Below are 72,089 nucleotides of genomic sequence, written 5' to 3'. Positions count from 1 at the left end.
TACCCATACCCATTAATTATTCAGAAATATTTTGAAATGTGTCAATAGCTTGAAGGGAGTTAAAACGAACACACTGTTCATACAGATTCAAGATAGAAGAGGAAGGGAATATCAATAGGCACTGCAAACTAAACCTAATGTAAGGTGGACGCATCTTCTTGTGTCCACGGGAAAGTATCCTTGGAAAGGTCACAAAGCTGCTTCACCGCCACCTCCTGATCTCTGTTTACTTTTTCAGTTTCACGTAAGTGTGCTTAAAAACTAACAAGGTCAGGCCTCAGCAGGCAGCATCAGATACCCTGGTTTATATACCTAAAGTTATTTTTTTCTTTACAAGAGGAATGAATGAATTAATGCTATTAACACTGTTGTCTTTTGGAAAATAAACTGGCAATTCTAGGTCAACTCACGGACAAGTTGTTTTTGGGGTAAAATAAAATTCTACTCTGGACTGCTCTGATTAAGTATAGACCTATTAACATAAAGTTAATTGTTGCAGTTAAGTAAAACTTTACCAAACTTATTTCAATAACATAACATAGTTCAACGCATTACTTTGATCTACCCTTACTTCCTTCATGTTTACAGATTATAATAAGCCATATGTATATATATCAAAACCCACCATACCTGGAAACTCTCCTGGTTTCACCCGGTGCTCTGGGTCTATCCCTAGGACTGCCCTTTGACGCCAGTGAGACCACCCACCAATGTCAGCGGAACCATCTACCTGACGTGAGGGGGTATTCCTGGCCACGTCCAGCAAGGGTAGGCTCTGGATACCTTGAGCCCAAAAGTTCCCAGGAATGTTTATATGTTTACCATGGGGAGAGGCCTCTGGACCTACATGAGCGATTCTCTCTGTTATCTTATCTCCCCTCTATTATTAATTTGCTGATTGGTAAAGGTAGCATTTGAAAGGGTGAGTGGAGTCTGTGGCTCCAAGAGTTTAAATGTTCACCTCTGAGACCTGGTGAATTCTTCATCAAAGTTCTCAACTACCCAGCATGCATTTCCAGTCTCTTTCAAAGTGAAGGGAGATGGAACACTGACCCACCTTGGTCTCTAATGACCTTCTTATATACATGATTTGTGCATCTTATGTGCATAAAATCCAAACAAAACATCTGCTCTGGGCTGTAAAGTGTCACAAGAAGCTAGCACCGTGTTCACACAAGCAGAGACACAGTCCAAGATTCCGCCTTTTAGATCCAAATAGAATACACATTCCTGACGATGTTGCCCCTTAACACAGCTTGCTTGAGGGCAGCAGACTTCTATCTTATGCCTCTGCTTCCTAGTACCCAATGTAATCTTCTAGTTTACAGATGGTGGTTACTGAGAAGAACTAGCTTTGGCAAGACACTTGCTTCACTACGATGCACACAGGTATTAGTGGCTTCACAACATTGTTTTACATAAACTGCTTGGGGTTTTTACTTACTCTAAATACTACTGATAGAAATAATTGCACCATCATCCATGACTGCACCTTAAACAGAAATCAACATTTTCATATTTTCAGTTGTTAATGAACTATTAGCAAGAAACAAACATGCAAAGTATTATTGGAATACTAAACTAAAATGCATGTTGTGCTAAATGAATTAGCATTGGAAGGCACTATTCACCAACTGCTTTATGAGAAGCAGTTTAACAATATCCCTGTGGCGAGAGATATTAAAATCTTAGAAGAATGAAATTATTTTTTTTCCTGGGGCAGCATGAAAGTGAGAATATAATCATTTCCTTTTTTCCTTCATGTATAATACTGTATGCATAATCATGGCTATATAAAATAACGCTCAAAGCATGTAATATGTAATATTTTCAAAAGCCACAGTGAGTTTGCATTTCAGGTTTTAGATTCCCAAAGCAGGCCAAAAAATCTTAACAATTGTTCACAAAGCATAACATTATTACTGCTAGGAATTACCAATATTAAAGCGAATGCATGACGAAAACCCTCGCATTATATGATATTAACCTTTTTTTGAGCGCCAGAATGTGTGAGTGCACCACAGTCTAAATTGAATACTTAAGGAGTTGGCTGCACACAGGGATGGACTGGGGATTAAAACGGACCATGGCACCATCACATCAGTGGGTAGTCTCACTGACATGGGTGGACGGTCAGCTGATCTTGGTGGGCTGCCCACTGATGTCGTATACGAAGTTAGCTCCACATGCAGAAACATTGAAAGGGGTAGAAGGGGAAGTGGGCAGGGAGTGGGGCGTGCCCCGGAGAGTTCCCAGATATGGTCAGAAATCATCTGACTTTGTTTTGTGGGGATTCACTAATATACACTAGTGGCAACGTACAGCTCTAGAACTGCTCGATCAACCAACTCAAAACCCCAACTCACAATAATTGTGTTAAAACTTAACACTGCATAAAACTGAAAAATAGGGGTGCACCAAAGTGTAGTCTTGCCTGCAGTTCCCAGTGGTCCAAGAATGACCCTGAATAACAAAATCACAAGTTACTGGATTTTTTTTCCCTATGAGGCAAAACTCCAATTTGCGGGTCACTGGAGATCAAGCGAATGTTAAACTTCATGAATTTCTACTTTTTTCAGCCTGAATGACTAATGAAAAAAATTAATTGAAATAGCTAAACGCTACTTGTACTTATTGCCCCAGTATGTGCAGAAAAAAGCAAAAAAACATAAAAGGATTGGGTATTTCTAAACTCAGGACAAATGTATTTAGCAGTTTTTTTCATTTGCTTTTATAGATGAGTAAAAGATTTTTCAACTAAAAGTCATTTTTGTTCTCAATTTTCCACCATATTTTATACTTTTTTAATGATAAATGATATGATACAATCAAAACAATGACATCTAAAGAAAGCCCTTCTTGTCTTCACGAAGGGGCTAATCTATAATCCTTCGATCAATACCATACACCCCCTATAGTTTTGCACAACAAAATAAGGAATCTTGACACGTATAGCTCGGAGGTGAACATTTAAATACATAAACAGAGTACCCCCTTTATTTTTAATAATAAACGCATTCCTGAGCAATTATATTTTTTGGGAAATGGATTAACATATTTTTAAATAAATAAACCAATGTACTACAACACCTGCTAAGCTTTTCTCATATGCTACATTAAATTTCAAAAATGTGGATTCTTGCCAATCAAACAGCATTGACCTGATTGCTTGCATGCTAAGAAATGTTATTTTATAGCTAATCCAAACATCAAGATTGAAATCAATGAATTACAAATGGAACTATGGCTGATAGCTTGTCTAGGCTTAAATCCAAGCCACGGAAGGGATTCATGCAGAATTGTGACAGCTAGCAGTATTTATAAAGCACATATTAAAACGTCAGTTCATTTTAAAAAGATAACATAACTAGCAGAAGGAAAACAGTTTGGCGTTTACAAATGTTGCCCAGGTGTATGAATGCATTATGAGATTTTTGCTAAAAAAAGAATCTGTTAAACAAAGGCGTTTTTGTATACGCTAATCAGTCTCTGTGAGGTTTAGGTGAGGTGTCTTTGAAGGTAGTATTAATCTATTCAATCTATGTAATAATAATGCGAAAGTTGCATGATTTATTTTATCTCATCTTGAACCAGACCATCTGGCATCATATTTGAATACCGGTATTGTAATCCAATGAATCGCGATTCTTTTACCCATGCCATTGCTGTTGTGTGTATAAAACTGTTAAAAAGTTCACCGTTTGCCTTCGGAAGAGAACTCGTGCTTTCTTGGGGACAGAATTTTTTATACTATATCATAAAATACAGTATGTACTGCGATGCAGCGCAGAGGCAAAATGCATCCTCCGTACAAACAATCATAAAAGTGCAGGGCAATACAGTACAGCTTCAGATTAACGGAAAGCACAGAGATACAGGTAAAAACAAATGGGTTAAGAGGGGAGTTGGACTAGTCTTTTTGCTTATAGACTGTCCATAAGAGAGTAGTTCCTCAGCTGGCTGTGGATAAGTCTGCAGCAGTCATGGACTGTGACCTTCTCCTTCCTCAACACCAGGCAGTTAGGCTGATCCTAGAGAGCTGGGACGCCAATTTTTAAGATTGCATCTCTCTCCCTTCTGCTCAGGATCGTGATCATTCCCTCTCTCAGCATGGACAATTGGAGACTGAAAAGTGATATATACAGGGGCGTAACGAGAAGCCTCAGGGTCCCGGTGCGAGAATCTGTTAAGGGCCCCCCCACCCAATCCAATCTACCCCCTTCTCACACTATCTACCCCTCTCTCCCCTTCTCCCCTTCTCAGGCTATCTAAACCCTCTCCCTCCCATCTCACTATCTACCCTCTCCCTCCCATCTCACTATCTCCCCTCTCCCTACCCCCCATTCTTACTATCTACCCCGTCTCCCTCCCTTCTCACTATCTACCCTCTCCCTATCCCCCTTCTTACTATCTACCCTCTCCCTTCCCCCCTTCTCACTATCTACCCTTTCCATACCCCCTTCTCACTATCTACCCTTTCCCTACCCCCTTCTCACTATCTACCCTTTCCCTACCCCCCTTCTCACTATCTACCCTCTCCCTACCCCCCTTCTCACTATCTACCCTCTCCCTACCCCCTTTTGTAGGTCACTTACCGTGCAGTCCTGTGGTGGGGGCACAAGGCCTCTGTCTTGCTGCTCTGCAGCTTTCACTTTTATCGCATTTAAGGTGCAGTTCAGATATTTTGATACCCCTAATCTTTCTGTCCAGTGATGTAGTTGAGGTATAAAACTGAAGCTTGTGACCAGGATTTTTACTCTTTTAAACTTTTATTTAAACTTTAAGTTGAAAGGTTAGTGTTCATGGTGACCATTAGTCATTTGGAGTCAGCATAACTAGAAACCACAGGACCCCTGGTGTGAAAATTGCCCTACCCCCCCATCTTCACCAAGCCACATGTCCCACAGTGCCATCTTTGCCCCCCAAACAGCTTGTGAGTGCCACCTTTGCCCCAATCAGTTTATCAGTGCCATCCTAACCTCCTAAACAGCCAGCCTTCTGTCTACCTTCTCCGACAACTGCTTCTGTGTCTCTGCTTCTCCGTCTCCTTCTTCACAGCTGGAGAGCTGGGAAAAGGTGACCAGCGGAGAAGCAGAAGCTGAGCTGTGGATAAGGAGAAGTGGAGCTGTGTAGAATGAGACAGAAAAGCTCATCCTCATTTTTGTTTATTTCATTGGGCCCCCTCCTTACTTTCATATATTCATGCGAATTAACAAATTCAGCAAAATTAATTCAAATTAAAATTTGTGCGAATCTGAATGCACAAGTTGAATGCCCCATGTCTTCTAACTTGATACATGGTTGTGTATAGATATATACACATAAGTGCACCTCTTTGGGACCACTTCTCTCGGGCAAGTGATTTTTCAGCCTATGTGGAAAGTTAAAAATAATTCACTAAGCTAACAAGTACCTTTAAAAGACCCACTTTTCTAATTTTGTATGTCAGAGCATCTTACTGTGTTTGATATTTATTGAAAAAAAAAAACAATTCCAAGTTTCTACTTTATTGTAAGTGACATACAGTATTTATTTTATCTATTGACCTTTCCGGGATGTTAAATTATTTGTGATTCCTCTGTAGACCATTGAAGGATTTATAAGAGTTCATACAAGGTTTTAGTCCTATACTAGTATTGCATGCTAGCAATGAACATGATTCAGTCAACACAAAGGCAAATGCCATTTTAATTTAACTAATTCATTTAATATAATAGGCGCCCTGTTTGCCAGATGGAAAATTAACTTAATAAGGTAAGCGGGATGGTTTGATTAGGAATGGTCTTTTATGTGGCATGATAGAATCTAAAATAATATATTGTTCATATTTTAAGATAAATTGGGACTAGCTGCAAAACATAAATAAAACTATAATTTAAATAAAAAAATCTGATTTAAATACCATAATGACTTTTTATACATTGCCTACATTCCAATATATATATTGTACTTATATACTATGCCTCAAGAACAATGCTTAAAACAATGTCATTGGCTCTTGCTGTGTCTGTATCCAATGGACAGGTTTCAAGCAAAGTCATGGTTATTCTAAAGCAAATTGTAAGTGAGCTGCCACCTATAAGAACGTGAATGCTCTATGAAATTGCTTGAGGCTGCTCCACAATAATTAAACCTACCTAAACCGCCCAAAATGCCCTATTGATCACCACTATTTAGCAATAAAGCCATATGCAGTTTGTTAAAGTCAGTATTTTTCTGAAATAGAAATGATTGGTTCCATGCAAATAAAACAGAAGAATAGAAACGATTAGTAAAAAAAAAATAGTGTATCAAATAAAAGACAATATCATTTGCTAAGTTGTGTTGCGGAGATTCACCTGTCTTCAAGGACTTTTGCTTCAATGGGGCCAATTTTTTGTGTATAACTAATTCATCGCATTGCATTTGTCATTGGCACAGGTGCATCTGAAAATAACTAATTAAAAACTCATGTACTTATATGAGTTTATCTGTAAACCCATTCCTACCCACAGCTCTTGAAGATGGTTATTGAGTGCATTTGGTAAACTCTGTACTAATGCTTTTGATACGACAGGTGTTGAGTAATCAAAACAGGAATGGAAGGATTATTTTCTTATTCAAATCATGTATGTATTTAGAACACTGTACATGCATAAATCCGTGTTAGCTTGCCCTTTTCTTTTGCATCCCACATGTCCAGGTGGCTCTGCTTCTTAAGGCAATAGTTACAAATCAATGCGAACAGACTTATACAGTGTAAATCTGCTGGTTTGTCAAAGCAAGATTTTGGGGTTTTATGGATCTTGTTCTCCAGGTTGTATTGAAGGCTCAGTGTCTTGACCCAGGTGCAGAAACAGATCAAGATATTCTGCGAGAGGTGAAAGGATCAAAACCTAGGAAGTAAAACAGGGAATAATTGCAAGAAAATATATATAAAGAAGAAAGCAGAATCAATAAATAAACAGAGATACCCATTATTAATGGTATTTTCTTCAAAAACAAGAGCTGTTTTCCTGCACTTTTTTGCATTAAATCACTTGTTTTGCAACAAACTTAAATAAATGTATATGTATGTGTTGCAAAAAATCAAAGCATAAAAAATTCTTACAACATTTGCTGTCTCTATTTTTATGTCTACTGCTATATTGTGTCTTTTCCACAATTCCCATTTGAATTTGGCATACCAACCAATACAATAAAATGTAATAAAAGCATTGACAGGCGCAATAAATGGCCAAGTTACATGGGACAGGAGTCAGCAGAAACACAAATGCTGGAACAAGATTCTTTCACTTGTGTAGAAAAAATTATGGTTTGCGTGTGTATTTCAAGATGGGTTTTTTTTTTCACCCAGCGTTAAACAATACATGAACTTTCCCATAGTCTTCGCCTTCTTTCGAAAAGGTAATTATCTCTGTATCTACCTTCTCTCATCTTATGTTTCTTTAGTCCACATCATCCACAAGGTCTTACCTTCATTTGGTTCCACCTTTCAATTTCATTAATTAATTCCTCTCTACGATAAATTATTTTTAAGTACAAATATATATATGTGTGTGTTATGATAAATCGATGCACTGGAATGTTATCCACTTCTTATCTAGAGCCACACAGCCTTTCTGGGTGGAAAAAAAAATGCATACAAAGGCACGATATGTGAAAATAAAGGGCCTGTTTAATGAGATCCCAGTACAATGAGAGTTGAATGTATCATTTGAAGAAAAGAAAAAAAAAATAGACCGTGCTCAACACAATCACTAGCTAAACAATTAACATCCAAACCCTAGTCAGGTTGCTATACCTTTTTCCAAGGATCTAAGCCTTGTCATAGCACAAACACTCTCAGATCTGCAGTTAAATAGATCCTTAACAAGGTGCAGATGAACCAATTACCACTGAGAGGAACAAGTATATTTAAACCCTGGACCAAAACATCTTTTAATGATACATGCTGAAAGCTAGCCGGCATTATGCTAGAGCTGCAGAATCATTGCATGTGGAATACACTGTGCAGAATCATGGGTCCTATGCACCTTCCATCTACTAAACAACCATGGATTTTGTCAATATTTCTTTCCCCATGAAATGTAATTCTATTTTTAATATCAGTGATTCATCAATGATTTCGGACATTTGGTTGCTTACTCTCCTTGAAACTGTTTAACATTAAGTAATGAATGCCTAGTAAAATACAGATTGCAGTATTGCAGCTAATCCATCATTCTGTTTTCAGTCCCTTTAATTTTAGATACCTCACACCTCCTCAGTAAACCGTGTTCCTAATGTATATTCCAGCTTCTTCATCATGTCAAGGACTAAGCTGTTATTTGAAATCATATTATCCATTATGAATTAAAGACACTCTAAATGTGAAATTACTTTTTACATAATAAATATATGCATTATTTTATGTTGTGCTGTAGGAGATTACATCATGTTTTAGCAGATGTTGCTACAGGTTCCTGTGTCTTGGAAGCCTTCCCAAAGTTGTCACACTACTGATTGTACCACGATGACTTTAATAAGCTTCTTCTGTGTCAAAAACAATTAGAGCGTTTCCTTTGATTGTATTAGAAGCTCAGTGACTTAGAAGTAGAATAAATGCACAGTGTGCTGTGGTTACGAAATACGATTGATAAATGTACATATTGAAGGGTATGGCTTGTAGGGCTATTATAGAGGACTGCGAATGTTTGTAGGCATCCATGCAGGTGTATTAGGTGCTCTCAACACTTTTTGTTGAAACAGGATTTCCTCAGAAACAGTTTTCTGACCTTACACAGAAAACATTCCTGACTCAGCAAACATTTCCTCAAAGGTTAGAATGTGAAATTCCTAAAGCACAAAGGTGCATCTTGTGTATTTTTCACATTTCTATAGGACTACAAAGGCTAATCTTACATTCCCTCCTACGATTTTACCATGAGAATTACCTTGAATATGTATGTCCTAAGCTTTCTGTCCAGCTTAACCCCTTTAGTTCTAACCAAAAGGAAAATTAAGTAGTGTCAAACATTTATTTCCTAATATACTGGAAAAACTGAATCACCTAGTCCTATGTAAATACTTCTACCTTTCTCCTCTTCCTCTTCTGGCTTTGGTGCTCCCTAAGCACAATGCACCGGCAATTGATGCAGAATGCCGGGATATGACGTCAGCATCAATAGCCAGCGTTCTTTGCGGAGCAGTTAAACAGAGGTCTGTGTGAACACTCCCTTTACTTTGGGACGATATAAAAAATAAACCAGCTAGTCTGTAACCTGGCCATGTGCCACAATATAGGCCCTGGCATACCCATTGTGGGACGCATGCCATAGATTCGCCATCGCTGACCGAGACTATAGGGTTCTTGAGACAATGAGTCGGCTTCATTCAGAATCAACAGAAATTTCTGAGAAAAAACAAAAGAATCAAATATAATCAACAGTACCAGTCAGTTTACCTTATAATATCTAATTACATCTACAAGCGATACATAACCAAAACAAGGAACATATATTCTAGCTAAACATAATAAATATAAATGTTATTAATTGTTTTATATAGCATTTGCATGATTTGGATTTGCACTACCACCTCCCGTGAGTGTGAGTGGCATCTAGGCTGTAAATGGAGGTTCATGTAAGTTCACAAAAAACTCCCTATCTTTAACAAAAAAATAAACGTGGTTTATAGTACATGAGTCTGTATCTAAAGTCAGTTTAACAAAGCATGGTATTATTAAAAAATGGTACATTTATGTGCCAGTAGGATTGTATTCTCATCAGATCCATCAGTTATATTTAATTATATGTTAGAGTCAAATTAAAACTGAATTCCTCAGCTTTTCTGTGATTATTGTGGAAGCTGATTATCATAATACAGGCTGATTAGTGAAAATAAGACTTGGAAATGTGCCCATAACATAATACTTTAATATCTTGTAGTCTCACCTTTTAGTTAATGCAAAACTTTGGTCGGAGTTACTCAGAAAACAGATTTTTTTTTTTAGCAACAAGAAAACTGAGCCACCCTTGTACTAAAATGATGTCTTGATATCTACCTATATACCATATGTGTGGAGGTATACTATGTTTATGAAAATATGTATACCAGACTTGTGTTCGCGGTCAGTTGGAAAAGTAATGTTAAGCCCATGCCCCATATTTTGTATCAATCTAGGAATCGTGTGCTTACTGAAATGTTTTATTAGTTCAAATAGTGTAATATTGGTTGCAAAAGTAGGGGCCTCCATAACATCTACTCGAGATGTCTTTGTCTTAAGTTAATTCATGTAAACATGTATGACATTTTTAATAGTTTTGCTATGATTACACTTAGGTGACTATCTTAGTCACAGATACCTAAATATACCTAGTTTAAGGCAAATCATCTTATCACAATATATAATGATAACAAAAATCTTTATTTTTTTCTCCACTATTCCCTTATATTTTCCGAAGCAAATTTTAAAGGAAACAAAGCCCCCATCTGCCTTACTAAATATATCTAATGAACATGTAGGAGACAGTCCACAATATAAAGCAGGGTTGGCACACTTATGAGGCCTGTTAAATTCCACAATAATACACTACATGGAATGTCACTCTAAGGGTTAAACATGCTCTTAAGCATTAATTGAGCTTCTTAGAATATTATGAAAATAAACCATTGAAAATCCCTCACCTTTATTTTTTTCTAAAGATTTAATTGCATCTAAACAATACAGAAACTTTTAAGAAGCTTATTCCTCTTCTACAGAAAGGTATCAGGGCCCTGCCTTCGTGTCACACGATAAGTAGTCCCTGGAAAAAAAATATACTAATAAGGTAATATTTGCCAATATTACAGAATAGTGCCGTTTCTGGACTTTAATAGTAGTAGGATGAATGTTTCTAATGCTGCCTTTAATTATCAATGTTTTAAATACCGCACAGTTGGTGGAACATAACCTAATGTATCCCCTCATTGTGTATTGTAGTGTTTATTATACTATTTTATATTTGCACTTAGATTTGGTTTTTATAAGAAATGATTCAAAGAAATCCCACACACCAGACTCGTACTCTTCGGCATGTCAGGGCACCCCGTTGGCATATGTTGCTGTAGAGTAAGATATATAAATCAATACATAAAAATATTAATAAAAAGTATATTTATCATACAGTTTTATAAATTGTGCTTCTGAACTGTACAGTGTTGTAAATTATGTTGGTTATTTTTGTAAATGCTACTTGTCATGGCTTTCAAAATGCCAGTGGGCTCAGTAAAGCATGTAAGAGTGTGTGAAAGAGCTGTTCTCATGAATGATAATTGTACATAGGAAGCACTTACATGAATGAGGTTGATACATTCCATCTTGCATTTGCTGATTAAATGCAATTGAGCTTTTTAATCTCTGTCACACAGCAGAAAGGTTTTCTGTACCATTTTATGGTACAAAATGTAACTGAGATAATACGAGTCCCAGTTTACCGTTAATCATCAGTAGCTCATATGCTAGACATGTGTATATCAAATGAGACAGATAAGCGTATAGATTGCATTCCTTTAGTCTTGAAAAATACAATGTTTCCAGAAAGCTGAATCTAAATCCAGCATGTTATTAAATGTTGTGATAGTTCTGTCTCAGCGGAAAGATGTAAAATGATTTTTAAAATTGACTTAACAGCAGGTGCGTATATACCACGAAAATAAAATCATATCATCACTTGCAAAATGGTTCACATAATGGTCAAAATGTTATATATTAATAGACCTGGACTAACATGGGTGCAGTATGTTCTCCCCCGTCATAGCTTAAAAACACACATACTAACACAAAAACTCGCTCTAACATCACACACTTATACCCCAATACTCACTCTAACACCATACACTTAGACATACATATACTATCTCCCTCCTTTCCATTGCACTAGTAATCCTTGCGTCACCCCCGACACGCTAGCACCATAGCATAGACACACATTCATGCTAACACCATACACTAACACTAACAACAGATATTAATAAACAAACTCAAGCTAACACCACATACTAACATACACATACACCATATGATGGCACATACACATGCTAAATACTAACACAGACTCATAAAAGGACCACTTTCTGCTCTGTGGGCAGCTCAGTTGCCTAGCGTGCCGCAGGGGACTAACATCTTACTGTGACATTTTTTGGTTTGCAGTCTTTCAACTATTGGAGCAGGCTATCTGTGTACGATGCAAGCTGTGATCCAACAGCTGCCATATTAATTTAAGTACCATTTAGCCTTATGCTGTGGATGCAGTAACTCACCTCTATATCTTAGTACCAGTAAGTAGTTTAAAATAATGCAATAAAAATTGAGGCAGAATCCCTTAAAATCAAAGTAAATAAGTTGCCAATTGGTAGTTAGAACTAGCAAAGAACAACATCTGAAGCTGCCAGGTCAGGGACCCTAGCAATAGTACTAGCTACAAACCTATTTAAACATATGCATAGATGAGTGGTTGTGGCTTATTGAGATTTTGCAAAATCATTTCATATAATTCCACATAAAAGATTGTTCCTTGTTCTAAAACAAAACATGCACTGGAATCATTTAAGTGTTGATAATTTTTTACACTGCTGATCTGTAACAAATGCGTAGTGAATTAGGAAAAGATAAAGATATGACTTTTATGCAGAGAAAAAGTTCCTAATTAATAAAAAAAACTATGCATTTCACAGGACTAATTAGTAAAATGTACTACTCATCAGGGCTATCTGGCTAGCTTTGGTCAGAAGTCACCATTCACTTTTAGAAGTTCAGATTGGCAATAGTACATTTTTTAGATTTCTATGAAAATACCAATAGCATGGACCGTGTGCATAATGTGCACAGTGGGATAGCATCTTCATTAAAATACATGTCTTGTAATCAAATCCAAGCCACCTTGACAGCTATCTGCAAAGGTGATGATTTGTTTTTAATTATGGTGCTGGTGCATATCCGCATTTAATAAACAGATGGATAGCTTATTAGCAGGTGTTTACTATACAAAAAGTGCTTATGCATATAATAACTCACTTTTACATATTCAGTATTTTTCATCTGCCATATTATAATAATAATTATTACTGTATTATTATCTTTTATTTATATAGCATCACTAATTTTACGCAGCACTTCTCACGATACATATTTTCAAAATGTATTACAAAACTAGAATTGACAGACTTAGACAAACCGATACATTAGGGAAAAGGGCCCTGCTCGCAAGCTCATAACCCCTACTGTATTTCTTTAATTAAAATGTAGCATCAAAATAACTACGTACCCATGGCAGGAATATACATGTTCTATTAAACAAAGTTGGTATTTTAGTATATCCAGAAAATGTAGGGAATGGCATTTAAAGCCAACCACTACTAAAGTTCGATAAGTTCAGACCCCAACAGGGCTCATAACCAATATGACAAACGCAATTAGACCAGTCTTTTATTAACTAAATTAAGATGGATAAACGCTTTATTCAAAGCCATCAGTGATTATGTATGGTGGAAGGAACTTGATTATTATGTATAAGGTCAACAATTATAACTGAACAAGTATTCAAGTGAAACAGAACAGATTGGAAGTTTTATGGTCTGATGATACTTATGTTTCATTGTACTCACAGCCTTGGCAAAGCAAAAATTACCTAACATGCTAATAAATGGTGGGGTTAATGGAAAGGATCAAAGGTTCTTCTCTCCTTGTTTGCCACTTGACCCAGGGCACAGCAGGGGTCATCTCTGTTAGTATAATAATTGTAAATAGGCAGTTAATAACTTCAAGTGTAATTGCATTATGTGTAAAGCGTTATTAGTGCAAGCAGACCTTTTCTAAACTGCACTTTATCTTAAGCCTGGTATATTTTAAATTTAAAATGTGCTTTATCTTTTGCCAGGTATATTTTAATTTGAAATCTAATTTTCACAGAAGGAAGGGATGTAATTGAATTTGGCATAATCCGTTGACTAGATATAAATTAATATCCATTGATTTATATAATAAAATAAAATGTTTTTTAGGACAAGCTATAAAGTTGCCATTGAAACAAATCATTCATGTCTAGTACTTGCTGCAAAATGAATGTGTTTTCAATATGGCACATTCTGTTTCCGTACAAGCACAAATGATTTTCTGGAAGCAAAAGGACATTCACATTTCAATCAATTAATGGAATGAGAATGCTAAATGTGGCAATCAAAATTGGCTTTGATAGCTTCATTATTTACTTGCGAATCATGCCTTGCCATTTTTCATGTGAACTACAATACTTAATATTACTTGATTATTATATAAATATATCAGTATTAACAGAATCTCCATCCCATTCTTTATTGTGTATATACAAGGCCAGATGCGGCAAATGTGTTGTGTGTAGTAGTGTGTGTGCCTCGATGTGTCAAGCAAGTGGCAGCACAAACACCAGTTATTGGCTGCCCTACAGGCACAGAGGAACTTTGTTTCATCAAAATCTCGGACTATGGGACCCATACACACTTCATTCATGAAATGTGATCAAATCTACAGGTGTTATCCTAACAGCAGTGCTAGAGGAATGTGTTCCTGGCATTTGCATTTTTGGCTTTGGTTCTTGTTCTGTTTTGGATTACCCGTTGTGACCTGGATTCCGTTTCGTCTTTGACGGGTTCTGACCCGGCCTGCCTGACTTTGTGTGCCCAGCCAGAGGGCTTCCAGCCATGCTCCTGCTGCGTGCCCTGCCAGAGGGCTTCTAGCCGTACTCCTGCCGCATGCCTTGCCAGAGGGCTTCCAGCCGTGCTTCTGCCGTGTGCCCTGCCAGAGGTCTTCCAGCCGTACTCCTACCTCTTGCCTTGCTGGTGCGCTTCCAGTTTCCTGTCTGTACTGTGCTTGTCACCCCAAGTTTATTTCTTGCTAGTTCTCAGAACACCTATAGATGGCGCCCAAGAGAAAGACTCGAGACTCCTACCTGATCCAGCACCCAGTGTCCTTACAAGCTGACAGACAGCCACTTTGGCATTATCCTGTATGATACCTTGATAAACTTGGGAATTATTTGTCCCCTCAATGATGGCAAGCTGTCCAAGCCCTGAGGCAGCAAAGCAAGCCTCAATCAAGATGCTCCCTTTACTATACTTCACCATTGGGATGAGGTTTTCATGTGGGTATACAGTGCCTTTATACGCCATACGTAGTGTTGCATGTTCTTCCTGGAAAATTCAAGCTTAGTTTCATCAGTCTAAAAACATTTTCCCAGTAGAGTGTCAAGTTGCTATCTGGCAAACTTCAGGCAAATAGCATATGCTAAAAAGGAGAGCAGTGGCTTCCTCTGAGGTGTTCTGCCATGGAATCCATGCCTGTTCAATATTTTGCGTATGGTAGGCTCATGAACAGAGATGTTAACAAGTTCTAATGATTTCTTCAAGCTGTTACTCTAGGATTCTTTTTTACCTCATTGATCATTCTTCATTGTGCCCTTGGAGTCCTCTGGGCTGGGTGTACACGTCTAGGGAGAGTAGTCAAGGTACTAAATCGTCTCTATTTGTAAACAATTTGTTTAACTGTGGACTGATAAATATGTAAACTCTTTGACATTACTATGCAAATCAACAATTCTTCATTGTAGGTCTTCTGAGATATATTTTTTATTATTATTATTTTTCAAGCATGGTTCAGGTGCTTCTTGAGAATAGAACACTTAAAATGAATTTGAGGTTTTTTTTTTTATGTCAAACACCCTCCCAAACCTGTTTCATTGATTAGACTTCAGGTTGCTAACTCCAATTAGGTTTTGTTGAAGTGATTAGCCTAGGGGTTCACCTTCTCCAACCCACACTGTGAATGTTTGAATGATGTATTAAAAATGGACAAGAACAATATAATAATATGTCTGTTATTAGCTTTCATTGATACATGAAATGTAGTCAAGAAAGGCAGTTTAGTAATAGTTTATAAATCTAAGCATTGGTGTTGAGATATTAAAATAACATCTAAGGTCTCAAGAAAAATGTCACGTTTATAATATTGTGGTAAGTATTTCTTATTGCAATAAATTACAAACAAAATATGCTTCAGTTTACCATATTATCACATCAATAAACCATGAAAAGCACCAGTTTAATGAGGAAATTCATAAAGTGATGAAAGAAAGGTTAGCAGTTTAAGAACTGATGATATTGGAAATGCCACAATGTTAATCATCTTGATTAGCAAAGAAACAGCAATAAAAGTTCATGTGGGAGAACATTTAAAAATATAAACACATAATAAACAAAATACTAATAAAGTAACATCAAATTTTTCATGATTAAATACCACACTTGTGTCAGGGAGCAATAAGAAAGGACGTTAGTTTCTAAGGATAACTTTTGTTATTTTTCTTCTAGTTTTGAAGAATATGTACACCGTATGTGCCCATGTAGGCAGATGATTGAAATTTTAAAACACATGCGAATAAAAGCTCTATATAAAAATATAGTGAAACCCAAAAACTATAAAAATGGTAGCAAGACACAAGACTTTCTGCAGGCTAGTTGTACCTGGACCTAAGTATTTGTGGATTTCTGACACATTACATGTAATGTAAGGAAGTATTATTTCACTGAGAGGGTAGTAGAGGTTAATACAGTGGATAAATTAATAAATATGCATGGAGTAGGGAGAAGGCCATTCTGAAGATAAGACCAAATACGTTTTGAAGTTTTTGCAGCAGGGAAATATGGGTACATTATATTGTCAGAATGGTTTATATCTGCCATTAAATTCTAGATTTTTATCTTCCGTCAGTGACATTTTCCTTCCTCAACCAGGGTTTTGCCAGAATTGTGTTGTGTGCAGTCTAGCAGTAACAGGAACGGGTCTAAGAGGGCCTAATGTGTAGGTTAAACAATGCTTACTGGAGTCTGTTAATGGGTTCTGGATGTATTTTTGGAGTATGTTATTAATATTGTCACCATCAGCTATTGTCAGAAGTACCCAGTGGTGCACACACATCAGAGTTGTTTTTGTATACATCATCATCTTAACATAAATGTTGGTCATGAGGAAGATGATTGAAAAAGGTGATGATACAATCTGATTATGCATATGATTGAGAAGTATTTACATTCAGCTTGAGTCCCTTCAAGAAGATGCTAGTTACAAATGTGTTAGTGATTACATTTTATATTATTTTCAAGTTTTAACAGGGTGAAGCTGCAGAAGCCACCCACTACTGACTCATGAGCAGACAAAGTAGGAGCCAGCCAGGAACGGAACATGAAGACTTTCTTTTCAATTTGCAATATTCTTGAGAAAAAAAACAAATCCATGGAATATGTGAAGAAAAATCCACTTTACTTTGTTTTCATGCAAAGTATGCACTGCTTTCAGCAAACAGCTTGGATCAATTTGCAGTACACAAATAAATCTATTTTTTGTTAGTTAATATACATTAATTCCTGCATCAATATAAAAATAGACTATAAAACCCAGGAAATCACAAGCCCTCCCAGCTATGAATAGGTTTGAATCTACAATGATCTTTACAGGTAAGCAAATACTGCACATGCTTTCAGTCCAGACTTTTATCACAGTCACACCAGATTGTCAACGTCTCTTCAACATTTGGACAGGCTGGCAAGAGTTTTAAGGGGAGTTCTTTGTGACCTGGCTATAGAGTAGTGTGTTCCCCTTGGCATGCATCGGTGTACATTAGCCAATCTGTGAATATGAGGGAAACATAACCAAATGAGAGGGTAACAGTCCGAAATAAAGTAACCTTGCTTGATTTGTTGTTTTTTTAAATTGCCAATGTGTCATCGGAAGACTTATTATTCAAATGATACCTATAAAGAATGCCTGCAATTGCCAGAACAAAGCAAGCAGGTAGACCTGAAAATGCAAACAGGGGGACCATGAAGAAGTAGAGGCCCTTTTGGAAACTCATGCAGTGTGTTATAATTTCAAGCAATTCACATTGTCAGCATTTTAATTGCTTTGCTGTGAGTAGCAGATTGCAAAACACTCTTCTGCTTTATTGAAACAAACCATATAGATGTTTATATATTATAAGTGTATCAAATGACAGGAATTATAATTTAGTTATGAGTACTTCGACCTTCATATTTACTGTATTTTATATTGTTCATCATCTGAAGCCTCCACAACATCTGCTGTATAAAGCTTTGGCAACAGTCTAGCAATTCATCTTTATGTACTGCTCATACAAAATAAAATTGACAGCAATAGAAAGAAAGATGGAGAGTGTGAATATTAGAAAAATAAAACTAGAGAAGTAGAGAGAAAGAGACGAGAAGTGGGAGTAGCACAATGAGAAAGAAATTGATAGAGAAAGATGAGAGAGACGAAAGGAGAGATATAAATGGGAAAAGAGAAGGGCAAATATAGCAAAAGAAGGGAAAAAAGTAAGGAATGGGCATATTCCTACGGTGTCTGGTGTGAACGCCTCTCTTGAGGTCATTCCACAGCATCTCTAATGGGTTAAGGTGTGGTCTCTGACTGGACCACTCCAAATTTTAATCCATTCTGTTTAAGATTTACTTCAATGTTTAGGGTAATTGTCTTGCTGCATTATACAACTTTTACTGAGCTTCAGCTGGTGGATATCCAAAGGTATGAACCCATCCTACTATAATTTGTGTGTTATTAGTTAAAACAGATTGTTCTTCATTGTAACTTAGATGAAGATCATATCATGTTTTATAAATATCACTTTTATAAATAAATGATGGTAATTCCAAAAGGTTCACTTTCACATTCACACATACTGAAACGTACACATATACAGTCACATATTAGCATAGGTAGAGGATGAAAAATACAACTTGGGATCGAGGGAAACAGGCAGACACAGACAGTATTCTTTACCAGTATGTCTTAATGTGTGTTTATATTATTGTCAATCAGTATATTCTCAATTATAATATATTTCACGGTCCCCTATTGTAACAGCAGAGACAACAATGGATAAATGAGTGAGAGACAATAAAATAGGTAGAAAGATAGAGAAAGAGAAAGAGAGAGGAGAAGGGAAGAGAGAGAAGGAGAAAGCCAGAGCATTATGATATTATATGTTCTTAACATGTATTCTGTATTTGTTGCTTATATGCACTTTTTCATATTTCATAAACATTCTTTGAGGATGATTTCAGGTCTGAATCACCTGCAAATGGCGCATTGTATTTTGTCTTTTATTTATCACCTAAACAATATCTTTTGTCAGTCTTGATAATTATATACATTATTCTGAGAGTAACAATAGATTCATCATAGCAATTCAAATCTACTGGAAACCGAGCATAAGTAAATAAAATGAAGCATCTGTATCATGTTCATTTGGTAACTAAATCGGTTTTAATTCACTCCCTTCTACAGGAAGAAAAGACAATAGTTAAATTAAATCATATAATTTACTCATTCATCAGATTCATATATGGATTGTTTAACATACCAATGTCAAATAATGTACATTTCAAAAGGACTACAAAACTGCTGAAGGGGGGATGTTAGTACTCTCATAATAAAATTATTTCATCATATCTATGCAGCCAATCGGTGGTAAGAATGATCGGAGGAGGAGGAGGGCAGCCGCAAACATAGGGCTGTAGTTTCTACATCATAAGTGCTTTTTTGTTTTGAAAGAAGTACTTTAATATGCATTTCTTTTTAGAGGGTTTGTAAATGTACCTTTTCATCAACCATTTTGTCTCAGGGATACCTATATAATTATATACTCATTCACTCACCCTATCCGCAACACTTCAGATTTCTGGCTTGCAATTTTTGATGGCACACTTATGGGCAAGTGCAGAAGGACAGTTGAGGAGAGGAGGATGCAGCCGACAGTGACCCATCAGCAGCTTAAGCTGTAGTAAAACCCAATACCTGCATATGCTTAGGGATTGGTGTTCGAAAGAGGCAGGTTAGTATAACTACTGGTCTTCATTTTTAATTTAAAAAAATGAAATGTTTGTCAACATGCAGGAATCATCATCTGATCCTTGCTTACATTTGTACTTAGCATTTAGTATCAAATAAAAAACTAGACTTGTGCATTCGGATTTGTACAAACTTTTTTTTTTTACGAAAATTGCCTGTTTCGTACATTTGTACAAAGTTCCAAAAAAGAGGATGATCCCCGACAAAACTGCCAAAAACAAATTGCAAAAGAATTTGTTGAAGCCACCATTACAAGCTGTTTTGTGCATTTTTGAGGAATTTCGACATCTGGTCAGTCTGTGCCCATGTCCTATTATTGGGACATCTTTGAATCCGGTCAATTCAATTTACCTCAATCAAATCATACATTTTATAAAACTAGACACCTCATGGGCATTTAAAACGCCAGTATATTTATGCGAGAATTTTTGTTGGAACTGGATGGTTCCCCTAATGGTGATATCAGTGGGGAATAATTTCTGCTATTTTTATTCTTCTTCTTAGTTTATTTATTTTTTGTATGTGATTAATAGGCTGGGCTCCATTAACTTGCATGGCTGAACGGGTGGGTTTTTGGCATCACTAGATGCCTCGTTATTGAGGCATTTCAGTGACACTGTTTAAGCTTAGGAGGTGGTTTTTGATATTAAGGTACTAAGTACATTGAACAGCTAAGATGAAATATTTCCGCTCTCTTCTAGAAAATGCTTCTTTCTAACCCATGCACGTTTATAATTTATTGTGATGTATTTGCTTTTCTCTGATGTTTTACACAATCACAATCTCATGCTTTACATGGGTGACTATGTAATGTTCTTTTGTATTTGCTCATGTGGATCTTTAGCATTCAGAAATGTTAAAAACAAAATACTACAAAAACAAGATGAGCAGGTCAGAAAATCTGGAGATCCTGAGTGATTCTTTACTCCTTACCTTTCTGGCTGTTACTATGTTAACTAAAGCTGCTTAGTCACTTAGATCCTTTTATGGCAAAACTAATGAAAACAAAATCCTTAATTATATTCTCCTTCAAACTCTGTTCCTATACACATCACAGTTAATTGCCTGCCTGATGATGGAAAAAACGACTGGTGACAAAGAGCTCTTAATATTCACAGGACACAGACCAGCCTGAATAGAGAGTGGACCCTGTGCTAGTATGATAGATGTAAAGGAACAAATAGATGCAGAACATTCTGATTGGTATTCAAGCCTAGCTCTTTATGACCTTCACTTGTCATGCAAAATGGAGAATGATCTAACAGTGTCATCGTAATATCACTGCGGCTTATATAAAGAGCCAGCATAGTTTCCCTGAGCCTTTTTATGCCCCTACAGATTAAATAACAAATCTAATACACAAACAACAAGAGGAATCCAAGTGAGCTGTATTCGGTAACTTGTTCCCTGGGCACTATATGCAGATGCTATTGCATTCATATGTGATAAATGAATAGGTTTACTGTGATATGCTGTTCCATGTTAAATTATTTTTATTTGGAAAATAGCTTTTAGTTCTGTTAAACAAATAGTATATAATATAAATTACTTATTTACAGTTAATTTTGTCAGTAATCAGATAATAATATACTTGTATTATTATTAAATGCAGGGTGAAATTACTTTTATTGAATCCAGGTAAGATGTCCATTTCTTATAAAACTTTTTTTTGCTTTCAGACTGTACATTTGGTTGTTCCATACCGCACGTTTTGTGAAGTTTTAAAAATTTTTTTTTTTTATTACCTAAGTTGTGACTTTGGGTTCCCTGGTCACAATAATATATACATTTTTATATATTTGGGAAATAGTCTTAGCACATAGAGACCTTCAGGTGACAAAACAAACTTGTATTAATTTAAGATTTGTTTTATGGACTATTGTCTCAGTTTCTTCCATTAAGAATGCTTTATGACTTCAAAGATGTGAAGGTCAGAGCGGTGAGGCATGACATGGTATTTAGAGAGGATTCTCGGCCAGCTCTTGATACTGTTTGTTGCCATAGTCTTTTCATCAAAATAATGATTCCCTCTGCTCCATTGATATCTCTTGGAAAATACACGGTTGATATGAATTTCAAGTTTGCTGAATTGAGAATACTGTAGCAATTTTTCAATTTAACATTTTGCCATCCCATTCAGCAGCGTAACACAGAATGCTAGGGCCTGTTTGCATATGAACAAATTATGGAGAAAAAATAAATAAATGGTGCTGGTTTTGCCAAAACATAAAGCTAGCAATATGAGCTTAAAACTAAGGTCCATTCACAGTGTAGTTGCTGCATCCCATTATGAAAATGGGAATTGAGTAAAGGGGACCAATGATGCTAATGTATTGAGTGCACATTTCCACACATCAAAGCCTATTACTTAACATTAGTAATTAATAAGTGCAATGGAAAATCATTACATTTCATTATCAAATATAACAAGGCATTGGTTAGGTAAGCCCATGTCAAGACAAAGTCTCTCTAAAGAACTAAGTATGTTTGATCCTTTGTAAAGTGGATTCTAACATGGTCAATTTATAAAATATAAGCCTTCCGCTGAGAAAGAGAAGCATTTCTGCACCTCCCTTTCTCTGGGAATCCCTCTGCATTATTCTGGCCTCTCAGAATAATTCCGCAAAAGCGCGGAGCCATGGCGCACTCCATGGGAACAACCTCTCCAATCCGTGAAACGCAGCAGATAGCGTGGAGAAGCAGACCTAGAAAAAAGAAGACGAAGACAGAAGAAGCAGAGAACAAGAAGAGGCAAGAAAAAAAGTAAAGCTGTGGAAGAGGAGATGGGGACACGGAAGCGGTTGAACAAGAAGGTAGGGTGACACTTGACTATATGTGAGAGAATGGGAGAAAACAAGTGAGAATGTAAGAGAGTAACTGAGTAAGGGTGAGTGACAACAAATTGTGTTTCCTAATTGAAGCCCTCAGATTTTTGTCCAAACCGAAAACTAAACAACAAAAAATGTGTCTGAAACGTTTTAGGTTCATGTGCAGTTTTGCCCCAATCTCAAAGTGAATGAGTAGATTTTCAGGGTCATAGAGTCTGCAGTTTTCTCCTCCATATTCTACACCGATTTAATTATACCTCAGCTCGTACTTTTCTTATTACTATATCACAGCTAAAGTCCCTATATGGATATAGGTGATTAATTTAGAATATATTTACCACCTGACAAGTCATGTCTCTCTAACGACCATTATTACAACTAATTCTTGGCACCATGTGTGAGTTGCTACCATAGACTCTAAGCTATTCAAGGGTTAACATTTGAAGGTTCTCTACGTTAGCTACAACAGACAAAAAAAGAGAAAGGTGAATAAAAGAAGATAGCTTTAGGTTAGAAAACGGGGCAGTGTAGAAGGCCAGAGTGGGAGAGGATCAAGACAAATCAACCAACATTTGGCCAAAAAAATAAACAATGTTCCCAAAATACATAATTGGTACATATACAGGAAAAACATACCAATACAAAATGTGAATGTGTAAACTTGCTTGCAGATATGACAAAGTCCAAATTAGATTGTATACCTTTTTGATTCTTGCAAGGGTATCTCATCAGATGGTGGATTGCAGAGGGCTTGGGATCTTTCAGGAGAATAAAATGGTATTCATCTTGTGTGTTCATCTGGTTTATTTAGTATATTGTTGGGAACTATTATTTATCTTTGTATTCTCCATTCTTACCCTTTTTGAACGTAATGTTAATGATTGTTAAGCAGAGCCAAGGCTATATTATGAAGTAGGAAATGATTCATTGTACACGTGCACTCTGCTCACTATACAGCAATGATAACATTTACACAAGGAAAATGTGCTGAAATTAAGTGGATACAGATCTACAAAAATGGGAACTGTGATATTACATAGAAAAATAGATTTCAGAAATGCATTCTTTGTTCCAAGTGTGACTACATTTGACCATTTAGTGTAACTTGGTGGACTGATCTGATTTGTTTCATGGTTTTCCATTGGAGGCTTGTAGTAAAATACTTCACTATAATATGAACATTGTGTTAAAATGTTATAGACAGTTTCCGAATTGTTTCATTTCCTCTCTGTGTCATCACTAATGAGTGATTGTATAATTTGTATAAATCATTTATCAGTAATACTACATGCAGGGTATGGGATAATAGCTGAGAGCTTAATAATTTAGTAAGCATGACTAATTAATTTGTGACTAATATGTGCATGAATCATAGAATCTCTCAACAGGAGTAAAAAGCCATATTAAGTACATTTACAGTATATTCTCCAGTGATATATTCCATTGATTGTGGGAATTGGAGTCATCTGCCTTTTATTATTATTTAAGTTGTTTAGCCACACCATTGGCATAACTTATATAAGCTGATCTGTCACTTTTCCCAAATCCTATGTATATATACTAGACTTGAGTGCCGGCCAAGTCTTTGTGTTCATCTTCGTGAAAAAGAAAACCCCTTCATATTCAACGAATAGTCACCTGTTCCCATGTTCTTTTCAGGCAAATATTGGTGTATGTTCTTCGTGTCGGTTTTTCTCTTAGTTTTCTAGCAGGGGTTAATACAAGGTTAATGGGGTAACAGTATGCAGCAGCTATGGCGCCAGGATTTTAAAGGTCCATAAGACTGACTCTATTTATCACTGGCAGGGACCTTCTCTTGAAACAACCAAAAAGGGGAAGCTGCTCTTCATTGCTTGATGCCAGACGAGCCCCCTGGCGGTGACCCATAGAGTCGCTCTTATGGACCTTTAACGCCTAACAATGAAAATTGGCCCTGGGGAGACCTTTAGCGTAGGCACCACAAGTTAAAAATAAGAAAGAGTTACTCTATTGGTTGTTGGCCAACCCTCCGTTGGCATCAACCAATGAAAGGCAGCTGCTGGAGACCAACAGAGTCACTCTTATGGACGTTTAACTCCTGACGCCGAAACTTCGCTTTGCGATAGTAATGCCAGTAGAAGTTTGGAACTCTTCAGCTATGGAATCAGCAGAGAGTTGGCGACTTTTACACAACATGCGCTTCAGCACTCGGTGACCCCGCTCTGTGACTTTACGTGGTCTTCTGCTATTAATCTCATGCCCAGATAACACAAATACTAAATTTAAGGTGACTGATTAGTATGAGTCGTCGTTAATTTTTCAGCAGTTATATGGATATCTCCCTATCCAACCCAGGCTTAGAGTGTAAAGCAAAATACCTCCACTCAATGAACCAATAACCCCCAATATACACTCAATGGCCACTTTATTAGGAACACCTTGCTAGTACTGGGTTTGATCCCCTTTTGCCTTCAGAACTACCTTCATTCTTCTACATACTTTCTACAAGGTGCTGGAAACATTCCTCAGAGATTTTGTTCCATATGGACATGATGACGTCACTCAGTTGCTGCAGATTTGTCGGCTGCACATCCATGATGTGAATCTCCCGTTCCACCACATCCCAAAGGTGCTCTATTGGATTCAGACCTGTTAATTGTAGAGGCCATTGGAGTACAGTGGACTCATTGTCATGTTCAAAAAAACAGTTTGAGATGATGTGAGCTTTGTGACATGGTGCATTATCCTGCTGGAAGTAGCCATCAGAAGATGGGTACACTGCGTTCATAAAGGGATGGACATGGTCAGCAACAATACTAAGGTAGGCAGTCACGTTTAAACGATGCTCAATTGGTACTAAGGGGCCCAAAGGCTGACCCTGCCATCTAAATGTCGCAGCTGGAATCAAGACTCATCAGACCAGGCAACGTTCTTCCAGTCTTCCGTCCAGCCTGATGCCCATTCTCCTCTGACCTCTGACATCAACAAGGCATTTTCATCTACGCAACTGCTGCTCACTGGATATTTTTTCAGGACCATTCTCTGCAAACACTAGAGATGGTTGTGCATGAAAATCCCAGTAGATCAGCAGTTTCTGAAATACTCAGACCAGCCCGTCTGGCACCAACAACCATGCCACGTTCAAAGTCACTTAAATCCCCTTTCTTCCCCATTCTGATGCGCGGTTTGAACTTCACGAGTTGTCTTGACCACGTCTGCATGCCTAAATGCATTAAGTTGCTGCCATGTGATTGGCTGATTAGCTCTTTGTGTTACCAAGCAATTGAACAGGTGTACCTAATGAAGTGGCCAGTGGGTGTATATTTTAGTGAACTTTGGCAAAGTATGGTGGCTATTGCTTTACATAATAACCAAGGGACCACATCTGGGCTACTATTTTCACATATAGAGATTCCTAAGAGTCTTCAAATAAAATTCATTAGAAGCGTGTTCACAGCATTAGGAAGGATAAGGTAGAGTAACATTTTAAGACTAATTTCTAAAAGCAGAAAAAATTACAGATTAAAATAAGAAAAACATATGCACTAGAGAGCCACGTGAATACTAATGGAGCAGCGCTCTCTACATCTTGTTCTCGGAATTCTTACTATTGTTCTCCTTATTAGCTTTTTGTCTCTGACAGCCTTTTGAAAGTACAGTGAACCATTAATTATGCTACTTTCCCATCTTTTTCTATTTAATAACTTGAACTATGCTAAGACCCTAGTCAAGAGTGTGTTATAGAGAGTTGTCTCACTTATGTGCTTAACAATTCAGTTGTTTTCAGTTGGGAGTTACTAAAGAGAAATGCTGTCCAACGTGGCTGGTGCAGAGGGTCGGATTTTGTCGGACTAATTGGCTTGTGGGCCAGACCCATGATTATTGGCACAAATACACATACGCATTCACACCAGCACACTTACACCATTCACATTAAAATATCCTCACTCTATTATCATTCCTCCATAGCTCACATACGCACTCACACTCACACTAGCACACACATACACACTCATACTCATACTAATCACACACATACACAATCAAACTAATGCAACAACTTACACATACACAATCACATACACATATAGAATCACACTAATGCACACTCACAAATCATACACATTTACACTAATGTATACTCACTCTATCATCACACCTCTACAGCTCACACTTATGCACACAAACTGACACACTTACACATCCACATTCGCGCACTCAAACACCACTGCAGCTCACTGTGAGGACCCACAATATTACCACTGGGTCACATAACGTAGTGTGACCCCCACTGTACTCTCAGCCCCTTAGGTCAGCGTACTCGTGCTGCTCACCGCGTTGGTAGCTGCAGGCCACAAATGAGCACGTAGCGGATTAATATTTGGACAGCCCTGCCTAATCTTTTGTTGATTCATAAAAATTCATTGGAAATCTAAATGGACTGTCCCTAGAAGAGTATCCAATCATGGAGCCCCAGCAATGTTATGTCTAGATTGATACCCCTGCTGCCCTGCATTACACTGATGAGGATGTTTGATATCCTCTGGTGGTCATATTTTTGCCATAGGCGTGATCATTTGTGATTTATTATAATGGTAAAAGTTTGTAAAAAACCTTTGAGATTAATTTTAGTGGAAGATTTCTATTTTTTAAACTTCAGAGGTTTTCATCGGGTTCAATTTCATTTGTTTGGTGCCATTAAATATGATGGTGTTAAGTAACACAATAAGTTGCATTTTTAGACATACTAAATGGGCAGCCTAGATATGGCCTCGTAATCAAAAGCCAAAACTCCTTGGGGCATTCTACAATAGCTGTAACTTGCCTCAGTCAAACTAGTTTCTGACTTATTCACGTTTTCCTTGCTTAGTTAATCTGAATTTATAGAAGTACAGGTTAAGATAAAACTGTTTAAAATTTGCATGTGTATTTTGGATAATCCACTAGATGGCACTGCTACTGCTTGGTAAGTTTAGAAACTAAACTTCTTTCCACAAAGGAAGAGTCATTAAGATTTAAGTTTTTTAGGCAGTATTAGTGTAAGACATTATTGAAATTGACCTATAAACCATTGTTGGCACTTTCAGCTATATTTATTTATCTGCACAAAAACGCAAGTTATTGTGTGCTTCCAGTGGGACCATATTTTATCTTGCGTAATATCTATAACCCAGATTATGGAAAATGTATGAACTCCTTCCCTATGACCGATAAAAAAAACGATATTTACGCTCTCTACGCAACATTTAAAACTATCATGGATCAACAGAGGTAGACAGATAAACGTGGATCTGTATTATGTGTGCGAGGTATTTTACAGAAGTAAGAAAACATATCAAAGGTTCCCTAAACAGGTCATATTCCTGCAGAAAATGAACAATTGATACTTAATTAATCACAACCAAAAATGTGATTAAGGCTGATTTATTTGACTTTATTTGACCAATTATTTCCTTAGTATGGTTTGTAAAAAAAATAATCCTATAGGTGGCGCTATAGCCAACATAAAAATGTATCACTGCATAAGAATGTTGTGTTTGCTACATTTAAGATATGTTTTGTACCAATACATTTAAACCCTTAATTGACATAATTCTGCACATATATGTTCTAATTGATTCTCATCCAGTCTTGAAACTTCTATGGTTAGGTATAGAATACAAACCCTTGAGCACACCATTTGTATAATGTATCTATGGTAAATATATGTTTTAAATGTAATTCATGGGTGAACAGTACAGTAAAATATTTTTAAGAGGTGCACAATCACTAGTCCAATGTTATTTCATCCTCTCTTTCCAATACTTTTTACATATTTAAATATACATTGATGTATACAGGGGACAGAGGATAATGAGGTGGCTCTTTAGACTGGTGGCCCCCCAATGAAATTCAGCAGACTGTTTGACATGACAGGAAAGACTTTACATCTTTATGTTCATATAATGTGCAGCAGGGCACATCCAGCCGGCAGCTGCACACAGTAACAACTGATCGGGCATTTACCAGATGCCCAGTCCAGGCCTAGATGTATATCACATGGCAATGTATGATTCCAATATAAATTATAGTAAAATGCATTGAGGTTTTAACTATGGGCATTTTTTTCTCAGTGGTGGCAAAATATCCTATGGAATGTACATTTGCCCCACAGCGGAATGAAAACATTAATTTATGTGGGTCCATGTGTGAAGGCTTAACATTTCCCTTGTCATCATGAGACTGTTTCTGTTATTCTATTAAACACAAAACACTGGAGCATATTACTACACATCAATGGAAACAAAGAAAATCCAATGTAATGTCTTGGGAATCAAGTCTATTTGTAAAAGGCCAGATCCATGGTCTCTATTGGTAGATCAAATTACTGAATATCTGTCACTTCCAGAAGAGTTTTACGTAATCAAATGGAAAGTGCATTAAAAGCAATGCTCCACTGCTCTGGATGGCAGTTGGAAAGTGAAATAATTTATTACAGGATGGTCGCAAGAACCAAAGTCCTAAACCAGCTTTCTTTTTTTGTAAGATTAATGATTGTATATAAACCCACTGTGAAGATTAAATATAGGAGAGTTATATAGAAAGAAATCAAATGACCTCTCAGGCATTGTACGACCATGATAACGGGAAAGCAGCACACCATTAAATTTCACCTTTTTGGACCTCTTTGTACTTTGTTCCTGGGGGGAGGGGTTGATCAGACTTAAGACTTAAAACAATAATAAACATTCTGGACATGCCCGATTCTGGGGTACTCAAGAGGGTATACAAGAAGATATGATTGTATATAGTCATCCAGAGACCTTTACTAGAATATTGCAGAAGGAAGATTAGAGAGTAGTTTCTTTGTTGTTTTTCTCTTTCTGTATATTATTATCTCTACTGGCTAATAAAAAAATACACATTTCAAAGCAATTTAAAGCAAAATGCTAGCTCAGTGATGCATACCTATCTCCACTGGTTGCGTGTAAATCACTTTTTTTTGGAAAGTTTATCGTGTTATTTTTTATGAAACTATGTTTTATTGATTTATAGAGTATAATATTTCACAGTACTGTGCAACAAGTAAACAGGACATAATAATACAAAAAACAAAAACTGTCTGCGCTTCTTACCCTAATAAAGTTGGCAACAAATATATGAACATAATATAAATGAGAGGTTTTGGTTATATGAATTGGCCAAAGCATAATTAAGCTCACCCGCCACGTCAAGGCACACTCTCAATAGGGTGAGAACCTACTCTCACCTCCTACATAGTGGGCACACAAAGCAGTTTATACTGCTACCAAAACCTTATTAATGTGTTGGGGGAGGTGCAATTAAACCTCCTCCCCATTAACCCCTGGACAGCAAGCTGCAACCAGACTGATGAGGAGCCAACAACCTCAAATATGTGCAAACAGGGAAAAGAAAAAATGTCGGTGCGCTAAGCTAGTCTCTGGCTCAAATAATACAAATGTGTAATACGAGGCCTACCAAACAGGTGTAAGCATGCTGCAAGAAACAGTGTATTGGCTGTACAATGTATACAAAAAACAAAAACTGTCTGCGCTTCTTACCCTAATAAAGTTGGCAACAAATATATAAACATAATATAAATGAGAGGTTTTGGTTATATGAATTGGCCAAAGCATAATTAAGCTCACTATGTAGGAGGTGAGAGTAGCTTCTCACCCTATTGAGAGTGTGTCTTGACGTGGCGGGTGAGCTTAATTATGCTTTGGCCAATTCATATAACCAAAACCTCTCATTTATATTATGTTTATATATTTGTTGCCAACTTTATTAGGGTAAGAAGCGCAGACAGTTTTTGTTTTTTGTATACATTGTACAGCCAATACACTGTTTCTTGCTGCATGCTTACACCTGTTTGGTAGGCCTCATATTACACATTTGTATTATTTGAGCCTGAGACTAGCTTAGCGCACCGACATTTTTTCTTTTCCCTGTTAGGACATAATAATAGTCCGTAGTCCATTAAAAAAAAACTTAAAAAAACTTACAGAAACAAAAGGTAAGGAGGGCCTGCGTAAATGAGTTTGCAATCTAGAAGGCTGCTTACAAAACAGCCAATATCCGTGGAAACTTTTTCCGCCATGAAATCTGCAACTATGTTAAGACTTATTTCATACCAGATGGTGCTTAGTCATGGTAGCTGCATCTGATGAGGAGAGACATGAATGCAGTGTTCTTAGTGTTGTAGTTAAAAAGAAAAAAAATCCAGGGAGTTGTACCGCTTCTCCAAACTTCCTTTGAACCAGAAGTATGCCCACATAACAAGTGCCTTCGCTTATTGCTTAACGAGTCCATGTTGTTTAGCTGCCAGTTACCCTACCTAAGCAAGAAGATGAAAAAGTAAGTTCAGATCACTGTGTGGGGATTTCAAACATTTGTGTTTGAGAAACATTTGTATATCATTTGTATAATATTAGTTTGGCTTGGAATGGACAATACTATAAATAGCTTGCCTTATAATGAGTCCCCACTTAAGCGTATGAGATTAATCCCAAGACATTTGTTTCAGGCTCTTCTGAGCCTCATCAGTGAGGTGTGGCTGGATTCTACATGTCCTATGAGCAGGAAGGTCCACATATGGACTTACCATTTACTCTAAGACCCTAGGGTTTCCCAAAGGAAGAGACTATGCTCAACAAAGCGCGAGGAAAGAAGAGAGATAGGAGATGTGATGTGAAACATTAAAATACTTTAACAGGTACAGGAGGGACATTAATTTCAAAGGAGATAAAATGTTAGTCTTTACATAAGGAAAAATGTGAAAACTAGACAGGCTGAATGGTTCTTCTCTGCATCAAATGTGTTTTTATGTCATACTAGCACTGTGCCTTTTCTTGGCTAAAATAATCTCACACATTTGTGCACCATTTTAAACTAAAAGAGGGGTGTATAAAAAGGCAACGGTCACATCTTTTAGGGTAACTAAATGCATTCATTGTTATATAATTGTAATGCCATTGATAATACAGAGTGAACATATTTGGTTTAATATTCTAAACAATAGGGGAGAATTTTGAATTTAGTCTAATAATAATTGATTTTTTTCTTGATAATTCTTGTTTTTTTAAATAAATCTATGGATTAGCAAATCTTTTATTGTTGATCTAGAGCTAAGTGCTTTCTAGTTTTGTGTCTCATTTTGATGCCGTCTTAAAAAAATTTGGTTATTTGAGGTTAAGAGCTTGTCGATAAATTAAAGTTAAAATAATGTAGCTTTTTGTAATGATGTTTCTATTTTGATGTCCAGATATTGAATCATGAATCCAAACATGGTAGATAGATAGATACGTGTTATGGCCAGTTTGACAAACATGTCCATATTTAATCAGTATCTCAAATGTTGTATGGATAAAATAACTCATTGTGTAATGCACAAAATCCTACACAATAGCGAGTAGCTATTAGATAATAACAATATGGCTTCCAGTAAGAGAAGCTCTTGGTTGACCTAGCTAATTTACATCTTCAACTCATTTTTATTTTTCCGTAGTGGTTCCTGAAAAATGGCAAGTAAAATTACAGCGCTGCAACTCTGGTTTGCAAAGTCTACAAATCACCACACAGTTCTTTACTATGTCATTACTGTCTTCAGCTGTCACCTTTTTTGTGATCTACTTTTCAAAGGAACTTATAATTAGTAGTGACAGATCTACACAAAGACAAATGTATTGCATCACTTCAACCACTCACAGGCATTTGTGATTGAATTAAGCAACACAGAGTCACACAGCTTTCTCAAACAGTGATAATTAAAACTAGATAATAATCCTTAGTATCTCTTAATAATGGTCAAATGTAACCTTAATGACAAAGCTAATGTCTCCACTGAAAAAAAGGAGTTCAGTTTGTGACAATGAATTACTTTTTACTTCATTTGATGCAGAATAAAGAATAGTTTAGGGGCAAATCAAAATGACTTAGGCATCACATCAATTAAATTAAGTAGGATTACTCATCAGCATAGGGAAGAAAAACACACTGAACTTCAATACAAAAAAGGTGTTTTTGCCTTCTGCAAATATTATAAGTGATTCAACATACAGCCAGCTGCCTAACAGCAAGAAACAAGCATTATGAACACATCAATTATCCATCCTGGTTGACATCCATTAAGGTCATGTAATATGTTTTAAATTTAACCTTTTAAGTGTATCTACTGCAATTAGATCTTATGGGAAAATTTAAGATCAATGCCTTTATTTGTTATACAGGTATATACAATTTAAACATTATACGCCATCTGTCGAGTCATTGTTCTTTAGTGAGGTTAACCACAGACTAAATCACTATAACTCTACATGTATTTTTAGTTTTCTTTAGGTTTTTTTGTTACATTTTCGCTACATATATTCTAGCTTTTCCAATTCATAAACAAGCAGACGCCATGTGCAGAGCTGACGTTCAATGGCCAATCTCATTCTGGATCCTTTAGGTAATAATCTTGCTTCTGCCGCACACAATTAATTGCTAACTCTGTGTCTATCAGGGATAGACAAGCTGTTTGAGTGCATCACGGCTGTTAGTGCTTAATGTTATGTTTGTACCAATATGTTTCAAGTAAAGAGAAGTTCTGTTCTGCATGTGATGAGCTATTGTGGGGGATAATTGCTTTGCTTAAACAATTGGCATCTGTGACGTTGAAGAAGAAAAAAATTTGATTTTGGATGCAGAAACGTCCACACAAAAAACCCCAGCAGTTTCTAACATCTGTCTGTCATGAGATATGTTGGGTGACTTTACCTGATCAATTGATCAAAATGATAATGAAGTCCGTTCCTCTGTAGACTTACATTAGGTGGAGTGCAGGCTGTGTGATCAAGAATGAACCATCCTATTGTTTACCACGAGGTAGTATCATAAGGAGTCAGGGTGTTTGTCTAATAGGTTGTGTATAAAACATACAAATGGTTAATATGCAGCTGCCTGAAAACATTATGGTATGCCTAAACAAGAACTGTTTTAAAAAAAGAAAACAGCACAATATTTTTGAAAGCATTTTTTGTAATCTGAAGGCACCTTCTCCTATAGCCAAAACAAAGTAAACCCCTATTCAAATTACTTAATATATTCTGGGGTGAGTTGCTTCATTTATCCAAGTTGTAAACAATATAGGACAGCTGAATCTGTAAAAAAAATTGTGTTATTTGCCCTCCTCCCAAGATCTATATTATTGCAATAAAACTAAACAAGGAAAATTATTAAACAAATGCATAAAATTAGCATAATATTCAAATGATTGTTGAAGAAGGAAAATGAAAAATGAAAGAAATACAGAATTCAATATGCAAGGCTTTTTTAAAACATAACAGTGAATCATTTACACATGTAATCTCAGCAAAATGTAAACAAATATTACAAATGAAATAGGATCTCTCACATCTAAAACACATGAAATAAAAATATAAATACTGCCACCTGATATTATTACATTCAATGTTGCTTTAGTGATCTATTCAGATTGCTATTTTTCAGCTGGTCTGGCAGCAATATTCCAATGCGGTCTTCACTCGGAGATCATGGGATGTGTTTGACATTAGGGGCAAATTTGATGTCAGAGCTTGAAAATATGAAATAATTTAAAAACTGAAGAGGAAGAAGCTTCAGCTGTGACAGTTCTTTAGTTAACCTATGGAACGGTGCTTGCAAAGTGAAAAATGCAATATAAGTTATTAGAAACCCCTTTCTTTTCAGGGCAGCCATCAACAAGAAGTGAGTGGAAATGGGCACCTTTATGAAACTTGGTAAAGTTCCTTAGTGGACATTGCACGGGCTGTAAAACTATCATCATAAAGAATATTGACGATGCCAAGGTGCTGGCGTAGACCGCTATTCTTGCAAGATCACTGTCACTATGAGTAAGAAGAGGATTGCAAAGGGGTCAAAGAGACAGTCTTTTGTGAAAGTGTACAACTACAATTACCTCATGCCAAATAGATACTGTTAATATCACCCTTGAGAATGTTGCAGTGAACAAGGATGTTTTTCAGAGACCCTGCTCTGAAGCACAAGGCTAGTTTGGTGGCCAAAATTAAATATGAAGAGAAAAGGTACAAAACAGACAAAAACAAAGTAAGGTTCTAAACGTTTCGTGTGTCACTGGTGAACAATTACAAAAAATATTAGAAACCATCTTATGTACGTAATTGAGGTAGAAGTAATCTTAGCTTCATGTTTTTTGGATTTTCACCATTCTTTATTAAATTAGTTATGGAGGAAGCTCATTCGGATACAAGGAAAGATAAAGAAATCTATTAAGAAGAAACTATAAATTAACAAAACCTTTAGTCTAGTATATAAACATAACATATGTGTATTTCTGCTATGTGTATTGATATAATAACAATCTATAGAACTAAGGACAGGCTAACGGTGGTTTCTATCACCGAATTTACTTTGTTAAAAACTATTTTTGCTACTAAAACCATAGAAACCATTAAACCATAAGATCACATTATTGTTGAAAAATACTTTAGTTTTAGGCTTAAGAGGGTTTTACTTCTAAGAAAGGAGAAATATTAAATTCAAGGACTGTCCCCTGAGAACTGGGACATTTGGCTGGAGTATGTTTGATCCATTAGAAAACATTACTGAGCAGAAAAGGCAATAACGTTGCTTGTAAGATGACATAAAACACATGAATCATGGTAATTGCTAATCTTTGTATATATAAAGCCTGATATTTTTATTTCCTAAAGGTTATACTTGTTTGAGTACTTTTCATGAGTCATTGATTTCAGTAATTCTACATCTAATTTCTATGTTTCTATATGAATCCATGTTATGTTGTATTTTATTATTATGCCTATCAAAAGCAACAAGGTCCATTGCCTCACGTGGAGAATAAAGAGAGATTTAAAGTGATCCTTTTCAAAGAGCATAAATGGAATTCTAGAATTATTACTGAAAGCACTGAAAGAGCATGCGTGCATGTAATGAACATTTAGGAAACTTCTACTTAAAATGTTCAAATGACTTAACATTTCTATGATACTGTGGTGAGTCAGAAAATTCAACCTAATCTAAACAGCTCAAGCCTCCTCCTCACAAGGCTCTAACGTTTACTTGTTAATTTTAAGTTACACCTCTTTCCAGAGAAAAGATGTGAGGATAGCCAAGAAAAAAAGAAAAGGTTCAGAGGTGTCATACATAGAACCAGTGTAGCATTATTTGCTTTACAGAACACTAAAAATCAAGATCTCAAACAATGCAATAAACAAAACGACAAGGCCAGAGGCCGATAAAACAGACATGTAGCCACAAGCTACACTTTTACAGCCACATGCAAATTGTTGAGGGAACACAGTCACACAGTCTGTGCTCATGAGACCTAGAATAAGGCCTATTTAGTATGTACATACTATATGCGTGTTTATATATATATATATATATATATATATATATATATACACCGGTCTACCATAACATTATGACCACCTGCCTAATATCGTGTAGGTCCCTCTTTTGCCGCCAAAACAGTCCTAACCCGTCAAGGCATGGACTCCACTATACCTCTGAAGGTGTGCTGTGGTATCTTAGCAGCAGATCCTTTATGTCCTATAAGTTGTGAGGTGGGGCTTCCATGGATACATCCTGTTTCCATGTATTCTCCATGTAAGCAACCCACACGGCCATTCACGTGATGTAAAAGAAAACATGATCCATCAGACCAGCCACCTTCATCCATTGCTCCATGGTCCAGTTTTTATGCTCAAGCGCCCATTGTGGGCACTTTCGACAGTGGACAGAGGTGAGCATGGGCACCCTGACTGGTCTGCAGCTACGTAGCCCCATACGCAACAAACTGTGATGCACTGTATGTTTTGAACCCGCATTAACTTTTTCAGCGACTTCAGCTACACCACTTCGGTTCACCGCTTTTCCTTACTTGGACCGCTTTTGATAGGTACTGACCACTGCAGACTGGGGAACACCCTACAAGAGCTGCAGTTTTGAAGATGCCCTGACCCAGTCATCTAGCCATCACAATTTGGCCCTTGTCAAAATTGCTCAGATCTTTACATTTTTTCTGCTTCTAACACATCAACTTTGATGATGAAACGTTCCCTTGCTGCCTAATATATCCAAACCACTCATAATGTTATGGCTGATGTATATACGGTATCTCACACCCCTCACATTTTTGTAAATATTTTATTATATCACTCTGCTACAGTGTAAAATAGTGAGTGTACAGCCTGTATAATTTGGTTTTCCCATCAAAATAACTCAACACAGCCATTAATGTCTAAACCTTGGCAACAAAAGTGAGTACACCCCAATTAGCCATTTCCCCTCCCCGGTGTCATGTGACTTGTTAGCGTTAGGTCTCAGGTGTGAATGGGGATCAGGTGTGTTAAATTTGGTGTTATCGTTCTCATACTGGTCACTGGAAGTTCAACATGGCACCTCATCGCCAAGAACTCTCTGAGGATCTGAAAAAAAAGAATTGTTGCTCTACATAAAGATGGTCTAGGCCAGGGGTTCTCAAACTGCGGCCCTCCAGCTGCTGCAGGACTACATCTCCCATAATGCTCCTTCAGCTAAGGGGCTGGCTGAGGAGTATGGGAGATGTAGTGCTGCAGCAGCTGGAGGGCCGCAGTTTGAGAACCCCTGGTCTAGGCTATAAGAAGATTGCTAAGACCCTGAAACTGAAACATGTATTGTGACATACTGAAGCAGAGCATGATCCCCTCCCTTCTGATTCTGGGCCGCAGGGCAGTATTCCAACATGATAACGACCCCAAACACCCCTCCAAGATGACCACTGCCTTGCTAAAGAAGCTGAGGTTAAAGGTAATGGACTGGCCAAGCATGTCTCCATGCATGTCGGATTTTGCTTTTCTGTTTGGATCAAGAAGCTCTAAAATATTAATGTTTATTCATGTATGTTCTGCTTTTCTAACAAAAATATCCAGACCTTTTTTTGAAGGCTTCCAATGTGTTTGATAGAACCACCTTTTTTAGCAGTGAATTTTATACCGATATTCCCCTTTCTGTAATAAAGAATCTTGTCCTTTGTTGTGTATGATATCTTCGCTCTTCCAGTCTCAGAGGATGACCTCTTGTTCTTTGTACATTCCTGTTAATGAACAGGTCAGTGGAGAGGTCTTTATATGGGCCATCAACACATATTCTCACAATGTTATAATATCACCTCTAAAACACCATTTTTGTAGCATATCTATATATATATATATATATATATATATATATATATATATATATATACACATACATACATACATACAACCTTTTTAGTCTCTTTTCATAAATAAATGCCCTCATGTCCGACCAGGGGAGTAATGTAAGTCCATACCCACTCTCTGCCCCACTCTCCTTCTACTCACAGGGCATTTAAGGCAGCCTGGGGTTATCCTGCCCATATGTGCAGCTAGCCATGCCCCATGTGGGTTAAACCGACCTCTATCTGAAGCAAACCCTGGCAGAATGGAAACGTCTTTGGTGACCCAACCAGGAAGGTTCCTAAAATGCTAATTGCTCTGCATGTGCTCATGTTCTTTCATTGAGTTAAATTTCTCTCAGTAATTCTCAGTAATAATTGATGAAGTAAGTGTTATCGGTATTTACTCCAGCTGTCAATTTTCCCTCCCGGTTGAAATAATTCATATACTGTGTACTTTTATTTAGGAAGATATTACGCTCTACGTATAAATTATTCACAGAATGGATTGTTAAAATGTAGCATAGAGCCCTCGGTTTGTGTGTAAACAAAATGGGCCTAGTGTTTTCTGTTTCCTGTTCTGTTCCTAAAATACTGATGTATTTTCCTTTCCTGCTACAGAAGCAGGGACGGAATAATGATAATTTTACATTTTAATATGTATTTTGTAAAAGGTAAACATTAAAATGGCACAAAGAAAGATTTAGAAGTTATTTTATGCCACATAATTGGGAATAACAATTGTAAATATCATTTATCCATACTTGTTTTAGTCTTGAAAAATGCTTCCTGTTAGGAATTTGTTTAAATTGTGTAAAGAGAAAATTCTGTACTTTGTTAGATAAAAATATATATATATATTTATTTCTAGGTTGTTGTGGGGTTCGGGAAATATAGTATATATAGGATTTTTTCCATCTTAAAACTAATTAATATGTAAAACTAGTCCCAAACCAGCATGTTCGAGTATTCAGGAGAAAAAGGGGTTATCATTTTTTTGAGGGGGGATTATTTTAATTCTTTGTGCATATTTGGAGCATGTGTCTGCTATACTACATACCGGATATAGTATGCTGTAAAGCAGAGCTCAATATTAACACCAATGGGCACTCTCCATGCATGTGCTTGGGGAGTATAGTTAGTTCCCCAGTGACTTTCACCCGGCCAGCACTCGAGCTGACTGACAGCAAGTATACCAAGTGTCAGGAGATGTCTTCAGCTAAACAAAGCTTCTGCAAAGCAAATGGCTTGCAGGTAGGGAAAGGGGCAAATGTACACCATGGAAATTTAAAAGGACCACTCAGATACCAAAGATTCCATATCAGAGATCAAAGTGCCTTTAAGGTCAGTGGTTAATAAATGATGTACAATTGGCCACCTGCTGGACATGCATGCCAGCTCACTACTCTCTTTTTCATTGTGCACCTGGGTGTATCCAACAAATATCCTCATCGTATGAAAAGACAGGATCTTTAACAAGAGGGGTAATAATGGTACATGGAAGACACCATCAGGTACTGGCAAGCCTAGCAGTTGCCCAGTTTGCCTGATTACCATGTTATGTTAATGAATTCTCTTTAATTGCTATTTGATCAGCCAAAATGCTTCTAAAATTATATAGCACATTGCAAAATGTGCTGTAGAGTCAGCCATAGATTCCCCAAAAAGATAACAAACATTTAAGTGGATCCTTTTTATTTGGCTACTTAAATCTTTATTATATGGAAAACAGGCTCACAGAAGAAGAAAAAAATCAAACATAAAAAAAATCTAGCACAATTTTCATCACTTAATGCAGCTTCAGCAGAGGTACACAATAAGAGACAAGCAGTAATGCAAAAACTTCCAGTCCTGTAGATCAGTAGTGCATTGTACATCTCTCTTTTTAGACTCCTCATGACGTTAAATGAATTGCTGAAATACACTGAAAAATAGTATTTACATTATAGAAAACATATTTTTGAATCCTGCTCTAATATTGGTAGTTAGATTTTATTCTGTGACTATAGGACATATTGAACACATAAGTGTGCAATATAGGTTATATTTATTCCTGTAACTTGTTACTTGGGGCATAATTGCCGAAGTGTAAAGGCATGAAACCTGTGTTGGTGTGTTAATGAGGAGCAGTGGCCAGAAGTGGTGCTAAGACGCAGGGTATGAATTACCTAGAAAGTAATGTACCTCAAGAAAATATAATGAGCAAGATCCTTCATTATAGTGGACCTGACACTTTCCCAAATCCTACATTTTACTGTGTAGTATCTCTAATAAGGTAACACTATTCAATGTACAGAGTAATAATGTAATAATTCATAATGTATATGAATTAGTTAAGCTCCTTATCTATTGACAAGTTACAGCAGATGCCTATGATGTCAAAATTAATTGCACAGTTAGGAGAGAGAAATTTGTCATAATTATTGTTGTCAACTCGCTAGCTAATGTGCAGAAGAAATACATTTTTAGTTATTTTTTCATTGTGTATTAAAAAGGACAGTTTACTGTCCCATGCAGCCCTGCAGATGAACAATGCACATTAACGTACTTTATGAGTAGCCTATTTAAGTACTGCACAGTTACAGTGCCCACCACTAATTGGCACCCATGAAAATATGAGCAAAATACTTTGTGCTACCTCCCTTTGCCAAGATAACAGCTCTGGGTATTCTCCTATAATGCCTGATGAGGTTGGAGAATACATGGCAAGGGATCTGAGACCATTCCTCCATACAAGATCTCTCCAGATCCTTCAAATTTCAAGGTCAGCATTGGTGGACTCTCCTTTTTAGTTCACCCCACAGGTCTTCTATGGAGTTAAAGTCAGGGGACTGGGATGGCCAAGTTAGGACCTTGATTTTGTGATCAGTAAACCATTTTTTTGTGTTGATTTTGATGTATGTTTTGGATCATTGTCCTCCTAAAATATGTTAAGCTTTCTGACAGAGGCAGTCAGGTGTTCACTTAATATCTGTTGATATCTAATGAGTCAATGATGCCATGTATCCTAACAAAAAAAACATCCCCAAAACATTAAAGAACCACCCCCATATTCAACTGTGTACTTTTCCACATGGCTTCCTCTCTGTATGCGCCAAACGCACCTCTGGCGTTTATTATCAAAAAGCTCTAGTAGTGTCTAGCAAATGGAAGACTTGTAGTGAGGTAGGTGATATTGGATTGTTGTTAAATATTTTCAGTTGACTGGAACTTCTCAATTATTGCCCTCAAGGCGGAATATGGCATTTTCAATGCTTTTGCAATTTTCTTAGAGCCACTTCCCATTTTGTGAACCTCAACAACCTTTTACTGCACATCACAGCTATATTCCTTGGTCTTTCCCATTGTAATGACTGACTAAGGGAATTGGCCTGTGTGTTACCTAAAACGTATACCCCTGTGACACAGGAAGGCATGATTGAACATTTTCCTGTTCCCAGTCTCCCAGGTATACTAAAAATTTAATATATCAGTAGGAATATACTTCAAATATATTTTCTCATATGAATTCATAGAGGTGCCAATAATTGTCCATTTGGACTGCAAGGCACTGGGAAAACATCTACTAAAGGAACCCCACTTCTATGCACAGTGAAAAACACAGAATTCTCAACTTTCAGATAATATCCTGTTCATTAATATTCAACATTGGTTTAAAACAAAGAGATAATTCTGCCAGTTCCGCTACAGATCAATTAAAAATTATATCCATTCTTTTCTATTCACAACCAAATTGTGACTTAAACCTCTTGGAATATTATGCTTTATGTGTTTATATAATAATAAAAGAGATAAGGAATCCATTATTGTGATGACACAGAAATTAGTTCGGTATAAGGAAAATAATCTGTAAATTCAACACCGCAAGGTTAATTTGAATCTGCATTTGAAACGCCTTCTACTTATGTAACTGGTTGAAATAAATTTCTTAAATTGACTGGCTTATCTAGCCTGGCCAGAAGTATTTTACATTCTTAATGCACATGGATGTGTTCATGCGTCGGCAGCTATTGCTTTAACAATGTGTAAGCTTCAAAGTTTATGGAAATTGTTCATACTGTGTAGAGTAAAATGTATTTCCAGCTAAAATCTGCGCCAGGCATGTGGAGAAATGAGCTTCATCAAATGAACTGAACTGATACATTTTTGTAAGCTAAGTGGCTCATTTGAGCAACGTCAGACAGCAGAAGCTTTACACTGATACCATCTGTGACGCACTGTCTGTATTGAACGTTGGCCAAGGAGTTCTGCAAATCAAGTTCTCTCTGCATGAAATGTTTGGGTTGATGCGACTGCCACTACTAAAGTTACATTAAACATAACGAGGATGCTATCAATATTATGGATATGTAGATATGTAAAAATGCAAGTACTCATATTTTAATACTAAAAGTTTTATGTGGTTTTGAAATAAAAGTTTTACATATATTTAAAAGTATGTGTTTTTTGTAAATGACTATGGTGACCTAGTGGTGGGTACTACAGCATTTTGGCTAGCTACGTACAGTATGGGTTTTGTTGTGTTTAGAAGCAGTAGATATTGTGCACTATTGTTGACCTAGCTGGAGGGCTTCACTCTTCTTTTTGACCACTCCTTTGTTATCTGTTCTATTATATTTATAGAGTGCCAGGTATAAGCCTAGGTTTAGTGGTGCATAGCAGAGAAGAGATTGAGATGTACAGTATGTGTCAGTGAATGGAGAGAGTTTGCATATGAGTATGTGCATATGTTTTAGCTATGTAGGTGACACAAATGCCGCTAAACCCTAGCCTTGCCCCTAATTGACTTCAGGTTGAGGTGCCTTAATACTGGCACATAAGTCATGGTTAGTCTTGACAAAATAAATAGACATTCTAACCATAGGTGGTTAAAATCCGGTCTGGGTCTGTAGCAAGATATGAAACCAGTGTTTACTTTCGTATACTTCTTTAAGAATTTTATGTAGTTGCCACTGGAACGTTCCGGGAGCTCTGAAAAAAAAACATGCATTAGACAGGGCTGTGTGAGCAGAAGCTTGCCGGCATTGGCCCTTTTGTAGTGTTATGAAATCAGTAATATGAACCTGCAACTCCTTAGTTTGAAGCTGTGATCCAGTTGAAAAAATGCCACATTTAATATTGTGACTTTTGTGTCAATCATATAAGATATGGCTTCCCATTGCAGGGATACTTTAGCCATCATGTGCACTTTAATGCAACTTAATGACACCAACTGATATTATATACCACTCAATTAACCTTGTGTCTATCTGTGATACTGTAACCAGGGTTTTAGGTACTAAATGTTTCTATGAAAATGTCATAGTGAATATTTTTCAACAACAAATAAAATTCAACTTAGAAGTTATGGCTGCGTGTGTTCATATTTCTGGCATGTTTGACCTAAATAGTGAATCAGATTATCCGTCAATCACTGCATTTGTTTCACTTGTATTTATTTCAGTACTCTCAAAGGTTAAGGCTGGCCTGACAAGTGGTTTCCACTAATTGCATAATTTGTCACAAAGGATTTTAAATTACATTTCTTCCAAAAGTGCTTTTATATTCACATTATGTTGAAAGAAGTTCATAAGTTTAATTAGATTTCCTTAAGTGACAGTTTGCATTAGACATTGACTGGGTAGAAAGGACTGTTGAGTTTGATTGTTGAAGAACATAATTAAACTGAAACAAGTTTTCCATGTCCTTATTGTTTTACCTGTTCCAAGGGCTCGGGGGCAAAACCAAGTATTGCATAGCAATATGGTGCTCACCCCTTTTACAATTAGAGGGCTAAGCCTTTCCTCCACAGCCGTAAACTGTTTCATAACCTGCTTAAGTAGCATTAATCCTCATTTATATTCAATAAACATATTGTGAGATATCTTCAAATACATTCCAAGAATCTGGAATTATTCAAATTGTCAGTTGTCCACAGCCCTTATGCTAATTCATAGATAATTACAAAAAATGTATGATTACTGTTAAGCAAGTGTTATGGTTGTTAAATATAAATACAGTATATTGGATATGACAGTCGAAAAGTTAGATACATGGAAATGACTGCCGATAAGAACCATTTGACCAATCTAGTCTGCCATTTTTTGCTGATGTGGAGACTCAGACCTTAATCATTTCTCGGTCTTGTCTTACATTTTGAATAGCTTTTTGCCTATTCAATGTATGTTTAAATTCTCTCACTGCATTACCTCTATCACATCTGATGGGTCAGTAAAATAAAACTTGCTTACATGTTGTAGCTGTAGGAAACCACTGCCAAGCCCAAAATACTATATATACTATATATAATAATGCTGATACTAGTGCAGTTTGGCCAAAGCACACATTCTCACATGGTATGCCATGCCATGGAACTTAATATACAGTAAGGACTTTGGGACATGGCAGGTGAGATTTTGTGCTTTGCTCAAATTAAATGTATCACTTTTGCCACTGCAATAGCTTACGGGCACTAGGATTCAGAGCTTTCACTATTGTTTTTTTCCATAACAAAAATCACAAACATATTATTTTTTTTACATACTGTTATTATGGTTTTAAGTTATTTTATTATTATTAACAGGTAGCTTGTTATCACTTCTGCAAGTTCTTAACTAGCCTTAACGTGCTAAAATTTGTCGTTTGATTAATTTTGCTGGTAGGTATAGGAACACAGATGATCCCGCTGTTGTCTGACTGTAGGCTTCTAAGTCACAAAGGATTAAGTAAAAATTGCACATTCATTTGTTGTCATGGTAACCATATTGTTCTTAATAATAATAATAGATAATGGGGAGGAATTGTCATGGTTACCAACCTTTCCCAAAGTGAGGCCTAGTTATATGGGCTTATAAGCATACCTGGGAACTTCGGGCAAAACCTCGTTTCGCCCGAAGACTCCGGGTGAAAGCACTCCTTCTCTGGGTTACTTGAGGGAAGCTTCAGGTTGCTGGCACACCTCACTCACTGTCCACTTCGCCCCAAAAAATGGCGTGTGTCCTCAGTGGGACCTCATACATGCATCCCACAAGGGGAGCCAGAGAGTTCCCTGGTATGCTTCTAAAATGTTTCAATAAACATTTGGTGCACTTGACTGGGAAAGACAATGGAGACACAATATGAAAAGAAAGAAGTTTCCTATATTTATTAGACACAAATTAGATAATAATAATAATTATAACAGGTGATATCATGTAAAATAATGTTTCACCTAAATCTTTTCACAAATTAAATTTGCGTGAGTGATTTATGCTCCACAAGCAATACATTGACCAACCCTCAATAGTAGATACAATAATAACAATACTGATCATTGTTTTTTTAGGTGCAAGTGAAGTCTGGAGCTATGAATGGCATAAAATTAAACCATTTCCAGAAGGTCCATTCAGTATTTTGAGCTAAAAAGACGATTTTACCTGGTAGATCATCTTTGCTGGTGAGATAGGATCACTGTATTAAGATGAATCCACCTCTTGCAGTAAATTTTGGTTAAACAAATCATGCATGTGATAAATCTGGTTTTCCACAATTTTTTTCTTTCTCAAAGTTCTTCTGCTTACTCAAAGGAGAGGCTACAAAAGAAAATAAGACAAGTAGTAAAGAAAACAAAGTGCATAGATATCTACACATTTTTTAAACTAAAAAAGATGCAATCTACAAATAGTGTTGTTATGGTGATGGGCTTGTTTCTGCCTCCTTTGAAGGTTACCCTGTCACAGGAGACAGGATAGACAGAGTAGTGACTCCCTCACTACCACAGCGACTCCCTGTGTGACCTGGAAAGTAAGTTTAATGTTCTGCAACCCCCTTTGTTTAAAAGTGTCTCTGTCACCTTTATAATCCTCTCACAGACCTCCTACAGACAGGATTTATCCTATTTTAGCCAAGAAAGGGTTCATTGTAGCTGCAGGGAACAGGGAATTCATAGACGATATAAAAAAAAAAAAACCCAGTGTATTTAATTTTGAAATCAAAGAAAATACTAACATTTAGGAATGATATGTTTTCCTGCTGAAGGACACCATGAACATCTTTCACAAATTGGTCTTACAACGTTGTGTGATTACATAATATTTGAGGGTTAATAAAGCAAGATAAATTATGTTTGTTATATATTTAGGAGTCAATTCCTTTGGACTGTTGACTCCACATATGCCTTTTTTATATTTAGGATAGATAGACAGGCAGGCATGCATGACACACAGACAAACGAGGAGAGGTATATGTACACATGTAGCGTGTGACATGTAGCGTCTTCTTTTCAATGTGACTCTTCTGTACATTTGAGCATTGATGCACACATTTTATTTTCCCAGGCTTCTCAATTACGGGCAATTATTTTCAAGGGATTCATGTATAAAGTGGATATAGAGGCAAAGGTGATAATTGTTAACCTTATTTGCATGCGCCTACCCAGAATCCCTTGTGGTTGTGGCAGCACCATGAGATTTCTGAGGGAAAAACAAGCCTTCTGGATGAGTGTTTAATAATGCTTCTACTACCCTATATAGATATATACCCTATATATATATATATATATATATATTTCAATATTTACTTTCCTTTTCAGGAAGTCACCTGTCCTCTCCTATTTCACTTATTATCTGGAAATGTACTGAACATTTTTACATATTTCATTAAAAGAGGTCAAAGGAAAAATAAAATATGATTGTTATTCACATGTGTAAAACTATTTAAAATAACTAAATATTGGTTCTTCTTATGGATATCCCAGCATTAGGATCTTTAATCCAAAACACTGTAGTAGTAACACTGGAATTTCAACTAAGAAAGGGACATAATCTTCTTGTTGGGTAGCTGCATAGTTAATTTAATCTGAGTTCTTCTTAAATGTCAACAGGCAGAAGAGTACCACGGGATAGCCATGCATGAAAAATAGCAAATGATATTGTCCCTTGGACAGGTTATGGGTGGAAAAAATACAAGAAAGGAGGCACACCCTATAAAGCATATACATTTAAATGTGTGAGTGCTGCTGAGTACATACGACAAAGGAAATCCACCCATGCCTAGCAAACACTATTTGAGAGCACCAATAAATATTCTACTTGGCCATATATTGCTTAACCCAAACAAGTACTCAGATTTTGGCGAGTCTAATCTTAACATGGTTGTATTACTATGGAGCTGAATCAGTGAGACTGAATTGCCTATTATTCTTCTTAATATCTTCTCCACACATGAGGCACCAGTGTGGTAGGTGGGCGGCTTAAACCTTAAATGTTGGGATGCTGCCAGGGCCGGATTGTTGAAGATTTACTTAATTTGTAGGAACCTGCGCATCTTGTGAGCGCTGGATTATTGTGGAGGACCAGAATTTAGAATAGGAGGAACATAATTTGTTGCCAGCATTTAATATGAACAAGGTGTGACATCATGAAGGACTTTTTTTCAAATTAATTTTTTAATGATGTGAAAAAAAGATGGGTGCAAGAAAAGAGAGGGGCCTTTTTATATAATTGCTGCAAAAAAGCAAAATTACATTTTTACAGTCATTTGTGAGAATTTCAAGGGACATGCAAGAGAATTTAAATGCTTGTGTGTTCCTTAGGATTTCTCACAGAGGTTAAGTGCAGCTGCAGAGAAATACACCAAAATATTTTCACCCGTGTCTCCAGATTATGGCAATATCAAATGTGGATATGTTTTTTGTGTTATTTGGACTATACGTAACACAAATCACAGCATGCCCATTACAGGTTCCGGATGCGAATTGTTCACCGTTGTGTTTTTGCTGTGCCGATGTTGCTTTTGGAAAGGTTTAGCAGCCCACAAGTTTTAGCCAACCCCACAAAAGTATATATTTATTGAAAGCAGACAAGACAGGGTACTTTCCTAGGAACATTTGGACACTTACCATGCAGCCATTTTGCCACATAAATATGCAAGATTGTTCCATCAACATTAATTGGCTCATAACCCTCTATGTACCAATTAATGCCAGACATGGCTTAAAATGGTAGCATTTCAGGGACCACCATGTTCTGGGGTACCTATATTTCCTCATCAGACATATTATTTGTATGTCTCATCTTTGAAGGAGTGCAACTGACTTATCTGAAGCATCGTATATTTGGTCAATAGCTGATGCTGTTAAGGTGATATGATCAGATGTTGAAAGAGTGGCCTCATCTCCTAGAGCGCTGCTGCTCTCACATGCCAGGATGACAAATGCTTCCTCTGCACTATACAAGTTTAAAAGTATTTTTTAATCCCTAATGCTAAAACCCTCTACACCATCCCCAAATTCCCTTTTACCCAACATACTAAACCTTATGCTAAAACCTCCTCCACTATCCCCAAATCAGTTCTACTCACCAAACTAAACCTTACGCTAAAACCCCCTACACTATCCCCAATACACACTGTCCACCAAACTAAAAACTAAACCTTAGTACCTATATTTTTTTTTTATTTCAAATGAAAAAAGGAGGGAGGCTGGATGGCACAAGAAAAGGTTCTTGATGGCTCAGGGGGTGATCAACCAAAGAGTTAAAATAATGTGGAAAGCAGTGTTAAATGTATCATGATGTTCTCTCTCTCTTTTCAGAGACATGAGCAGGGAACATGGGCAGGGAACATTAGCTATGGTACATAGATGCATGTAATTTTTGTGATTGCTGATCACATGACTTTAGGCCGATAGGATTGGGTCATTAGGAACTGCCTCGGTTGTGAGGCAGTCCCCCTCACCGTGAACTGCCGGGTTGCATTCCCCCCTCTCTACCAAATTTTATTTGTTTTAAGTAACAAAATTAAGGAAAATGCAACAAACTCTATTTCAGGAACCGGTAACCTAGAAGAAGCAGATGCCCTCCTGGATCCATACCTCAATAACGGCTTGCATTTTCCATAGGACGTACTATTACATTCTCTGTCGCCTAGCGCTTGCTTCAGAGAACATCCCGTGTCACGGAGGGGTTAGACGTCTGTGCAAGTATAGTTTGGTCATACCCATTCCCAGGGCGCTAAAGTCTAACTGGCGTTAGTCCTGCAACTTCCCAGGTATGACTATTACTCTGCACAAAGCTTTCACTTCTACGCAGGGTTCTTTGTGCAGTTTTTTACGGTTCACAAGTCAACAACTTGCATTTGAAATACAATATACTTTATTAATTTGTGTAAAACATAAATGAGATGATATAAAATTATAATAACATTTTACATTAAAGGTTTATTATTTTTCATCCTGCTGTTTCAAACGGAATAATGTATAGAGAACCACATCAAATGTATCTAAAATTCAGAAACATGATACAAAATGTTTTTATTGTTTCAGGTGTATTTACTTGTAAAATGCCCGGGGATATAATAGTGAGCCATAGTCTTCCCAAGAGATCTGTCTTCTGGTGTAAGGTGAGACAGTACCAGAGCTACAAACGTAAAGCAGACTGTTGTCCTCTTTATAGTACTGTATATTTAAACAACAAGGTTTTATAAAATGTATTTGCAAGTAATGTATACTACTATTTGGGGTTTCTTACTACATCATTTGTTGGTGGGGGAGTTGAAGAGTTAACCTCCTTGACTTCAATATTGATTGTGAAGGCCCAACCCCAGCTTTTGCTGCTTAAACGGCCAAGCAGCCCCTATATAATACATAGCAAATCTAGGAGGATTTCTAGATATATCTTGCCCAAAAATGCACATGCTCCCAACCATTATACGAACAGCAGAAATAACAGAGCCCTTAGCATGTTGAGCAAATGTGTTGTCTTGGATCCTTGAGCTCAGTTGCCGACTCCCCCTGTGAAACGTGTAGTTATGTCAGTGTTGGAACTATACATCATATGAGTATTGCAAGAGTATTTATTAAACAGAATGCGGTAGTGACAGCAGCACAGTTTTAACTAATCCCCATTTAATTATTTTTTTTGCATGATTTCCATTCATGTAGACAAATTAAATATCAGTAATTCAGAATTTAAAGCAAAGACAAGAGATACCATGTTATTGAAATATACTGTTAAAATGGGTTGTTCGAAATGGGATTTGCATTATTGTGTAATTATGTCCTTTAGATGACCTATTTCCAATCCAGTGCGACAAAACTTAAATGTAATAAATAATATTTATTTTGAAGGCTAATCTTCAAAACAGCTTTTAAAGGATTTTATTTTGCTAAAGTGTGTTACACATAATAAAGATTACCAACAAACAACATTTTACCTTTTCCACACAAAAGATACACATGAAATCAAAAGTTCTATTTAAACGCTGCACAAGGGATTGTTAAAGGAAGGGTATTTGTACACATTTTAGCAGATTTGACCCTATCACCGTCAGCGTAAATCCTTCTGGCAGAGACTGGGGGGAAGTTTCCTGGACTGGCAAGAACCAACAATGTTATAATCTTTGTATTGCACGTTTTAATCCACAAATTATATACTTCAGCCGTAGATGCCTCTATGTAAGGTAGAATGGAGAAATTAAACAACTTTACAGGATTTAGTAGATGTCTGCATGCATTGGGTGTGTTTGGGAGTGTTGATAAAGTCTGATTTGTCATTTAGCAATGATACATGGATCAAAAACTTGGAAAAGACTGAAGATGAATGTCAATTTTCATCACCACATGGGCGGGTCTTCAAACCTGCAGATATACAAATAACAACCATATTAGTGGATTTATCACTTCAATCATAACTTGCAATTTCTGTACATATTTCAATGAAAAAGGTAATGGCTGAAAAGAATATCTGTGGCAGAGACGGGAACAGCTCCCCTGGCCACAGACCCCCATGTGGCTGCTGTTCTTGTTGCTGAGTGCAAGGATATGACATCACTTCCTGGTGCTCTTCCTCTTAAGGATGTGCGGCACCAACCATGGTATGTAATGGAGGCTGTCCTCCATAGTGTAAGTGAGATGGCTAGGTAGATCAGAGATATCAGGTAAATATTATAATTATGCCTTATAATGTTTATATAGAGACAAGCTCATAATGTTTATATAGAGACAAGCTTAATTACATATAATATTTTTTGGAGTAGCGGTAAATAGCATTGGTGGTCCACAAAAAAATGATGACATTGAAAGCATTCTCATATGTGCTAAATAAATATAAACCACACATATAAACATGCATATAAACAACAGTTAATATATACAACACAACAGTGGCATATCTTACAGTAGCTTCTATATTTTGTTGTCACCATGATTCTAATTTCCTCATCAGCAGTGCAAATATTATATTATTATTGGTGATTATGCTTGTGTAATATATACATGTATATAATTGTCATATTCTGATGATTTTTCACAATTCTTCATAATGACCACTAGAACATATTGGTACATGATGCTTTTTTCCTGTCAAGAGTGAGATTTCCCGGTCACTACTGACAATACGAGTGCTGTTACACTCCACATAGCTAATCCTTGTGATCATAAAAGCAAGGCTGTAGAGCCCTGCTTTCCTAATCTTTGTGTAAGCATCACACAAGGAGACCCGAGTAAAAAGAGGGGGAAACAAAAAAAACAACCAGTGATGTCATTAGGATATCACCTAGGGGCATACCCTACACACAAGAAAGATCTTGGTTTTTACGAAGAGCCAAGTGGATCTCTAGTCATGTTCAGTTTTCTAGACCCTGGTCTCTGATATTTAGGAAAAGTAAGATGTAGGCTCAACATTCTCACTGTTCTAGGATAGGCCCATGAAACAAAACAAGCAAAGTATGTTGCTATAATCACAGAGACATTGTGTGTAGTTGATACGAGTCTGCAGTATAAATATGGAATGTCAGATGAGCCCAGATAAATTACAGTTCATGAGTGGCCTTGTTCTGGAAACATGTGCATCTGCATTAGGTTGCCCAAACTTCTGCATGACTGATAACAAACGCAACTGTCCTTAATATTTCCTTGCTTCCTTCTGAAACCTCCTTCTGAAGCCACCCAAGGGTTTGTAACATGGTGACATACCGTATGTCTTACCAAGTTCTCTCTCTCTGGTCTCTTGCTTCTCTGGCACACCAAAGAAAAGCTCCTAAAATGTATTGAGCTCCACTCATCAAATGTAATAAATCCTGAAGTATAATTTTTGATACCTTTGGATTAATTCATATTAAAATAAATCCAAAGGTATTAAATAACAAGGCCTCTTTCCTTTTACAACATTATATCCCCTGATGCTGTTCATGCAGATGTTGTATTGGTGTTCTAGTCAACATTTTATTTTGCTATTTTGTATTCTTCATTGGTGACCTTTAAAATACACTTTAAAAGAAAGACTGCTATCTTATCTAAAAAGCTTTTGAACAGATCACGAATGACCCCTACCGACATACCTCCCAGCTTCCCTTATAGAGGGAAGGTAGAAAATGCAAAATATAGGGAAAAAAAGAAATTGCATTTAAACCCATACACATCTAGAGCATGTAAATCAGTTGTGGTTGTGGGAGGTCTATGCAAACAACTGTATGTGTCTTAAAAAGTTGTATACACACCAAAGCAGGTTTACACTTCATCAGAATACATGTATGCAAAAGCATAGGGAATGGCCAAATGAAAAGAGATGATAATATTACCTGGGTGATGTTAGAGGAGAGCAGATTTATCAGGAGATATGGAAGGAGATGAAACAGCACGTTTCTAAGCTCCAGAAAGAGTGTGGGTAGGAGGCTGTGCAGAGCGGCAAAAGACGACGTGGGAGAGGACAAGGGAATGGGAGAGTGACAGGAGAAGAAATGAGAAAGGAAGAGCTAGAAGGAGGAAAAGTAAAGGGAGAGAGGTAGGTGGTCAGAAATAGTTGAATGTTAAAGTAAACAAAAAAATGATAATAGCAAAGACAGAGTAGTAACATAACTATAATGAAACATTGAGAAGCAGGTATTTGCACAGTTCTAGGTTTTTAAGGATTCTATGCAACCACAATTGGAGGGACCCCATTCAATAATTATAATAAAAACTATGTTATTCAAATTATACTATAACATAGCATAAAATTATTACTCTTTCAAGGCATCTCTTGTGGCATTGGCCATAAGAAGTGTGTTATTCTGTGTACATGGTAGCATCACTTATGGGACGTAATCACGTTCTAAAAACATTATATTGGGGTTTTTTCCCCTATCACCTACACACACTTGAGATGGTGAATGTCAAGGAGGTAGGGTTTTAACAAAACATTCTAGGTGTCTTCCTTAGTTAAGGATAAAGGTATAGAACCCATGTGTGCACAAATATACACTATAGATACAGTACCAATACCACATACAGGCCTAAACCGTAAAACCAATGGTACCTTCTCACACAAGTTACCCCTTGTAGTATCTCTCATAATGTGTGTGCACTGCCCCGATTCAGCACTAGGCATAAATGAACCAGACCAGACCCAAAGACAGCAGATTAATTCACACAGACATAATGTAAACAGCAAAGAATGGGCGTGCCTGTAGGAGATCACGTCTGCCAAAATAGACACAATATCTAAGATTCCAGGGTCACTGTATTACTGGGGAAAGATATGGCAATAGAATCTCGTAGTCTGGGGCAGTCTATAACACCAAAATCATCATCTTGTGTCAAATGCTACATTTCACACTAACAAGTCACACATCTGCCTGCATTTCCCTTTGAAATCACTACACCAATGCAATGCCTGAAGAAGGGACCTACATAGTCTAAAAAGCTAGCAATTAGCCAATAAGAGTATCATCTTTACCAAATTTGCTCTTAGCTAAGGATAGTTGTTAATGTAACTAGATAAGTGACTTAGAGCAGCAATCATTTTTATTAGCATGCTTATTGCATAAAATGCTTCGAAATTTAGTAGGCAGCCACATGCTTAACATACATATGAGGGACTGTCAGGCATTTGCCCCCGCTCATTTGCCCGGTATACCCAACGACCAGGATAGTCCAGGCCTGATTTCATTAAAATGCAGGTACAATGTTCTTGTAATGTCTCTCACCCTATTAGTGGCTGTGTTTCTGGAGACAAGCTACTCATGACTCATGACTTAGCTGAACATAAATTTAAAGAAGGTCGCTTCCAGCAGCTTTTCAAAATCATTGCGGGATCACCAACTCAGCGCTGATGCAATTGATTCTGGATGTTACGCTACCAGGGGAGCATCATGGCAGAGCGAGTGCTCTGGTTTTATTCTTTTCCTCTATGTATTCAGTAAAATGTGTTTTTGTTGTGAAACAAAAACACATATTTCTTTAAATGATATGCTCTGTGGAGTTCACTGGTAACACAGGGTCAGCACGAGTACATTTCAGTTTAATTCAGATCTTATTCCCATCCGCTCCCGAACACGGAGGTCTTAAGCTCAGTGAGCCATAATAATTGATTTTTTTCTAAGCATCAGTGTACAGTAAACACATCTAGCCTTCAACTGTTCAAAGAGATAATTAGGCAAGATTTTTCCTTCTTTGAAACAATTCAATTGAATATACTGTATAAATATATGAAATGGCATTTTGCTGTTGGGATGGAAAAATAAACTTTATGTTGCAAGGTATTCACTGACAATGAAAAGTAACTAGCATTCCTTTTAAAATGTTACATATTTTATATTACATAAATTTTTTGTCTCTTGACAACACTTACTGTAATTGTGCTTTCAAGTACTTACACATCTAAGTATGTTTCATATATTAACTATATACTGTACTTTACGTTACAAAACAGCGCCTAAGGCTTCTTTTGGATTACTTCCATGGGCACAAGTCAATTTTATCTTCTAAATGCACCCTTCTTGTTAAGTAATGCCGATATTTACCTTAGACAATGCCAGCTGATAAATTGGACCAAAGCCCAATAAAGGCATAGTTGAATTACTAAATATTGGGACATATGCCACAAAACATGTTAAACATTGTGGGTATCCTGTAGAAATTCTAGCAAATAAGTGGTTAGACTGGAGTGAGCATGAAGCAATGCTTAACAGGGCTTTTCCACTTACAAGAAACATGAATTATTCTTAGATATTAATTAAATAAACTTTAGCAGATATAACTACAATGCAGATGAACACAAATCAACATACATAGGTTTGCCGATATTTTCATGTTTCTGTTTAACATGCAATTACGCTGGTTATATTGCACAGTATTTGGCTTTGAAATAGTATCACATGAACCTATTGTAAGTGAAGAGAGAGCTTTGTGTCAGGTAAGAAGAAAGATGGACGAGGAGATAGTGGGACAGCTGCCTGCTGCGCTGACGGATAGGGAGAAGAGAAGGAGGCAGGAGATGAGGGAGAGTGTACGTATATATATATGTATATAATTGTATAGTATGTGTTATGCTGTTGGATATCGTGTATATGTATGTATGGTGTAAGAATAAGTTTGTGTGCATGTATATTCGTGTATGGTGTTATAGTGTGTGTGTGTGTGTTACTGTATAGATTAAGCATGAGTCTGTGTGTTAATATTTTTAGCATCTGTGTGTGCATACATTGTTAGCATGTTTATATATATATGTACATGCAATAATCACCTTGCAACATATATATATATATATATATAAATATATATGTTGCAAGGTGAATATTGCATGTCTCTTCTTCAAATCATGAATTTCTGGGCATAGTTACATGTCATAGATGTGGTACCAGTGAGGAGATGAGGACCAGCTAACCCAAAAGCCCAATAAGACAGTGGCCGCAAAGTAGAATCAGTATTATCCAAAAGTGGACTGCATTGAACAGAAGAATGCAGTAATGAAAGAATTCCTAATGTCTGAAGTGTGTAGTTAAGGTGTATCCTAGTGTAATGTGATCCTATGTCAGACTGCAAGCAGAAGCAGAATATGAAAACCCAAATTCTTCAAATAATAACAAACAGGTGGACAACTGGCCCCCTGCCACTCAGTCTGATTCTGAAATCTTTATTGAACTGGCCTAATAAGATTTTCCCATCAAAGAAAATTAAAATCACTTGAAGCCGTTTTCATTTACCAGTAAGGCATTAGCATGTTTTAGCATGCATTATGATTGATATTAAGCATAATAATAACCAGCTGTCTCACATAAAAAGTCAACATTAAGGCAATATTTCAAATTTTTCACTAATTTTATAGAAATTTGTAGATGACAATAACATCTGCAGTTCTACAATCTGCACAAATCTATACAAGGGAATGGTTCAGGACAGAAAGAAGTTTCAAAACCTTTATAAATATGATATGTTCAGGTCATATTAACCTTTAATGTTCATAGAATGATAACCATGTACGAATTAAACTGCTTATTTCTAATCACATATAATTTCATAAAAAGGTACATACAGTGGCAGTGGAGTTTTTGGTTATCAAAAAATGTCTTATTGGCCATGATTAGCAATCTTTATTCACGTGTACTTTTAAAGTATGTTTAAAATGAATAGTCTTTTGAAGCATTATAAGAAGGAATTCATTTCAGGAGGCATCTCATTATGTCCACCAGAAGCCTATGTCTGGAAATACCAACTACCTTACTATCTTTGGGCAAATTATCCTTCCGTCCTTCCTGCTTGCACATACACATATAAGGAACAGAGTTCTTTTCTTACAGAGGTAAAATAAAATAATATTTGGAAGGGTTCCTGTAAGTATTTAACTGCTGACCATAAAAAATACTGCTAGAAACCCAACTTTATGTAGGTGAAAGTCCTGAAAGGTCAGTGTTTTTTGTTATTCCTTTACTTCTCCTGGATGTGTCACTAAGTGTAGATAAAAAGTGCTGGGCAACAAGTAAATAAACTTAGGAAGATCAATGCGGTTACAGTAAACAAACACAATAGGTCATATCATTATGGAGCATCCTTGCTAGTTGGAATGACACTAGCAACTTTTACAACTACCAAGGGTGGCTTTATGTCTATGCTATAAAACCATTGGTGCAGTAATGTTAGCATTTTATAGCAGTAAAGTTGTATCAGTAGAAAGCGTATTAGTTGATTTAGCCTTACAAGCCTTTGAGTCTGTCTTTGAATTAGCTGATGGCTTAATCAGGCGTTTATTGGTAATCCATATCCTCCTACTTTTACTTGTTTAACTAGAAAATGTGGAGACACCAACAACCAAGGACATTTAAAGTTTATACCAATAAACTTATTTAACCAGTTCAAACAAAACTATCAAATGTTTTGATAATTAAATATTTTGTTTACTTAAAAGGAACTTGAATTTTGTAGCAAAAGTAGACAGAACCAGCATATCAATTGGCTTTTGTTCTAAAGTATTATCCTAACATTTAAAAAAAAGCCAGGACCAGTCATCTTCCATCAAAGGCGACTACAGGAAAGGAAGAAATATCTTAATTGTGGAGCCTGAGACCAGGTAGTTAAGGTGGCCTTTCCATTGTTTAAATTAAAGTGTTTTTGCAATACATTTTAATGCATGCTTTTGTGAAAAATGATCATTTGTGTACTAAACTATGAGATATTGGATTTAGAAGTGGCGGATCCTCTGATTTAGTTAATACGTGTGTATCTGACTTCTATGATATAGAGAATAATGGATCCTCAACCATAACTTCATCCTTCATCCTAGCCAGCTTTTGTCTGTGGTGTCCACTAGGTTAACTGTAAATGTATGAATAGTATGTATGAAGGATGAATAATTTCTGCATCTCTTTAACTCAGGTGGCTGTTTAATTAGCACATATAAATCTGTTTCAAACAACATTCTCATTTATCCGCTTGGCCTCATAGAGAGAGAGAGAGAGAAATCTTCACAACTGGAGGTATTTGATATTATACAATTGGTGTTGACAAAACAGTACCTCTCACGTTGATTTTCAACTTGTAAGAAAAACCCTTAAAATATTACTAGATGGTTATCAACAAGAAAGGTTTTAGAATTCAAATTATTTAATTCATCATTCATTCATAAATGAACTCATTCATAATATAATGTGTCTATATCTTTTTGTAGAATTCAGACAACAGAAATACAAACAGCTACAGTGGATACCAGGTTACCAGCAACTACAGTGTTAACATAAACCTGCTGCAGCTGTGCATTGCTTTTTACCGTTAAAGATAACAAACACAACCCATAACACTGCAATTACTAATCAAAGCATGTATTTATTTTACAAAAACATTTATTAAAATATCCATTAAATACCATATAAAATCGGTACGACTATGACTAGGAGTGCGTGTGTGATATCACATTTTGTACACCAGGCCAAAGACCGATCAGAGTTTGTTCTACATGTCCAATATCCAATCTAAGGAACCGATTAACATATTACAGCTAGAAGTTAATTGAATTTCTGATTAATTACAGCATTGTAGGAGTGTATTGGTAAATAGACCAGCAGGGAAATGTTTAACTCCTTCCTTCTCTTGTGTGCAAGCAGCGGGTTTGGTTGCTGAGGTTTATTACCTCCTGTATCACCCTCTGGGCCCTGTAGGCAGGAGGCTGTCTCAGGGAGAAGGAAGCGTAAAGGACCAGAAAATGTAGATTATCCGCAAAGAAATAGGGGGTCCTGGAAATTAGGGCACCTAAGCGCATGCCTAGTGTGCCTAGTGGGTAATGCAGCTCTGCTTATACGTATGTCAGTAGAGGCTTTTTGAAAAGGTATTGTGTGGTCTCTCATGAGACCTGCTCAGTTGTTAAAGTAAAAGTTATCTTGTCAGTCCAATGTACGACCTGATAAGAATCTGATGTTTTTGGGGTTTGTTTTTGCCGAGTTGCAAAATGTTTATTGAATTTTCTCCTAAGGCACAGAGAAGAAATAACGGAAGCTGCATTATCCTTTTGAATGCACTTCCCCTGTTCGCGTGGTATGCGCATGTTATCTCTGAGTGCAGCCCAACATAATACAATGGCAGTACCTATAAATGTGTGGGCAGATGCCAACTCTGCGCACATTCATTGTACAGCTCAATATGTTGTATTTTGACGAGGGGCACTCTCCTTCCATTCCAGCAGTCAGAAGTCTTATCATTGCTGGCGGTTTAGAATCTTTTTACTCCCTGACTATGGCTGACTTTACATAAGGCCCAAGCACAACAACCCCTTTAATCAGAAACATTTAACACTAAAGGGATCAGTGCGTCAAATCAATTCCATAATATTAAACGCATTTTACTAGCTAATTACTACTGCTACTAATAATAAGATAATTTAAAATTAAATACATAGCAAAATGTGAATTACAGATATGCGTATTCTGTTGTCATTCTGTTTAATTAAATAGCTGGAATAATTGAGTTGGTAATAAATAAACAAAATAGAAAGCTCACAGGAAGACATGTTATGTCACTCGGCTTTTATAAAAAGCACAACATTTAGAAACGGATTGGGCAAAATGCATGTGAGGAGAATGATGAGTGCTGTGGTTAATAGCTGAAGAGGTACACGTTCAGTGGGGGGAGGACACAGTGGTGGTCTTCTCCACCCTGCGTTAAGAGCAGAGCCCCCTGGCCCACCTTGGAGGAAATGCACCCTCCGGGGAGATAGCCCAGGCCTGTTATAAAACAACTAGAACGTGCCCTTTTATGTTAACTTACTTTTTACATATGAATTACAAACTGAGTTATCTGACTATGAAATTCAGTGAGCTTTGTTGGATTTAATACACTGACAATTATTTATAAAGATTTTTCTGGTAAAATGTAAAAAAAAAAAGGCTTGTCACTATAGCAACTGATGGACTATTCTACTTCCTTGGTAGCTATGACGATAAGACCACTTTTTAAAATTGTGCACTAAGATCACTTTTTTCACGGCTAGTTTCTGATGTGTGCTCAAGGCAGATTGACAGGTATTATGTTACCCGAGGCAAGTGTGTTTTAAATTTGTTTTACCATTTTTTGTTCCACCTCCTTGTTCGATGGCAAGTGGCTTGTGAAAGGATCAGTGGCCCTTTAAGTGGGTAACAGCAGGCATGTTTGTGCACCGGAGTAGTTGGATCTTGGAAAAATACTCCATTTGCTCCACATAAATTATGAATTTGGTTGATTTATCCCAAATTTACAAGTACATTAAGCATAAAAAGTAAAACTACTTTGTTACTCGATTTTCCTTCACCACAGAATATATTTCTTCTAAAAAGAATAGTCTGTTACTCATCCTAAATATTACTATTGATGATAAAAATACATTTTGTGCGAAACGCGTTAAGCATTTTAGTCTTTTTTCTTCTTTTGCCCTCCTTGATTTTACTGTCCACGGACGTTTAAGAAATTCATTTTTGTACATTTATGGACATCCCTGTGTGATTTGCTGGTTTCGGCTGGCACAACTATTTGTTTTTATGAATACAGACTGCAAAGTTGAAAAATAGTCTGCCTAAAAAATATTTTTTTTAAATAAAAAACAGATATTTTATTTCTAGGATTAGTAGGAGAGAATGTGTCTAACACTTTAATACATAGCACTTTTTGACAAATACAAGTTCAGATAAATTTTACATTGTATGTTGTGTTTTATTATTTATACCTATTTTCTTCTGTAAATTTCACTCTGATTGACAATTACTACTGGTGCAGACATCCAAGAAATGTAGTGATTTGGTTGACAATAAAACAAATTCAGATTGTGCGGGGGAAAAAAGTTATGAATATTTCAACACTGATTTTGATTATACAACAGAATACAAGATTTCCTTACAAAAGCTACAATATATATAGAATGAACATATGCTATAATGTTCTTCTCATGCATGACTGTAACATTTATTTTATTTTAGGATTGGCTAAAGATGACACAATATTCTGGAGTATAATGGTTTGGCACTTATTCGTCTAAGGGATTCCTAGAGCAATCCCTTGCTTTGGAAAAGGTAATGTACTTATGGTTTATAAATGAAGCCATCATACATGACCAAAAAGGAATCATAAAACAATAGTAAAGTGTATTTTTTCACAATTAATATAATAAAATGCAAAAAAAAAGGCACTTTAGCGCTCAAAAGAACAAATCTTTAATTTAAACCTCTTACCGAGATCGAGGGATGTTTTCTGAACTTTCTCTCCACCAAACATCTGAAAGCATTGCCTCGGGACTGGATCTTTTCCCATATCTTACAAGGAAAATAGAGATAAATATCACTGTTTTAAATAAGTTCAGCATATGTTTGCAACACTTATTTCTAGATATAGAAATATATAGATGCAAGAATAAGTCGGTAAAACAAAATGCAACAAATAGACTCAGCATTATGTGGATAACTATGTGGCACTAGCTTTAAGTTCTTAAATTAGCTCCAAATAGTAGATTTATAAGCTTATGATAACCATACAATATATTTGCTTTCAAATTGTTAGCAAGTGCAGTTCGCGGTTAAATAGTTTAACTCATTTGCGAAAACTTTAGTTTTAATCGCTGTTATTACTAATAGCACATGGAGTGGAAATGTATGAAATATGCTAAACATACTAAAATACGCTAAGATTTCCCAGATGACAAAGAAGTGTAAGAGAACCTTTTCATACTATTTGCCCTGGCGGCATGCATTTGGGGATTCGAGGGATTAACTTATTGTAAGAGGCAGTAGAGCTGATTTCAAATTAGCACGTAAAGGTATGATGGCTGATCATTAATATGGAGCTTTTATAGAACTGTGCGAATGTATTCAAAGTAATTAAATACCCTTCAGAACAAAAACTCCCCGTAGATTCAAACTACATTAACAATTTAAAACTGTAAGAATCAATGTACCCTTCAGAAAACTAATCAGTTGGAAATTCCAGAGAAGGACAGAAGTTTTAATAAATATTGAGAATTCCATTCTTTGTTTAATGAATAAAAGTGTATATGTATATATATATATATATATATATATATATATATATATATATATATAGTACAATGACATTGACTTAATGTCTGGCAATGTAGTAAAGAAGTAAAAAAGGGTGCTAAGTTGTATAGCTATAGGCGTTAGTAGTAGAAAGAGGAAGGCGTTTATACCACTCTACAGACCTCTGTTCAGATCTCACACAGAGTTTTATGTACAGCACCTGGGACCCCATCTCTAAAATAGATATTCTGAAGAGAGTTCAGAGAAGGACTACTAAAATGGTGACTGGTTAGCCGGGTAAAAAGGAAAAAACACATCAAGCGCCAGTTATAATAAAAGCACCATCAGTTTTCATCAATTATAATTTAAGAAAAAATGTACATAAATTCCCGATTTATGTTTAAATTCAGTTTTGTACAAAGATGCAGAAGCATTTTTGATGTTATTGTTTTTGCTACTTATAGAAATATACAAAGGATAATCACAGTTATGTACTGTAGTTTGTCAAATCTACAAATTACATCCTGTGGCTACATTATAGCAGCTGCGGAACATTCCTGGCTCCATTTAAGTTAATATATCAATTAAACATGCAAATTATTGCTTTTGTGGGATAATGAGCCTGCAAAATATATAGCTTCAAAAACGACATGGCTTGACATGTCTATTATTTATTCAATCAACCAAATACCAGTCTGTGAAATAACGTTCTTTCACTGCATAGCCAGTTGACACGTATAGGAAATACAGCTTTGCTTGTATGGTTATATAGGTGCGAAATTGAAATAAGTGACACTTTAGCTAAGTCAGTGCCAAACAAGCAGTTGGGTAATCCCACAGAGAGTAACGATCAATGTAAGTGGCAGTTAATGACATGGCCAAGTTTTAATATATATCTTTCGGGGTATCTATTTATTTTGTCTAGTAATATTTTTCTGTGAGTTGTAACATCCTAAATTACATTTTAATAAACGTATATGTGGACAGGGGTGTGAGCAATGCTTCACGTAACCCCTGTGACACGAAATAAAGCAGCTTTAAGCATTAATGTGATTCACCCTTTATGTTAGGAAGCACTGCCACAACACATACTTTCCCTCTGTGTTCTGAAAATGAGACTGTATATTTATCTAGGAGCTAAAGTCCTTAGGGAACGATAAGCTTCCACCGGGCTGTTCTGCCAGCATGTTTCTCTCTATGATGGGTTCCCTGTAGCTCTGAAAAAGGCTTAGTTTAAAGTTAGAGATTATTTCTCACCATGCCTTGAGCTTTCAGGCAATTCTAAATTTTCCAGTGTGTGCAATTTCTCTCTGTATTCTTTTATCAAGTCATAGCAGCATTTTGTGAATACTGTCACAACGCATTCCGCTGAAAACCTATGTGACTTTGCCTCATGAGTTCACCGTGATTAACTCTGAACACCTCTGATGCAATTTATTTTCTACCATAGCTCTTCAGCAATATATATATCTAGATATATATATATATATATGTAGATATATAGATCTCTCTCTCTTTAATATTAAAGATTGAAAAAAATATAAAAGCCTTGGCTATAGTTTTAGTTGTGTTACACCAAGTAACTCAAATACATCTTGGAGTAAAATGTTGATGTTGAACAGAAAAATAATACATTTTGTCACTGAAAACAGCATCTATACGAATATAAAAAACACAGCTGAACTGATGTTGGCACACAATGCTATTTTGCATTCTTAACTCGTTTTTGGGGACAATGATATATATTATATTACTTTTCTTCATTGTATTTGTTTCAGTTTGTGTTTTCTCAGTGTAAATTGCTGATGATGATAAAGATGCCAGTATTCATAAATATATATTCACATTGAGTAGGTATGGCCATAAAAACGCCTACTCATCATAACTCAAAAAAGTTTGGAAAAATTAAAAAATAGAAGCCGGTCCGAAAAGATTTTGGTAGAATGATGTCATGATTCCGAAATGGAATGGACTTTTCCTACCTCTGTCTTGTTATAAGGTTGATATAGTGCCTCAGTGCAGAGTAATATTTGGCCATGTCTTCTGCCGGTGCGTCTTCACCTGGATTATCTGGTTTTGAAGGGTAAGCCTCTGCAAATGTTCCCAGGCATATCAGCAAAGACAGACATACAGTCAGTGCCGACATCCACAACCTCATGCTTCCCTGCATCTGAAAATAAATGTCAGGACATATCCGTTATTGCCACCCAGATAGCACCTTATCAAAATCAAATCAAAAAGAGTAAAGAAAAACAAAACGCAACACAGACATAATGGCCATTCTTATGTCAAGGTTTAACCCCTAAAACTTTGTTTCAGTATAGCACTGGCACTGAAACATTTGAAATAGTAATATACATGGCTAAAAAAGAGGAAATGTATTTTGTTTTCCGTGTGTGTCTAATTTAGCATTTTAAAACATGTACAAATAATGCTTTCATTTCTTGTTTCAGGGTTTGCATTTTTACATTTGTCTGAAAAACTACACTTCTCTCAATCATTTTTTAAAAATCCTTGTGACCCCGTCATCAATACGAGACTTTCTTTTGCAATAATGGTAGAATGACTTAAACATGTAAAAAATATATATTTTTACATAAAACAAAGCGGAACGCAACTAAATAATGTTCTTTTCATCATTTTAGTTCATCTTAAAGATTGAAGCTAAAAAAGGCAAGTGTGTAGAAATTCCTGTGTCAGTTTGTTTCATGCGTGAAATAAGGAGTATAACATTTGAATAAACGACAAACTAAAAGACTTACACAGCATAAGCATAAAAAACAATACAGTTAAAAGTTTATGAAATTGCTTTCAGGACCACGGAGAGCTCTAGTGAGCTATTAAAATAAAGTAACGACCCAAGCACTTGAACACCAAGATCAAGACAATAGTACTTACGTTGGTTTCTGTAGATCGCAGTACACTAATTTCTTTTTTTCTTCAGAGTCTGCTTGCTTTCCCTTTTTCTGCCACTCTCTCTTTTTTTTGTCTTCACGGTAATTAGGATTAATCTGGCTTTACTTGTTCTCCGTGATCACCAGCTTTTGTCGTATCTCTGCCATGCTGTGGCTTTTATACTCTTCCTCAGTTGCAGGAGGGGCCTGGGGTAATCATGCCTTAGTGACTCCAAGTCATAGATCTCCTCCCTGCATTGAGGAAGACCCACGTCACAAATAAGTTAGACCTGAGTGACAAGGGTCATGTGGAAAGGAGGGCGATTTGCGTCTTATATTTTTAAGATGTCAGAGGAGCTGTGTGCGATAAAGGAAAAAATGATACGTGTCAAATATGATATGTAAAACATGCTGAAATACAAAAATCTGTAGTATTATAGTCTTAACATATAGTAGTAGGCACTGTAAATAATAATGTGTTCTTATTCCTTCTTTCTTTTAATGTTAGTTGTAGCTGAGTATTTTTCTTTGACAATTTTCAATTTCTTAGCTATTTCAAGATGCCAGGGTAATTTGTGCCCCCCCCCACTTTAATCATTAGCATTTCACGCAGCTGCAAGAGATAAAAACCTATTACTTTTGCATAGCTCACACAAACTTGCACATATAGACTATGACGAGCCTCTGACTCATCAGACCTAAACTAGAATATTTCAACTAGGAAAATGATTAATTTTGAACTCTGTGGTGGACCAGGAGTAAGGATGTCGAAACCGTTTATAGATTACATCAGTATAGAATTCCTTGTGTGGAGGTGTCTTTGAGCCACACAGAAGGTTCTAATCGTGTTGATGGGATCAAAGGCTATGTTCTTCAAATAGACCTGCCTCATGCTATATGTCAGGACTTAAAAACCTGAAGCTATAAAACATTTATTACGCACTTTATGCACATGCAGTTGAAGATAGTGTTGTTTCCTTATTCATACATGTCTACGCTAAATACATGTTTATAGCATAAACATCCCTTTAATTTGGACACGTTTTCAATCAGCATTTCTAAAACAGGAAGTTAAATATTTGATTAAAAAATCTTTAGGCCATAACCTCAATTGATCGTAGTCCTCTATATCTTGCATTCTACCCATTATAAAATATAACAGTTGTCCAAAGTTGCCCTAAATGTGGCATCCATTTTTTCTGGTTCACCTGTTTTATTGTTTTTGCAGTATCACATTTGCACTAACATTTATTTTCACTCCTGCTGAGAAAATGATATATCCCGGCATGCAACTACCCAAAGCTCAATGGGGTTCATTCACTATAATTCTGAGTGCTCAGATAAGTATTAACTTCTTTGCGTTCACAAAGCAACTTGTATATTCATAGACAAGTTTATTGTGAGTAGATGCAGATGCACGGGACTATAAGCTTTGAAAGTTGCATGTCTTTGACTGTAACTGGTAGAACTAAACTTAAAACACCATGTCACATCCATCTCACCATTCAATGTCCTGTGGGATGAAGGGTGTTAAGCAAGAACTGTAAAAAAAAAAGAGTAAAACATACTACAAGTGCCCCAGATCGAGTTGAATGAGGCTCATCCTGTACATCATTGGGGTGCCTGGAGGGTGGACATTGAAAACACTTTTCCTGTACATTTTAATGTAATCAACAGTTGTCAAGCAATGCCCCTGAGTCTTCATGTTTGGTCCATGGAAAAGAGCCATCATAAAACTAAAATATTATATGTGCTTGATCATGGCAGTGGAATGGAAATGGTGTGGCGTTGCATGAGAGCTTGTTTATATACTCCCACTTGCATTAAGCCTCAACTTAATTGCACTTTGAGGATTGTTTAATGGAAGTGTAAATATGAGTTGGCAGTAGTGAATATGAAAACAGTGACCTTGCAGCTTCAAACTTACATATACTACCAACTTGCATACAAGTACCCAATAGTGTCTTTCAACATGTAGGATAAAATCCATTTTAAATATGCTGGTTGGGAGATCTCCTTCCTCATGAAGGATCCTGCAACAGCTGAGACAGTCCAGGAATGTGGCAAGGCATAAAGAAGAAAGAGGGGAAAAGCCACAGGATGTGAGGAGAGGAAGAGACTGGGGTTGTGAAGACAGGGGAAAAGCCTGAGGGTGTGTGGAGAGAGAGGGAGAGTGGAGAAAAGAAGCTGAGCGTGTGAGGAGAGAATATGAAAAAAAGTCTGACAGTTCATTTCATATTGAATTTTAGAGACTAAGATGTTAAGGTGACACATCTGCCACAAACCGTCGAGTTTTAAAGTGCAGTTGTCGTGAAATAATAAAGTATCAATTTACAAGAAGAATAAGATAAACTATTAGCTTTGTAGAAAAGAAATGTTATTCTAGACTAAGGTTTCTAGCCTGAAGAATACTAGCATACAGACATGCGGGGCATTTGGGGATGAAATGCATTTTTGGCATTGTTAGGTGCATTGCTAGTAATACAGGGTATCTTTATGGTAACAAATGTACAGTTTAAATTTGGCTTCTGCCCTAAAGCAGATCGTTTTATGGATGATACTTTATGGCTCTGGTATAAGTTACAAAAATAAGGAATAGTTATATTTCTAAAAACCATGGTTTGTAATGATAATGTACTAGCGTACAGTACATCCTGTAACATAAGATTATATAAGCACAAAATATCAGGTGAAAATATGTTATTTCATTAGAAGTTCTGAAAGAACATAAAGCAAACACATTTATGTAAAGTACAAATAATCATTGAAAAGCTTTTATACATTTGTTTTAACAGAAAGAGTGGTGAAAACACAAACTCTTCTAAACCGAATGGCATGAAAAAAAATAATCAAAAATGTCCCTCAAAGGCCAAGCAATTTTATTGGGATCTGGAATTTGACACAAGTCGTTGCATGAATATGTTCTATGCTTTAAGATAGTAAGCTATTTGCAGTATGGGTTCAATAAAACTGTATGAAAATATAATATTAAAAGGAATATTTAACATGAAAGTAGTTCTCACTTCTCCAAAAATATTTTCATGTTGTGTATCTCATTACCAAAAGAACACCGGGTACTTTAATTGGGGGTTGGGAGTTCTGGTATGTAAAGGACCATATTTACAGAACCTAGGAATTTGTAAAGCTTTTCCCAAAGAAGACAAATTCACTAAACCTTAAAGGAAAACTGTCAGAGCTGTTAGCATGAATAAATGTTTTAATTAAAGCTACTTATAGATTAGAAACATAGAATTTTATGGCAGATAAAAACGATTCAGCGTATCTGGCCTGCCCGTTTGCCCACGTTAAATACTCACTCCTTTATCAGTACTTGGTCTCATCTTAAATTCAGGATAGACATTTGCCCATCAGTGCATCTTTAAACTGTTTTTTTACCGTGTGATTAGGCAGGATATGGGTCTGCTATAGATTTAGATGTTACACGAAGATTCTTGGTGTTGTGTGTCTTCGTATACGTTTTGCCGCCGCCGTGTTCATATGTTCGGTATTCGACTGAACAACAAAAACGCACGCTTCGTGTTTATTTTCATGTTCGCCCGAATACGAATGCACAAGTCTAGTATAGAGTTTAAAGCCTGGTTACAGTGCAATTTGTAGTCATAAGCTACTCTCTAGGTTTAACGTGGAGACTCTGGGTGAAGCGCCATTTTTCTGGGTCTCCAGGTCATGGCCCAAAATATGCAGGTGCAGGAGCAGCATTTTTTTTACTCCTCTCCTATAGCCATTTCCTCCCACCCACAAATAAATCTAAAACGGTTGGGGCAAGCTCTGCCCACTGATGGCATGACCACAGCCATGAACATATTTACCTTTGCGTTTCATTATGTTGGCCCCACCCACCAACATATACATACCAGCAGAGAGAGGACTACAGGGAACCGGAGCCTGGAAGTTTCCAGGTATGGCCATACCTTAGAGTGACTACAATTTACTTCTGCCATTCAGGGACACACTTTGAAGCGGATGAGATTACACAGAGGTGTATAATATAATATATATATATCACATACACACTGATTCACATAGGCACACCCTGTCACATACACATAAAATGCATTTTAGATTAATTGTTAGAAAGCCCTGAGAACCATGTTGATTTCAGATTAAAGAATGTATTTGTATTATAATATCCAGATAATTAACCTCTCTATTACCAGACATGAGCAGATTCAGAGAATTAACCCCTCTTTTACCAGACATTACACACACGGACTCACAAAAACAGACAAACACAGTCACATACACCTGATACTGGCTGCAGCTTACACTAAGCTCGGTGTGAAGGAGGGCCTACCAGGAGAGGTTTCTGAACTCCTGATTGACTGAGACTTCCTTCACTCAGAATTCTCATTCTGCCCAGGACTCAGGACTTAAAGTCCCATAATGGGACTGTTCCGGGCCATCCAGGACAGGTGGTCACCCTACCTTTGTTGTGATTGCAATTGTTTGATATCAATGAGAGCAGCGTATTTTTGTGTATTGTTTGAAGAAAAGATCAAAAGGTTAAACAATAAAGACAATTGTTCACAGCCTTCTGTGCTCATATTTACCAAGGGCGCCAATATTTGTGGAGGGCACTGAACGTGAAAATGGAAAATATTTATTGACACTAAATGAACTGGCAATTTTCTAAATCAATTCCAAAATAAAATAAAAAATATGTTTTGAAAAGAGATTTTAAGGAAAAGCATTTTAGTGAAATAGAAATCCAATTTGCCACAGAACAAAATAAGTTCCATGTACTTGTGAGATTATTTTGTATCGTAGATACGTAGCTGTAATGGAAAAGACCAGAATGAGGATCAAGAATCATATACAGGATAACAAAGGAAATAGAGACAAACATTTGTCTCTTGGCATTCAAACAATCACTCACGCGGAACAAGTGTACATAGAAAAGAAGCCTTCTAATTAAAATGTCTTGTATGGCTGCAGACTAATAAATTGAATAATAGAAATGATATATTGTTTTGGTGTTTAATTAATTTATAATGAACTTTCTTTACATTTCAATTTAAAGTATTGGTTGTTTTGAGTTGCATTGAATGCCAAATGTTTTTTGTAAAGTTGAAAAGAGAAAAATTCATTCATTCATGCTCACACAGACTTATATGTACACGTTCATGCTCACACATGCTTATGCATACACATTCATGCCCACACACACTTATACCTACTCATACACGTATACATACACATTCACGCTCACATACAAATATACATACACGTTCACACTCACACACACTTATACATAGACATGCATAACCCCTCCCAACTGCACCCCCTTACCTCTCCTGCTACTTTCGGTCCGGGGATGGTCGAACATGTACGAGCAGCCACAGTTTCACCGTGGGGTGACGTAACACTGCGTTCCTGTCTCCTCATGTCAGTTCCTAATTGTTTAGGATTGTTTAGCCCTTCCGACCTGGACCTGTTTTTAGGAAGAATATAGTTTTATGGGGTTAACTTGAAATATGACACCCCTACTGTATCTCACATGATACATGGGCCTAGTAAAGTGGTCTGTTTTTTTTTTTTGTTATGCCAAATCTGAAAGGTGCTGGTGTGAAATCAGCTGCATAGAGCATGCCAATATTCCCCTAATTGGATTCCCTATAAATAAACAGTCGAACTCACAAGATCCACTGCACATAGAACCACGTGCAAAACGTGCCTGAGAACGATATAGAAGACTCCACAGTACCCGGGATCTGTATGTCTCACAGGGGCAGAGGAACCGAAAGGAGACATACAGACCCCGGGCACCGTGGAGTAGAGGACTGCATTGGGAGGCGGGTCCCACGGGTCCCGCAGGACCCACCAAAAAACTTGCAGGCGGTCTTGCTGGTGTTGCGGGCGGGAGCGGGCGGTCAGGCACTGTAACTGCAGGTCCCGGTAATCCCGCGCAGTCCCTCAAAGCTGCCTTCGCGCTGCTCCCTTACAGTGTCTCCTCTCTTGCTCCGCCCAGGAACGAAACAGAGTCACGTGATGTGACGTCACTTCCCGTGACTCCGCCTTGTTCCTGGGCAGAGCAAGAGAAGAGACGCTGTGAGGGAGCAACTCGAGGGCAGCCTTGCGGGACTGCGTGGGAAATCTGCAGTTCAGGTAAGGAGGTGGGCGTGATTGGCCACAAATGTGGTGGGAGCGGGCAGGATTGGGCAAAAAATCAGTCCCTTGCAGGGCTCTACCGTGGAGTCTTCTATATCATTCCCAGGCACATTTTGCACATGGTTCTATGTGCAGTAGATCTTGTGAGTTCAACTATTTATTTATACTATACATACCTGAAAGAATATACCACACCATTGGTGCTGTTTTTCTTTTTGTTGTCACACCTAGACATGGAGGATACCGAGAAGGGCATGAATATTTTGGCACTATTATAAGTGCAATAGGCACCACACATTGTCCGTTTGCCGTGTCAGATATTTTATGATGGAAAATATGTATTCCATATATATGTATTTTACATGAACACAAAATGGAGTCAGGGCCATTTTATTTTACTTAATCATATAATGATTATTTCTTTTTGTCCTTGTTCCCTCTATAATTGAGAACAAAGAAGTATTCATGTATATAGATGTTTCAGTATATATGATCCAATTAACGTTATCTTGAAGAAAGTTAAGGAGTAGACACTACATATCCTTAAGAATGTAAATTGAAATGGGAGATACGTCGTAAGACCACCAAAACCTAATTTACTACCTAGGAGGCAACGTCTGGAGATATGGGTGACAACAAAGACCTGATTTACTATCTAGGAGGTAACATCTAAAGATAAGGGTGACCATGGATAAATTCCAAACGCATATGTAATGGTCTTAAGTTATTTCTTAGACCAGAGCGTCTCTCACAGGTAAATTAAGAAATTACAACGGTGTAACTATGAGTAGAAGTCCTAATTATAATGGGTAAAACCCACCGTTATGATTGGATAATTCCAATCAAGAGGTGGAGGCTATGATAATAAGCCCTGTCTTTAAAAGCTGATGTCTTTAATAATTCAAAAAGGCACCCTGAAACAAATTGGACCCTGATGGACTCATTCACCAAATTTACCCCAGAGAATTGGAATCTTAAAATCCTGGCACCATATTTCACTCTTAGAGTTACTTTGAGTACTAACCTATATAACTTTTAGAAAGTTATATTTCTTTCCACTTAATTTCTTGCCACTTAATCTGGATTAACTTCTACAAGGACCAGTTGGACCACAGCAACAAGTGGTGGTAATTATAATTGTTTTATTATTCTGAATAGAGGTGAATTTTGTCTTCTTCATATAGAATTCCCTGTTTCTGGGAAATAGCAAGTATTTGACATTATTGTATATGACGGCTTGTGAGACTGCAGCTTATAACCCGTGATAATGACAATAATGAAAAGGTATTTTTACCTGTAGATGAAGTTTGACATTATTTGCATCTATTAGGAACTTCACTAATACTCTTAGACATTATTACATTACTTTTAATGTCATATTAGTTGAACTAATATATAGATAGAGTAAGTGATATTTTTAATACTGCCCTGATTATTATCGTTTTTGGTTGCTGAGTGGACTGGAAATT

The 72,089-nt window shown here is 36.7% G+C and overlaps 1 protein-coding gene and 1 pseudogene across 2 annotated transcripts; one reads left to right on the top strand and one right to left on the bottom strand.

Moving 5' to 3' along the window:
* Positions 1-34,438: 34,438 nt before the first annotated feature.
* On the top strand, positions 34,439-34,800 carry LOC128496989 (60S ribosomal protein L27-like; annotated as a pseudogene).
* Positions 34,801-49,989: 15,189 nt separating this feature from the next.
* NPY (neuropeptide Y) lies at positions 49,990-64,722 on the bottom strand. 2 transcript variants are annotated; one of them, XM_053468429.1, is made up of 4 exons: positions 64,496-64,665; positions 63,580-63,767; positions 60,797-60,877; positions 49,990-50,492 (listed from the first exon to the last, which is right to left on the bottom strand). In XM_053468429.1, exons 2-4 carry the CDS (start codon positions 63,765-63,767, stop codon positions 50,468-50,470), a joined length of 294 nt encoding a protein of 97 aa, XP_053324404.1. In that variant the 5' UTR covers positions 64,496-64,665; the 3' UTR covers positions 49,990-50,467. The 2 variants fall into 2 exon arrangements, with proteins under 2 accessions (XP_053324404.1, XP_053324405.1); XM_053468430.1 differs by lacking the exon at positions 49,990-50,492 and having other exon boundaries at positions 60,793-60,877; positions 64,496-64,722.
* Positions 64,723-72,089: the final 7,367 nt, after the last annotated feature.

This window comes from Spea bombifrons, chromosome 5, assembly GCF_027358695.1.
Source record: "Spea bombifrons isolate aSpeBom1 chromosome 5, aSpeBom1.2.pri, whole genome shotgun sequence".
Lineage (NCBI taxonomy): Eukaryota > Metazoa > Chordata > Amphibia > Anura > Pelobatidae > Spea > Spea bombifrons.
Note: the sequence above shows the minus strand (reverse complement) of the source record. Positions and strands in the feature narration are given on the sequence as shown.

What these genes read in the sequence shown, in the direction of transcription:
- NPY (XM_053468429.1), bottom strand. Translation starts at nt 63,767, where the DNA reads ATGCAGGGAAGCATGAGGTTGTGGATGTCGGCACTGACTGTATGTCTG. An exon ending in AACCTTATAACAAGACAGAG is followed by an intron (nt 60,878 to 63,579) that starts GTAGGAAAAGTC and finishes TTTCCTTGTAAG; the next exon opens with ATATGGGAAAAGATCCAGTC. An exon ending in GAAAACATCCCTCGATCTCG is followed by an intron (nt 50,493 to 60,796) that starts GTAAGAGGTTTA and finishes GTATATCTGCAG; the next exon opens with GTTTGAAGACCCGCCCATGT.